The following is a 72,089-nucleotide window of genomic DNA, read 5'->3' as shown; positions in this document are numbered from 1 at the left end:
CCTTTTTAGGGAAGACACATGTACTATATTTATTTGACACTCACTTGTTAATTGCCCACTTCATGTACCAAATCCAATGCTGGGGTACCTAGAAGGAATAGGAAGTTTCCTATAATTTATTCCCTGCCTTCAGAGGAGCTCACAGTTTTATGAAGGAGATTGACCAGAACACCCAACAACATAAAAATTTCTGACAAGGAAGGAGCTGGGGTAGGGGAACTGGGGATGGTGAGGTAGAGGCTGAGTCTGGAGCTGGAGTTGTACTCTTCTGAAAGGAGTATCTGTTAGCCTATCCATTGTTTGTGGTCATGCTTAGGCTTGAAAATAGATTATCTCCAGTGGAGAAGTTGCTTAAATATATTTGTCTTTACTACTTTCTTGAGGTACTAGATGATCATTGTAGAAAATTTAGAAAGGGAAAAAAAAAAGTATAGTCATTACTCTCATTCCAGAGATAACATGGATCACACCTTGAATTACTCAGTTTTTAATGTGTGTGTTGAAAATTGTTAAAATTACTTTTAAATTCCCTATGTTGAAGAGTGGAAAGGCTCATTTTAGAGACAACACAATATATGTGTTTTTTTTATTCACCTAAATTTTCCCCTAAAAAAATGCCCTGATTGTTTTACTATGTCTCTTAAAATTATAGTTCTAATGGCTGTACAAAAGTCTACTGAACATATAAACTATAATTTATGTAATCCTCAGTCACTGGAAATTTCAATGTCACTATTATGTCACATCAAAAGCACAGTTAGCTTGGTGTCTTTGATTACTTTATTTAGCAGACTTAATTATTTCCTTAGGCTAAATTCTTAAAAGTGAAATTGCTGAGTCTAAAGTTCACACATCTTAAAGTCAAAACTTGATTTGTTATAAGAAAAGCTACCTTTTTTTTATTGTGGCATATTACATGCAGCAAAATTCACCATTTTAATAATTTTTAAGTGAATAGTTCAATGGCATTAAATATATACATTGTTATGCAACCATAAGCACCATCTATCTTTAGAATTTTTCATCATCCCAAAGAGAAAATCTATATCCATTAACCAATAACTCCCCATTCCCCCCACCCTCAGCACTGAGTAATCTCTATCCTGTTTTATCTCTCTCTAAATTTGCCTATTCTAGATATCTTATATAAGTGGAATTCTACAATACTCATCCTCATGTGTCTGGCATATTTCACTTTACCTGTTTTCAAGGTTCATCCATATCGTAGCATGCATCAGGCCTTTGTAGGGCTAAATAATATTCATTGTGTGAATATACCACATTGTGTTTATCCGTTCATCTGCTAATGGACATTTGGATTGTTGAGCAGCCACTTTTAAACCAATGTGGACTGTTAAACTGATGAACAAGTTACTTCTAACAGTCTTGTTTTTTCACATCCTGCCTCCTCTGTGTGGATGAAAGTGAAGGGCTATCAAGATCTACTAGTTAGTCTGTAGTGGAGGCAAACCAGTTACTGTAAATTGGCACATGAGGTAACTTTTTCTTTTTTCAATATAGTGACTCAACAATTCTATACATTCATCAGTGTTCATCATGGTAAGTGTACTCTTGATCCCCTTCATCTATCTCACCCAAACCCCAACCTACCTATAGTCTGATAACCATCAGTGTGTTCTTTCTAGTTCAGGGTCTGGCTTGGTTTTTGGTTTGTTTTTTGTATTAAATTTCACATATGAGTGAGACAATATGATATTTGACTTATTTCACTTAGCATTATACCTTTTAGATCCATACATGTTGTTGCAAATGATAAGACTTTGTTCCTTTTTATGGTCAAGTAACTTTCCATTGTATGTATGTATATATGTGTATGTGGAATACTTATATATCACATGCTCTTTATCTCTTCATCTATTGATGGATGATATGAAGGTTGCTTCCATAACTTTACTATTGTAAGTAATGCACTAAACATAGGGGTGCATATAGCTTTTCAAATTAGTGTTTTCATATTCTTTGGGTAAATACCCAGTAGTGAAATTACTGGATCATAGGGCAATTCTATTAATTTTTTTGAGGGACCTTCCTGTTTTCCACAGTGGCTGCCTGAGTTTGCATTCCCACCAACAGTGCACAGAATTCTAATTTCTCTACAGCTTCCCTCGATACTGGTTGGTTGTTGTGTTTTTTAGCCATTCTGACAGATGTGAGGTGATAGCTCATTGTGGTTTTGACTTGCATTTCCTTAACAATGAATGATGTTGAGTGTCTTTTCATGTGTCTATTGGCCTCTGTCTTTTTTTTTAGAGAAATGTCTGCTCATGTCTTCTGTTCATTTTATTTAAATTTTCATTTTAATTCCAGTTAACATACTGTGCTATATTAGTTTCAGATGTATAATACAGTGATTCAATACTTTCATACATTACCCTGTGTTTATCATGACCAGTGCACTCCTTAATCCCCATTACCTCTTTAACCCACCCTCCCACCCACCTCTCCTCTGGTAACCATCGGTTCTCTATAATTAAGTCTCTTTCTTACTTTGTCTCTTATTTTTTTCCCTTTGCTTATTTGTTTTGTTTCTTAAATTCTACATATGAATGAAATCGTATGGTATTTGTTTTTCTCTAACTTTAGCATTATACACTCTAGCTTCACCTGTGTCATTGAAAATGGTGATATTTCATTTTTCATGGCTGAATAATATCCCATTATACATATATTCCATATCTTTATTCACTGATCAATCAGTGGAACTTCTTCCATATCTTGACTTCTGCCATTTTTAATTGGATTATATATTGATACTGAGATGTACTATTTCTTTATATATTTTGGATACCAACTCTATTGGATATGTCATTTGCAAATATCTTCTTGCATTCAATAGGTTGTCTCTTAGTTTTGTTGATTGTTTTCCTTGTTCTACAGAAGCTTTTTATTTTGATGTAGTCTCAATATTTATTTTTGCTTTTGTTTCCCTTGCCTCAAGAGGGATTTTCTAGATTTTACAATCTAGAAAAAAGTTGCTATGGCTGATGTCAGAGAAATTACTACTTGTCCTCTCTCCTAAGATTTTTACAGTTTCAAAATCTCACATTTAGGTATTTAATTTATTTTGAATTTATCTTTATGTATAGTGTAAGCCAGTGACCCAGTTTCATTCTTTTGCTGTCCAGTTCTCCCCAAATCATTCATTAAAGAGGCTTTTCTTATTGCATGTTCTTTCTTCCTTTGTCAAAGACTAATTGACCATAAAAATGTGGGTTTGTTTCTGGGCTTTCTGTTCTTTTCCATTGATCTATATGCCTATTTTGGTGCCAGTACCATACTGTTTTGATTGCCACAGCTTTGTAGTATAACTTGAAATCTGGAATGGTGATACATCTAGGTTTGTTTTTCTTTTTCAAGATTGCTTTGGCTATTTGAGGTCTTCTGTATTTCCATACAAATTTTAGGATTGTCTTTTCTAGTTCTAAGAAAAGCATTGTTAGTATTTTGATAGGGATTGCATTAAATGTGTAGATTGCTTGGGTAGTATGGACATTTTAACAATGTTTATATTTCCAATCCATAAGCATAGAATATCTTTCTACTATTTGTGTTGTCTCCAGTACCTTTCATCAGTTTTTATGGTTTTTCAGAGTACAGGTCTTTTACTTCTTTGGTTAAGTTTATTCTTAGATATGTCATTTTTGGTGCAATTATAAATAGGATTGCTTTCTTAATTTCTTTTTTTGCTTCATTATTAGTATATAACAATGCAACAGATTTCTGTACATTGATTTTGTATCCTGTGATCTTAATGAATTCATTTGAGAATTCTAGAGATTTTTGGTGGAGTCTTTTGACTTTTCTGTATATAGTGTCATGTCATCTGAAAATAGTAAAATGTTTTACTTCTTCCTTACTAATTTGGATGCCTTTTACTCCTTTCTCTTGTCTGATTGCTGTGGTTAGGTCTTCTAGTACTATGTTGAATAGAAATGGAGAGAGTGGACATCTCTGTCTTGTTCCTGACTTTGGCAGAAATGCTGTTTTTCACCATTGAGTATGATGTTAGCTGTGGATCTTTCATATATGACCTTTATTATGTTTAATTATGTTCCCTCTAATGCTACTTTGTTAAGGGTATTTATTATGAGTGTATATTGTACTTTGTCCTGTGCTTTTTCTTCATCTATTAAAATGATCATATGGTTCTTATCCTTTCTCTTATTGATATGGTATATCACATTGATTGACTTGCAAATGATGAACCATCCTTGTATCCCAAGGATAAATCTCACTTGCTTTTGGTGAATCATTTTTTTTAATGTATTTCTGCATTTGGTTTGCTAATATTTTGAGAATTTTTGTGTCTACGTTCATCAGATATATTGGCCTGTAGTTCTCCTCCTTAGTGGTGTCTTTATCTGGTTTTAGTATCAGCAAAATGCTGGCTTCATAGAATGAATTAAGAAATTTCACTTCCTCTTTTATTTTTTGGAATAGTTTGAGAAGAATAGGTGTTAACTTTTCTTTAAATGTTTGGTAGAATTCACCTATGAAGATGTCTATCTAGTTCTGGACTTTTGTTTGTTGGGATTTCTTTGGATTGTTCATTCAATTTCATTGATGGTAATTGATCAAATTTTCTATTTATTCCTGATTTAGTTTTGGAAGGTTATAGGTTTCTAGGAATTCATTTCTTCTAGGTTGTCTAATTGTTGGCATATAATTTTTCATAATCTCTTATTCCTTTGTATCTCTGTGGTATCAGTTATTTTTCTCCTTCATTTCTGATATTTGAGTCCTCTTTTTTGTTGCTGTTTTGGAGGGAGGGAGGTGTTTTTATTATTTGGTTTTTGATGAGTCTAGCTAAAAGTTTATAATTTTTTTTTCCAGAGAACCAGCTTCCGGTTTCATTGATTTGTTCTATTGTCTTTTTAGTTTTTATTTTGTTTATTTCTGCTCTAGTTTTTATTATTTCCTTTGTTTAATTGGTTTTGGGTTTTATTTGCGGTTCTTATTCTAGTTTCTTTAGATGTAAGTTTAGGTTGTTTTATTAAGGATTTTTCTTCTTAAGGTAAGCGTGTGTTGTCATAACCTTCCCCCTTAGAACTGCTTTTGCTATATCCCAAAGATTTTGGACAATCATATTTTCATTTGTTTTCATGTAATTTTTTTAGTTCTTCTTTAATTTCTTAGTTGACCATTCATTGTTTAATAGTATATTGTTTAACCTCCATGTATGTGTATTTTTTTCTCGTGATTGATTTCTAGTCTTATAGAATTGTGGTCAGAAAAAAAAATATGACTTTTAGTCTTTTTTAATTTGTTGAGACTTGCTTTGTGGCCTATTATGTGATCTACTCTGGAGAATGTTCCATGTGCACTTGAAAAGAATGTGTATTTTACGGTTTTAGGATGAAATGTTCTGGATGTATCTGTTGAATCCACCTGTGCCATTGTCATTCAAAACCACTACTTCCTTGTTGATTTTAAGTCTATTCATTGATATAAGTGGGGTGTTAAAGTCCCGACTACTATTGTACTACCATTACTTATTTCCTTTATCTTTGTTATTAACTTTATGTATTTGAGTGCATAAACATTTACAGTTATTGTACTTTTTGTTTAATTGTACTGTTTATGATTATATAGTGTCCTTAGTCCCTTGTTACAGCTTTTTTTAAAGTCCATTTTGTCTGATATACATATTGATATCCTGGCTTTCTTTTCACTTCCATTTGCATGATAAATGATTCTCCATCCCTTCACTTTTAGTCTATATGTGCCTTTAAGTCTGAAATGAGTCCATAGTATATAGTTTATAGATAGGTCTTGTTTCTTTTTTCCATTCTATCATCTTATATCTTTTGGTTATAACATTGATTTCATTTACATCAAAGAAATTATTGTTATGTATATATTTATTGCCATTTTGTTACTTGTTTCATGGGTGTTTTTGTAGTTTCTTTCTTGCTCTCTTTTTTCATGAATGATGGCTTTCTTTAGTGAAATATTTAGATTCCTTACTCTATTTTTTTGCATATCTATTACTGCTTTTGATTTGTGGTTATCATTCAGGTTACATATAATATCTTCTGCAAATAGCAGTCTATATTAAGTTGATGGTAACTTAATTTTGAATCCCTTCTTTTTTTTTTTTTTAAGATTTATTTATTTATTCATGAGAGAGAGAGAGAGAGAGAGGCAGAGACACAGGCAGAGGGAGAAGCAGGCTCCATGCAGGGAGCCTGATGTGGGACTCGATCCCGGGACTCCAGGATCGCGCCCCGGGCCAAAGGCAGGCGCCAAACCGCTGAGCCACCCAGGGATCCCCTGAATTCCTTCTTTGTTATTCTCCCCTCCACATTTCAGATAGTTGGTATCCTACTTTACAACCTTTTATTTTGTTCTTTTCTTGACTGCCATTTACAGATATACTTGTGTTTTTTTTTTTTTTTTTTTTTGCTTTTGTGCTTCCTATTTTTCATACTTTTATGATTTTTGTTTTCCTTAACATTTTTTGTAGGGCTGGATTAGTGCTCAGGAATTTAACTTCTGTTTGGGGAAACTCTATCTCAGCTTCTATTCTGAATGCTAGTCTTTCTGGATAGAGTATTCTTGGCTGCAGTTTTTTTTTTTCCTTTTGGCACTTTGAATACATCATGCTCTCTCTTCTTGCCTGTGAAGTTTCTGCTGAAAAATCAGCTCATAGCCTTACGGAATTTCCTTTATAGATAACTATCTTTTCTCTTATAACTTTTAAAATTCTTTATCAGTATTTTTTGCATATTAGTTACCATGTATCTTGCCATGGACCTCCCTGGGTTTAATTTGTTGGGGATCTCTGTGGTTCTTAAAACTGAATCTCTCTTTCTCTCCCCAGATTCAAGATGTTTTCAGCTATTACTTCTTCAAACAAATTTTCTTCCTCTCTTTTTCTCTTTTCCTTATGGGATCTCTATAATGTAAATGTTATTACACCTGATGCTGTTGCTGAGTTCTCTAAGGCCATTCTAACTATGTACTATTTGTTCATCTCTTACCTATTCAGCTTGATTTCTTTCCATTGCTCTATCCTCCAGGTCACTGATACATTCTTGTGCTTCCTATAACATACTATTTGTTCTTTCTATTGTATTTTTAATTTTATTTATTAAGTTCTTCATCTTCAACATATCATTTTACTTCTTAAGGGTCTTGCTGATGTCTTCTACTCTTAAGTTCAGTGAGTATCTTTATGACCATCACTTTAAACTCTTTATCAGGCATATTACTTATGTATGCTTTATTTAGCTCTATTGCTGTGATTTAGATCTCTTTGCTGTGTCCTAATCCTCCTTTTGTGATAGATTCCTCTATCTCCTCATTTTGTCTGCTCTCTGTGTCTGTTTCTATGTGGTAGAAAAGTCAGCTACATTTCTTGCTCTTGCAAGTAGTAGCCTTATGAAGGTCCTGTGCCCTGCTGTGCAATGTCCTCTCTTCACCAGAACCTGGTACTTCAAGCGTGTCTCCTATATGTGTTGTCTGGGCCTTACTATTGTGGCTGAGCCATATTTTCCTTCATCCCAGTCATCTACAGTGGTTCTCTTGGCCTGTTATAGGCAGTGTTTGGCACTGTGGCTTTAGTGAGCCTGTCTGAGGCACATTGGGCTTGAGTGAGTCAGATTAGGCATTTGCCAGAGCTATGGTAGCACCAAACTACAGGTTACTCTCCCTGTATTGTCCCCTGACAAGCTTTCATTGGTAGGCAGGGCCTGTAATCAGACAAGATGTCTGCCCCCAGTCCACTGCTGGGATTATAGTCAGACTTAAGGTGTGATTATCATCCCCTTTCCCTAGGACAGGAGTTCCTTTGTAGTGGCCCTGGCATCTTTCAGGACTGCTTGCATACTGCCAGACCTGTGGTACCACTTTGGATGGACTCCTGCCAAGGACATGTTGGAGGGGGCAGGTTCACAAGGCACACAGTACCAGCAAGGTCCACATGAATCTGCTGTGGGAGGGGAGCTGCAGCAGCTTGGGAAAAATTGCCAAGGCTGGATGGAGTGTATGTGCTGCTAGCACACTGGGTAGAAAGTGTTGCACTTTACTGGTTCCCTCAGTATCCATGTATCTAGCCTAGGGAGTAGGGGAAGGAAACGGTGCCTGTCAGTTCTGTTGTTCTTGTAGAAGTCTCCCAAAAATCCCTGGCCCTCCAGCACATACTCTGAGATTAGTAAGTAAATCTCCTCCTTGTGTACCCCAGGAATTTTTCAAACAGTTGCTTCTGTGTCGTATTTCAATGGAGCTTTTTGTTGGGCTGTGTCTTTAAGGGAGCAGACTCAGTTTTCTATGCCCTTTGGCTCTCCCATAACCAAACCTGCTGATTTTTTAGAGTTCCAAGTGTTAAGCCCCACTGATGGTAAGAGCTCATAAAGTTAGGCCCCTCTGGTTTTCAAAGACAAATGTTATTGAAATTTATCTTCCCAATGTGGGTCTCCCATGCCTGGTATGGGGTCTACTCTTCTCCTTTCTCCACACCTGTGGCATCTCTCCCTCCTGTGGGAAATCCCAAAGATCAGTTTGGCTTACAACCATTTCTCTACCCTTTCTACCCTCTTTGATGTGGCCTCTGTTTACATTTAGCTGTGAAGAGTTCGGACAGTCTTTAGGTCATTTTCTGCATTATTTACACTGATGTGGCTATTATCTAGGTGTATCCATGGGACAAGATGAACCTAGGATTCTCCTACTCTGCCATCTTCCCTAGAAGTCTCCTCTATGAGGTAATTTGTTTAAAAGCCCTTGATCCAAGTGAAGAAAACTTTCTTTGAGGAAGGACAAAAAAGTCTGATTAAGAAAATATGATTGATGATATGATTAAAATAGAGGAGATATATAGGCCTTTACCAGAAGAATGCTGTATATTTTGGCATATTTCAGATATTGTGTTTCATAGATGTATACTGGAGTCGAATGAATTTTGACAGAAACCAAAAATTTAGCTTGAATCAAAAGAACCAATAAACTCTAGTTAAAGTACTATAAGCATTAGTATCAAACAATGCTCTTCCAAAGCTTCAATAGTCGGTACTGGCTAAACATTAATAGCTGTTGAGTGACAGATATATAGTGGGTTCATTGTACTTTTCTCTTTACTTTTTTGTGTATGTTTGAAATTTTCCATAATTAAACATTTTCTTTAAAGAATAAAATGTTACCTTGAGCAACATACTACAAATAACACCTTGCTTGCAAAAATAATGAGATGGGCTGATTTGTTGGAAAACCAATGAGTTACAGCAGTCAACTATGACTAAGAACTTTGATGTAACTCTGGTTTGGTATTCAAGTCTTTTTCTTTTCTCTTAGAGACCGTAACAAAAAATAACTACCCTTAAAAGCCTTGATAGGTGTGCTCAGAGCTGGCATGCTCTATTGAACTTATTTCCAAAGCACCACTGACAGCAGAGTTCCAAATAAACTATCTTGGTTAGTTTGTGAGACTACAAAGGCTTTGCAAATGTGTACATGAGCCAAATAAACACTACCTGACTGCTTAAAAATAGATTTCCAGGGCATCCATTATATATCATTTTAAACTATATGTAGCTTTTAAATGTTTAACAGCTTGAAAGGTTGACAGGTTTGAAAACTGATGTTCTTCATCCCAGAGCAGGCAAAGTAAAATGTGTTTGAGTAAACTTTTTTTCTGTCAACTCCTCACCTAGTCATGTATCTTAAATTATATTCTATTACATAGGAGATGGAAGTGCTAATTTCATGGACATAACAACAATGCAATTAAAATTTTAAATTATTCCAGCTTCTACTAATATTTAGAACTCTTGGAAGGATATGATACAACAGATGGAAGTGATGGGTAAATAAAACGTCAGTCTTTTATTCCATGATTTAGTGGGCTTGAAATAGGTTAATAACTGCCAAGAGTGGCCAACACATTTTGGGCCAACAACTTGGGATGGTATTGGTATTTTAAGCAGGAGGCTGTACAAAAACCAAGGCAGATGTTGAGAGAAAAATTCACTAAAGGAAAAAAAAATGGTATCCTCTATGTATATATTTATGTAGTGAATATGTGAAGTTAGGGAATTTATAACCAATTAGTTCTTTTTGTTGCTTGGAGAACTTGTTTTATGGGGAGCATTGGAACATTGTCGTAGGTCAGAGAAAGGGGCAGGAGCTGCTGGAAGTCATGATTTATAGATTCTTGTAGAGACTGTTATTCTGAGAGCATGATCCAAATATGAAAGAGAAGGAATTCCTTAAAAAGTTAAACAGCACTGAGGGGGGCACTTGACAGGATGAGAACTGGGTGTTATGCTATTTGTTGGCAAACCGAACTCCAATAAAAAATATACAAAAGAATACATATTTTTTAAAAAGAAGTTAAACAGAATTACCATATGATCCACCAATTCTACCCCTCAAAAAAACTGAAAAGAACTGAAAGCAGGGACTCAGACACATATACATCAATGCTCACACACACACACACACACACACACACACACAGAGAGAGAGAGAGAGAGAGAGAGAGAGAGAGAGAGAGAAAGGAAACTGCCGGAGATAATTTAGAGTTATTTCATGTAAGAGTCCATAGAAAATCTCTCTGAACACTTCCCTAACATATATAACAGCATTTTCTCCAGGGGAAAAGCCTGTGAATATTACTTCATATAGATAAATAGTTGAGGGTTAAATATTTAAAAATTTATGCTTCCAGTATACACTTACTTTTCATCTTTAGTGCTATCACTGACACATTTCTAAACTATGTTAGAGCAGCAGAGAATAAAAGCTGCTCACATTTAATCTACTTGTTTGATTTCTCCTCTTAGTGTTGTACCTTGGATTCAAATTATGTCAAATAGATGGAAATAGATGGAAAATGCCTGCAAATATCCATGGAGAATTACATTGCTAGCAATTTCTTAATTATTACTGGGCTTGGAACACAAAGCTAAGAGTTCGACTTATTCAGTTCCATCAAATCAGTAAACTATTGATCAAAATTTATGACATTTCTTATGCTTTTAAAACTTCTATTTTTTATATTTATACATCCAGCAACAGAGCTATCTTCTCTAAGTATATAATACAAGTCCAAGGATATACCTATTTCTTATTCTTCAGAGTCTCATCCAAAATAATCATTATTTCCTCTCATAATTATACTATTGTACTATTTCCTGTTCATTTAATTCATTCTGCATCCTGCATTTTCCATTTTAAGCATTTAGTTTTATGCTATCATTTTGTCACCACCCGTTTCCTGTCTTTTATTCCTCTCAAAGGTCATTCCCTCTGTTATTTTCTCCCCACATAATTAAGAAGCATAATGTTCAAAAGAATGTCTCAATCATATGTATTTATTGGCATACTTGATTACTACTGTATCATGAAGGAAAAGGGAAGTTAATGTGGTTGAGAGAAGGAAAGCAAAGAGACCCAAATTGAGTATGACCATTTTTTTCCTCATAAAAACAATACTTAATCTAGCTATAAATTGACTTATAGAATTAAATTAACATTTTATACATTATGATGTCTGTTTCTTCCTCCAGCTCTAATTCTTTCTGTCCTCACTATCTTCCTTCCACCTTTTTCCCAATGCAAACCCTTAAGTCTGCTGGAAAAGAAATTTTATTTTTTAAGATGATTATCTAAATCTCTTTAATTTAAACAAAGCAGATACCAAAGGAAGGATTGATTGAGTCTGTCTTTTCTCCTTGGAGTTTTATCTTAAAAGGAGATGTGCCTTTTGTTGCTCTGGATTTGCACAAAACAAAACAAAACAAAACAAAAAAACAAAACAAACAAACAAACAAAAAAACCACAGTACTGCTATCACCACGCTCACCCATCAATTTCCTGGTAGAATAGGGAAGGCAGTCTTTGGAAAAAGATGCACAAGAAAAATGAAGGATAGCCATAAAGCAAGGAAGCATATAAAGGAAAGAGAAAGACTTGTAGAATTTTCAAGCACTTATCCTATGTTCAAGTATTGAAAAATTTCAGCATACTTTAAGTAGTCAATCTGTTAGTAACTAATTCCTATTGCTTCTCTTTCCTTGTTCTCATTAGTCACTTTTTTCTCTTTGGGTGAATTTCACTGATCCTATTGATTTTTCTTCTCACCAATCAATTATAACAATTTTGAAATGTATATTTCAAGTTGGCATACTGACCTCTATCTATAACATACTAATCATCACATTTCCTAACCTAGAAGTTCATATTAGGTTTTCTTTCCAATGGCTTTCCCTCTCCTATACTTGAAGTCAAACCAGTTTCTTGTCATACTGGGCACTGAAAGTTCCCATTATCTGAAGCCCAACCTATGGGAAAAGAACCTCCTTTGCAAAACTGGGAAAATAATTGCCCAAATACCAGTTCTTCACACACTTGGTGGAAGCTATGAACTTCAGACTTCTCTTAAAATTTTAATACAAGGCCTTTAACATTTTTAATGGATTCCATTTCCTTCTCTTTTCATTATTTCTGTCTCTTTCCTTTAAAGCTTCTCATTTTTCAAGATAAAGATCTAAAGCCAGGCACATCATACTAATAAGATTCTGGGCAGTGTAGAAATAGTGAGAAGGTTTCCACAACACTTAAGTGCTTATCTTTTCCTGGATTCTGTCATGAATGCTTTCTAAAACATTACAGGAAATCCAGACTTGTGAATTCCAGTACTCTCAGTCATATAATTCCTTCTGGACTCCCCAGACATCTACTACCAGAGAAACTGTTGGCTTTTGACAGTCCTGTGGCCTTTTTTTCCTTAGAATCTCTTCAGAAAAGTGTTTTCTGTAGCTAGGCATAGAGAGAGAACAAGTGTTTCCCCCACCACCCCTCTTCAGCCAGTTCAGAAGTGAAATTATAAAGCATCCACAGCCTTGTAAGTATGGTAAACAGGACTGGCCTCATAACTCAGAACCTGGTATGAAATGAAAATTCAGAGCCCCTTGTTCAAAAAATAAGAACTGCAGATGGTGACCACAGCAAGATGGTGATAGCAGAGTATTGAGTCAAGCATAGGGCCCTTCTAAACACAGGTGACTGAACAGGTCATGTGCTCATGAAGTCAGTCCTGGTGGTGAGGAACCCTTGATAGATGATAAGGAAGCAATATCACGCTTTGTCTTTTCCTGGTTTTCTACACACAACTCATTTGTGAAGGATGTGTGTGAATGAACAAAATTTCCTGATATTGGTACGTTAAAATGTATTTTCTTAAGTAGCTGATAAATGACTTAAGAATCAGGCCTTATACCCATTCAGTACCTCTACCTGTTTTATAGTGCAGAGCTAAAGTACCAGCTTGTGTCATGGAACAGAAAAGACACTATGTTAGGAACCTAAAGATTGTTGTTAGTCTGTCTCACCAACTAATGGAGGTTAAGGCACATCTCCTTTTATGCTTTACAAGCCTTAGTTTTCTCATTGATAAAGTGAGATTAGGAATGCTCTCCTCGCTGAGTTAGCAAACTTACTATGGGTATCGAGTAGAATCAATTCAGTATGCATGTTTAGGGGTTTTCCTTCTGTAAGTGATACAATTTGAGAGATGCAGACATTGCCAGACAGGGTCTCTGCCCCCAAAGATCTTATTTATAATCTATAAAAAGAATTGAAATAAATACAGAAAACAAAAATTATAGAAGAAGTGGAGAATAATAAATCCCATAAGAGTTCAGACTGGTTAATAAACTCAGAATAGGGAAGGCAGTGTAAAAGGAGAGTACTAAAGTTGGAGCCTTGGGTATGCTTTATCTTTAAGGTACAGGGCTAAGAAAACGTATTCCAAGAAATGGGAAGAATATTAGCAGGGATATAAGCAAGTCTGCAACATTTGAAGAACCCAAAAGAAAATAATTTTGACTAAAAGCTAAGGACTGTGAAAGGAAGAGTATAGTGTAGAGCCTTTGGAAGACTTTAGAAAAAGAGAAGTATTATCAGATCAATTGACATTTTGAATGTGAAAATAATGTTAAAACAAGTGAGATGATGGTATAGTAGGTATTCGATAAATTCTTATATCCTGCTGGATGAATTATATGTTCACTCATGATATCAATGTATCAGTTGACAGTATCAGCTTAATGCTCCCTGAAAAATAGTACCTACTCCTGCCAAATAGTGTAGCATTTAATTCTGCCTTCCAAAGGATAGGAAAAAAAATCAATCTCACTTGTTATTTTAGCGGCAAGTATAATAGAAAATAACCCATGTGTACAAAAGTCTTATAAATGCAGGAACCTTGAGAACTTTGAAAGAATTTTATGATGACATTAGCAAAGGTGGCTGAGCCAAAGTTATTGAGTATAATGATGAGTAATAAAAATACAATAATAAGAATAACAGTTCCCTTCTATGGGTTACTTGCTATTTGCCAGGAACTCTATAATTGCCTTAATTACATTATTAAATTTAGTCCTCACAACATTCCTCTAATACAGATTTTATATTCTCTTTACAGGCAAGGGAAGTGATATTTTGGGAGAGCAAGTAACTTGGCCAGAATCACACAGCTATAAGGTATTGGTGCTGATTTTCCTGACTATAGTGTTTTATAATCTAGAGCCTGAGCTCTTCACTATGTTGCTGTTTTAATTTTTATTGTTTCCTAACTTTTCTATGAGGAACGTATATTACTCATGTATTTAAATAAGGAACTCATTTCATTTTATACATTTTTTTAAAGATTTTGTTCATTTACTTGAGAGAGCATACGTGTGTGTGTGAGCACACAAACTAAGGAGAGTGAGAAAGAGAATCTCAAGCAGACTCCACATTGAGTGCAGAGCCCAATATGGGAGCTCCATCTCATGATCTTGAGATTATGACCTGAGCCAAAATCAAGAGTCAGACACTTAACTTACTGAACCAGCCAGACACCTCTCACTTTTTTAAAACCACTGTAAGGATTTTTTTTTTTTAATTCATGAGAGACAGAAAGAGAGGCAGAGACATAGGCAGAGAGAGAAGCAGGCTCCCTGAAGGGAACACAATGCAGTACTCAATCACAGGACCCCGGGATCATGCCGTGAGTCACAGGCAGACACTCAGCCACTAAGCCACCCAGGTGCCCCCCCCTTTATAAAATTTATTCATGAGACACACACACAGAAAGGCAGACATAGGCAGAGGGAGAAGCAAGCTCACCTGGGGAGCCCCATGCGGGACTCAATTTCAGGACCTCAGGATCACAACCTGAGCTAAGGGCAGATTCTCAACCACTGAGCAACCCAGATGCTCCCAAGAACAAAATTTGCCACAAGTCTGTTCTGATTATGGCTCCTGTTTACATTTTAGGATTAAGTTTTGTCAAGATGGAAGAATCTTTTCTTTTTCTTAATCCTGTCTGCCAAGAGGACATTTTGAATCTACTCTAATGAGACACTTCTAAGCTATTTTGCTTCTCTGGCTCTGACTCCAAGTCTAAATTACAACAATAAAAAGTATTTGATCTTAGATTTTGTAGAAATGTAAGATCAGCCTGACTGACTCCAATGGGGATGTAGGTCTAGTATGATAGTGACAGAGACACTGATCTACATCAGACACCCTGCTATCCATTATCTGAGTATAGAGAATAGAAGAGGCATATCTTGTCTTTACTTCTCAACATTGTTCACATTCATTAGGTCTTCCTGCCCCTTCCATAGCCTTGAGGCCCTAGGAGGAAGTGAAGGCACAGCTATCAATTCACTAGGGATCACTGAATGACAGATAGAGATGCTACTTCAGGGATGATCTTATCCAATTATTGCCATTGCAGAGAAGGAAACAAAAGAATTGATCAAGGACTCTCAGTGAATCAATGCAAGTTTCAACAAATGTTCTATAAACTGTAAGACTATTCGGGAATAAATAAAATAGACATATGCATATACATGGTAGGGAACAGAAAAGTGAAGGAGTCAAGAGTTATGAAAAGTATTTTAATATGTGTAAAATGAGCTCAACTCATTGATGTTTCATTCAGTTTGTATGTATTTTGTAGACTCCTATTCTGGGGGGTGGGGGGAGGTTTCCATTTCTAGACATATACAAAGGCTGGTTGCTGGTATATTCAGCTAGGATACAAAACGTTTTAATCCCCAAACTTTGAATTTTAAAAAATTGCTTTAAATTACCTGAATGTGCTTGTTTTGCTTCTGCTCAGAGTCGATGTCTTTGTTCACCCGTCAGTCTCATTTGGTGGGCAAGCTGTCTTTGGAAACTTCCTCCTCACCAACTGTCTCATTGATTGTCATTTGAGTCTGTTAGTCATACGTCCTTGGGTGAATGGTGGGTGGCAATTAGCAGCCTCTCTTCAAGGTACCTCCTGATGCACATGGCCTCCTTGTCACTTTGTTCAGAAAATGGCTAGGTAACAATTGTCATCTCCCAGTGATCTGCCTTTCTGAAGATAGAATTGGCATCTCATCTCTGATTATGCTCATTAAAAGTTGTGTTGTCAGCTTACCTGGGAGAAGTAGCACTCTCATTAGGCATGTGATTTGTTCCTGTAACGTTTATTAAAAATCTAGTTTCAGTCAGAAGAAGTAGCAACTCTTCTAAAGGGCATACCAGAGAAACAGATGTGAAACCTATAGGTAGCAGCTGTTGGAAAAAGAAAAATAAAGCTTAGCAGCATCTAACAAACAAAGAACGCTTAAAACCTGAAAATACTTTGGAGCTCAAATAGGTTCCTAACTCATTGCTGACATTCTTTGATCCTAGAGAATTATTGACTGTTAGACATCAGCAAATAATTTTCAAATTCCTATGAAAAACATTTTCTGAAACGAAGGCTTTTAGGTGTCTATAGCTCTTTGATTTTTGACAAGAATTAAAGTAAAATTGATTTCCACTGTTAATCAGGAACAACCTAGGATGTCTAGGGCAATATTACAGAGCCACTCACTACTTAGTCTGGAATATCTTCTATCCCATCCATTAGTACTCAAGAATCACAGCAGTCCCCTAAATCCTGGCCCTGTAGAGGGGGATTGATCTACTCTTCTTTCTTTTCAACTTGCTTTCTCCTCTGATTTAAGGCAGAAGCTTAGAAAATCTGGATCTTCCCTACCAGTACCTAGTCAACCCCTACTCTATATTTTCATGGTTAGAACGGTTCCTTGGTAATTTGGTGTGTAGAGAAATGCTGGTACCTAGTTGTTGAATAGATGTTGAGAAGTGATTAATGAGTAGCTGTGTTGTTTAATGGCCTTCTACATAATTGACTAATTCCTTATATCTTTCTCCTACTTATTTCTAAAACTTTGTTCATCATATTCATTTTGTCGGTCAGTGGTTGATAATGGTCTCATTTTATGTTACATATAATCCTAAAAATTCTGTTTTTGCAAGTTAAACCATGTTTCTTATAAAGGATGTTAAAATTCTGAGCTCACTTCCCAAAGAGGAACATGATAGCACAAATGACTTAAAATCCCAAAGTTAAAGAATCAATTTAGTTTTGTGTGAACTATATGTATTTAACTAAAAAAGGTAATAAAAGGGCAAGTCAATCATACAGTTTCCCTCATATGTGGAATATAAGAAATAGTGAAAGGAACCATAAGGGAAAGCAGGAAAACTAAGTGGGAGTAAAATTAGAGAGGAAGACAAACCACAAGAAACTCTTAACGCTGGGAAAGAAAGAAAGGGTTGCAGACGGGGAGGAGAATGGGGGGATAGGGTAACTGGGTGACTGGCATCAAGGAGGGCACGTGATGAGAGATGAGCACTGGGTGTTTATACTCTAAGGTGACAAATTGAATTTAAATAAAACATTAAAAAAATAAAAGGGCAAGTCAACCTTATTATAATTGTATATTTATTTAAAACTGCTGCAGACATACCAAGACACAGAATATAGCATCTATATGCTGTCTATCTGGAGATCGTATATATCCCTGAACTGAAAATATATCATTCATAATTGTGCCCCTCTCCCTGGATAGATTTCTTGATAGGAAGTACCATGTCATAGACATTTTTGTATTTAGACTCTTGAAGATATTTCTGTGTTAGTAGAAAACAAGGGTTTCATTAGAGGATTATACAAACCTGTAATATTCAGACATACTGGCTTCATTTCACTAGAATATCTTCCCACCCCCATATTTCAGTTATATTACTATCTTACCACTGTGGTTACCATGTGTGTGTATTCTTTACAGAGGAGACTTTCACATTAAATCTTTAAGAGAATGGAAAGTAACTGGTGAGAAAAATCTTCCTGCCCTGTTTGTTATAGTTCACATATTTTAAAAGCCTTATGGGTTTCTTACAAAGCCCGAGTGGGCTTGTCACTGTGCTGTTGGCAAGCTTCACGCTATGGGAGCATTTTCTCCTAGCTGGTTCTATATGTAGGGGCTATGAGAGTGGAGAGGCCGACAGCTGAAAGGCCTGAGCTAGCAGACTCCATTCTGGGGTGGAATGACCTAAAATACACTATTACCCCAACTCAGGATTCATGGGGCTGTGTTTTTGCAAGACTGCAGTTGCCTCTGCTGTTTGTTCAGGATCCTTGCAATTGAAAATGCACAATTTTTAAACACTTTCTATCAGTGCTGAATCCTTGTGCATTTAAAAAATATACAGTCATCTTATGTAGGATTCAAGAATCATTGGATTGCTCACCAACAGAATCTAAAGAAGCAACTTATTTTTTTAACTTCAACTTGTTCTTATTTTTCCTGAAACTTAACTGCTATTGGTATTCCTCATAGTGAGCATGCCTGACTCAAAGCATGCATCTGCTGAATAATACATGAGTCTATGGCAAGATGAGTTAGAAGTATACTTAAAAAAAAAAAAAAAAAAACCAGCAATAGTCACAAAGAATTTTAAATCTTAGATTAAAGCACAAAAGAACTTTATATAAGGACGGGGTAAAACTTTAAAATCTTTATTTGGTTTAGGAAATTATTCAAATTATATTTTCTTTTTATTCTTTGCCACAATTATGGACATAGTACTCTTATGGGATTTGTATTTTACTTAGCTATGCAGGTTGGGATTTAATGAAAATATCTCTCCACTCATATAGACCAATTATCTGGACTCTGACAAATAATCTGTTTCTCATTTAGACAGATGAAATAAATTTCGAATGCACTTGTCCAATATGTTTATGTTGGCTCCGGGTGCATAGAAAAGTATTCTGCTACTAAGTTGCCCTTGAAGAGAGCTTATGTCATCATCACCTTTCATAAATTGTTTATTTGAGCAGTCATAGAAGCTTTGCGAAGTCTTTTTTTCTCTCTCTTTCTCTTCTCCATTCTTAGGTTTCACAGGAACTTCTTGGACAAAAGGAATAGCCATTTTCCATCAGGAGGACTAAATCCTCAGATGGCTTTATTTCTAACAAAACTATACCCAAAGGCAACTCTTTTTGGGATTCAGGTATTTAAAAAATTAGAAAATGAGAAATAATTTTCCTCCCTCTGTTTTTAAGTATTATTTCCCTTTTGGAAATTTGGGCTGTCTTAAGAGGAGAGAGCAAGGATCTTCTCAATCCATTTCATCTTTGAAAAACGGTAAAGTGATATAAAAAGTCAGTAAGGGTTACCTAGAACAATGCCTCCTTTTCCAACTCCTCATCCCATTTTATCCCATTTCAGGATCTTATAGACCTCCAAAAAGAAGAAAATATCAAATTGAGGACACCATTGTCATGACAGATTAAGGAAGGATTTCTCTAAAGAAATAGACCATTCTCAAACTACAAGTGCTCTAAATTAAATAGCCTTTTATATGAGAGTCCCTGTTTTTACCAGAACTTGGAAGAGTGTTTGTCTATATTGTCTAGATGTAATGCTATTGCTTTACTTAGCATATGTGTGTCCCCAGAATTCCAGGACTCCTCTAGGCCAATAATTGACCAAATATTAGAAGCTCCAGTAATCTAATATGTTCAATAGCAGAGGCAGATGGAATGAAAAAGAACATGGTTGTGGTAAACATATGCAACTCCATTTATATCCCAACTATCACTAGTGTGTGACCTCAGACAAGTTACTTAACTTTGGCAAGCTTCACTTTCTGTATTTTAAAAATGAAGATAACAATCAACTTCATACATAAGCTGAATGATTTCTATTTTTAGTGGCCAGTCCTCAGGAAACTTGACATTGAAAGAATTTACTGAGCATATCATTTGTGTAAGAATACTTAAATTTTCAGGATCCCTGGGTGGCTCAGTGGTTGAGCATGTGCCTTTGTCTCAGGTCATGATCCTGGGGCCCAGGGATTGAGTTCCACATCAGGCTCCCTTCATTGGGCCTGCTTCTCCCTCTGCCTGCGTCTCTGCCTCTCTGTGTCTCTCATGAACAAATAAAATCTTTTTAAAAAGACACTTAAATTATCTGTCAAATCCATATTTTGAAGAATGTGGAAAGTCATTAGGAATTCAGTTTTTAGAAACCACAAAAAAAGAGCTCACCTGATTGATTTTTGTTGACACTACAAGGAGCTCTCAAATTTTTTTGCATCCATACCTAGAACAACATGTATATAAACCTTTAAGTAGATTACCTTAGTCTCTACCCAAATCCCCTAAAAAGAACACTGAAACAATCTAAAAGAGAACAAGAAGGTACCTAAATGCCAGGTGGAATATGTGAAAGAAAACAAATCTTTAGCCACCTATTGTGATCCAGACATTTTAAGAAATACTTATATCCCAGAGGGCATTTTGGAAAGATGTTGGTTTTACTACTAATGAGGACTTTTGTCCCATATCCCAATGGGGTCAAAAGAGACATCTGCTATGAGGGGGGACCTGGAGAAACAGTGACTATTTGGAAGGTATCTAAAATCATTTTGGGGGAATAAGGTATGACTAGAAGTATAGGAAAAGGTGGTGGCATGGGAGTGGGAAAAGATAGAGAGAGAAGCAAAAACTATTTGGCCTAAAAATTTTACTTGCCCTTACCTTATGAAGGAATATTGCAGGACTGACCATTAGTGGTTTTTCCCAGTTTCCACTGAAGATAGGAAAAAATGAACTTGAACCAGTGCAACCACTTGCTAAATTTTGGTGTAACAGTGATACTGTACAAGCCATCTTGACCTTTCTAGATCTTAATTTTCTTATCTGTACCAGGCAAAGAATACACTAGGATTCCCAAAATCACTTTCAGTTCTAACTTGTAATTTGTTATCCATAGTAGCTAAGACTTGAAAATATGTTGTAATAACTTAAGGAGGCCCTTTCACTGAGGAATATTAAGTAATAATGGTAACATTTTTTCTGAGATGCTGGACACTTGCACTTACTACATAGAGTGTTGCCTGAATTATGAGGATAGAATTCATGCACCTATCTAAATGTTATCCTTAATGTGTATGGAATGCACAGAAACATGGTGAAAGCTTGAATGGTAATCTTGGAAGCCTTCTAGGAGGAGGTGAGTGCTGAAATAGTTTGAAGGACCTGCTGAAAAAGATTAGAAAAGGAAGCATATTGCTGAGAAAAAGCAGGACTCAGCCATGCAAATACAGGACTTAGTAAGTAAAGAGCAGAAAAATCCAGATGGGTTTTAAACATTCCTCTGTGTTAGGAAGCTAAGTGTATCCTAATGTAATTATGCCATATCTTCAGAGTTACACAGGTTTGAGTTTGAGTCCCAATTTTGTATCCTTGAGCAATCCTCCCAAAGAGTTATAAGATTCCTCACCTGTAAAATACAGATAATAAAATCTACTTCTATTGGGTTATTGAAAAATTAAACCTAGGATGTATAGAGTGTCTAGTATCCTGCCAGTAATTTAGTAGGAGAACAGCAAATATTAGTCACTGCCCTTTGCATTCTGGGACAAGCCAAACATCCTACTGTGAACTGCACAGATAACGTTATGAGGAAAGAGCAAGGTATTGTAGGGGCAAGGGAACTGGGCTGGAAATTAGAGACCAAATTTGTGACTGCAGATGTGGGTTCTAACAAGCATATAAATCAAGATTATTAGATTCAGTTTTCTAAAAATTGTCAGTTTATGATTGATCCCTAAGTTTTCTTATAGTCCCAACATCCTAGATTCAGTCCCTGCCCTTATGATGATACTAACATCCAGAGAAGACCATACTTGTAAAAAATTCCAGACTGAGACTTAAAACAAAACAAAACATGGAACAATGGCACACCACGGAGTTTTTCAGCTTAGGATGGTAGAAACCAGCTGTGAGGAAATAGAAGTCTAAAAACCTGTACTGCTTTGCTCTGGACATATTAAGGGCATGAGTCTGTATAATTCACATAGCCATTCACTGAGTGCCTACTATGTTTCAAGCACCAGACCAGGCCTGGGGATATAAAGAAACAGCATGGGCTCCCTCTCAAGATGCTCCCAGTCAATGGAGAATCTGGCCATCAAGGAACAGTGTAGTGTATAAGTGAATAAGGTGTATGCAGGGCATGCAGTGGGAGCACAAAGAGTGTAGACCCATCTCAGAAGAGAGGGAAGGAAGCCTTCAAAGAATTACCAGTAAAATCAGGTCAACTGAGGTTTAAAGAGTGACTAGGAATAAAACCCCCTTGTGCTTTACAGAACAACAGAGCTTCATATCAGAAGTCTAGTAGGGAGACAGAATATCAACACCGGGAGCTAATGCCCACAAAAGCCTCTCTGCTATTCAGATTTCTTGAGTAGATTTCAGTGCTAGAGATTCCCCTTTTGGCACCAGCCTTCCCTTTCAACAAAAGTTTTAGTCCAAAGGTAATAATTTCAAATACTTTGTGGCAGTAAAGGTTTTGGTTGCCAAAATAAAAACCATCTCAAGCCAACTTAAAGGAAAGACAACATGCTTTAGAATTGGGTAAACCCACAGAATCAGTGAGGACATGTGAGAAGTCCTGAACAACTATAGAAACCAAGGGAAGTGAGGCACGGCCAAGATCACCTCTGAGTCTACTACCATCCTGACAGGACATGTGTGGCCATGCCCTAGACTCTGCTACCCCTGGACACTTGCACTTACTGCTAGTCTCTCATCAGTGTGGAAAATCTCTATCCTTAGACCTTCCTTTCATTCTTATTCCTGTGCAGAATTTCTACTAGGCTTGTGAGGAAACATCTGTTCTGAAAGGCTTACCTTTCATCTGTTTATAGATATTGGACAGCCAGAAACATGCACATATGCACATGCATGCACAGACATACAACATTGTCTCCTGCCTGGCTCATGGGGATGTTTTGATCATTTGTAATAATCGGCATTAAATATACTGAAGCAAAGTGTTATCCATATATAAAGTATTATTAATATCAATGATTAATTTTAGTCAGTAAAAATTATCTTATTTATGCTCTTTGTAACTAGAGAACAGTTGTCATTTTCTCTAAAATGTTCTAAATTAGCTATGTTCTGGAGTGAGGCTGAATGTCATAATATGTTAAGCTCCTTCAAAAGGAATATTTGTGTATTTAAATTTAAAAGAAGTATAAATAGACTTATTATATTAATGTCCTAAATAACAGCATAATTATATAACAGACATGTCTCCTGTTTATAGACATTATGCTAACACAGTATTTTGAATAGCATATTTTAAAGATCACTTCAATTCTTTATAAAATACCTAGAAATGATCATAAGGATAAAAAAATATTGTATTCATTAATTCGTAACATTTACATAAATTTGGTGTACTGAGTGCTTTGGATGTCAAGTTATTATAAGCACTAAGACCCATTTGTATTTAAGTTAGGTCAGCTATTATAACCAACCAAGAAAATCCTAATTGCTTAAAATACTAAAGGAGAATTTCTTGCTCACATCACAGTCCAACATGGGCCAACAGGGGTATCTTCTCCATGTAGACATTTGGAGAGCCAGACTCCTAGCTAGTAGCTTAGCTTTACCCTAAAGCCCTAGAGCTTACCACTGGACATTGCATCTAGCCGGAAGAGAGAAAAATATAAAGGACTACAGAATCCAGTCACATGACCGTGCCCAACTTTGAAAGATGCTGGGAAATGTAGTCTGAGAACCAAGAAAGAAAAGTTAACATTTTTGTTAACACTTCACAGTCTTCTGTCACATGAACTTAAACAGGGATTCTTAGCGACAACATAGGAGGGAGTAAGTGTGAAGGGAGCCCTCTACTGTATTAATTCAAAAGGGATAAACAGCACAAAGGAGTTGGTTGACTTCCATACCCTGAACCCTCTACGTGGGCAGGGCTGGCTGATAAAGCTAAGTTCACCTTCATCAGTGCATCCCTGAGACTTTTGCTCCTCAGAGTGACTGGCTTATTAAAACCACTTTTGTTTTCATACACTATTTAGGAACTATAGTAGGCAGAATAATGGCCCTGAAGGATGTTCACTTCCTAATTCCCAGGATCTGTGACTCCTACTTTACATGGCAGAGAGGAATTAAGGTTGCTAATCAGCTGGTTTTAAAATGGAGAAATGATCCTGAATTATCCAGGGGGGGCTCAATGTAATCACAAGGGTCTGTGACAGTGAAAGAGGGGTCAGCGTGATGCCATCAGAAGAAGACTTTGACCCACTGATGCTGGCATTGAAAATCGAATAAGGGTCCCATAATTCAAGGGATGTAGGTAGCCTCTGAAGATGGCAAAGGCAAAAAAACAAAACAAAACAAAAAACAAAAAGATTCACTCCTAGAGCCTCCAGAGTGATACATAGCCCTGCTGACACATGGATTTTTTTTTTAACCCAGTAAGCTCTATATCAGATTTCTGACCTAAAGAACAGTAAGATAATAAATTTGTGTTGCTTTAAGCTACTAAATTTGAAGTACTTTGTTTAAAGCATGAACTGTAAATAAGTCATTGCTCAAAATCTATCAGGACAGGAGAAGCCTACTAACATGCTAATCACTACAAGAGCTACCAAGGCAGAGGTGGTTGTGATCCTAACACACTTACAGAAGAAAGCTACCCAGGAGGTGCTACCACTTCCTAAAACATTTTCTAAATAGCTAAAATATCATCATCTTGTCTCTGAGATGTGATTTTTATTCCCTTTAACCACAGTTTCTATAGGAGCTAGAGAAACATGGTCTACCAGGGTCCAACTGAATGTTAATGTTCAGTAATATCTTTACATCTCAGAGTACCCTGAATCCTTTTGATCTGTTGATGTCAAGGATTAGGTGTTGAGAAAAGCCATCAAGATATGAAATTAAAATCTAATGTCAACTAAATCTCTTACCTTATACAAAATATGAATTCCAGATGAATAAGTACATCTGTGCCTTCAACTCTAAAATCCCTAAAAGAGCATCATGAACAAGTTATCCTCTCTTTTTCTTTTACAATCTCCCATCTTCTTCTCATTGTGGGCAGTCTTACTCTTTACTCCAAAATGTTCCATTGTTTCTATGAGGGAGGCAGGTGATACTAGATTTAACAACTCTAGTGTTCCAGGATAACGCTGTCTCTGGATACTGCCCAGAGCATTAGCAATAGGTTTTTAATCAGCATTGAATTTTCAGAAGAAAGGTGCTAGATAAAGAGAACATATAAATCTATTCCAGGCTACTGGCCCCAATAATGATAAACTATAAATATCTCAATAGAGTGAAAAGCTGAAAAAAACTTCATTTAAAATTGTTATGCTCTTTCTGGAAAGTTAGTAAAAAGAAGCCAGGGAACTGAATTATAAGAGTCTTTTGTGTTGCCACTCATCTTTCAAACTGACAAAACGTCCTAGTTTTTCATAAGGTACCTTGATATGGCTAGAGTGTGACTTGATTCCAACAAGAAATAATAAATTGTGCAGTGAAGAGAAAAAATATTGCAGGCAATGTTAAGCCTAGTCTTTGTGTAACAATTTTCATATCCAAGGAGCACACAATGAGAAGATAATTTTATTTTATTTGATGACTATCAAGTATTTACCTCCCAGGATACTTTGTCTTGAGGTGGTTTTACCACATTGGCGAAAAGTTCCAGCTAAGTTCACTTCTTTCTGGCATAAAGCAGAGTAAGGATGACTTTTATTCAATGCTGTCTATTTAAGTTGAGAACTATACATTTAAAAGCTTAAGTCAAATAATTAGTTTTAAAGTGAAATGCTAAGGTCATATGTATGAGAACAAAGTTCACATAAAGAAATGAATAAATAATTTTGAAAATAATTTATTTAACCTTTCCATTTTTGTGACACCTTTTTTTTACAAGAATTTTCTGGTTTTCAGACCATCAAAAAAGGCTAGAATCTGCTCCTGCTAGATTTGCAAAAAGTAAGGCTGGTACAGTATAAATACATACAACAAATGTCCATTTGTACTACTAATTTTGAGTACAAAATTAGAGGCTGCCTGATTTATGTGCTATGGAAACTTATCTCATTGTCTTATAACCACATTCTATACATATATCTATACCTCCCTTATTTCCCCAGGCTATATATGCTTGAGGGAGGAAAATAAATCCCATCCAACTATGGTTACCTCTTATCTTGTAGCCTTCATTTGGGAAATCATGAACACCAATTTTTCCCTTCCTATTCAAAATCCATAGGTCCTCATCCAAACTATTCCAAAATTGTAGCCTGCCTTTGCTACCTTGTTGTAGCCAACCAGCTAAAAACAACTAGCAAAAAAACAGAAGCCCTTGGTCTAATTCTCTACAAGGGATTAAATGTTGCCAACAGCTATGTGAGTTTGGAAGCAGCCCTTCCCCCAGTCAAACTTTCTGATGAGAACCTAGCCCGGGACAGCATCTCGATTGCTGTCTTGCAGAGGAACCAGCTAAACCAACCCGAGACACCTGACCTACAGAAACTGTAAGATACTAAGGGCAGTTGTTTTAAGACTCAAGTTTGTGGTAACACTGTTACACAGCAATAAATAACTAATACACTGGGGATTAAGGAGCAGGAAGAGGGTCCTAGTTCCCTGAAGGCACTTTGCACTAGTATTTCAGCTCTGGACTTCAAACCAATTCTGGGTTTAAATTGAAGGAGATAGATAAGATAAACTTAAGCTCTTTTATTTCTCAACTTTTCTGTGGCTTGGACTTCAAAGCAATCCTCGCTGGTACAAGGTGGCCTGTAACTCAAGTTGTTTCCTTCACTCTGAGCACAACGTTCCTCTTATTTAGGACAACTCTCCGGTTTGAAAGGTTGTGGCTGCTGAGTAACTCTCAGGTTTGCTCCCAAGTAGTTTGATTCTAAATCTTTCCTCCAATAACTATTAAGGTAAGTTAGAGGAAGAACTTTCCTCATCCATTATTAAAAGGGGAACAGAAGGAAATTGAGGAGGGAAATGGAAAGAGGAAAAGACGATTGGTTTTTTTTGTTGTTGTTGCTTTGTTTTTAACCTCCAAACTATGGGTGTAGACCTTCTTATTAGTTTATTATGGGTGATAAATGTGATTAAAACATTTGTGGTGGAATTTCCATCAGACGAGATGCTTTCAGTTATGACCTTTTCATTTCCACTTCTATCCCAATCTGCAAACTGGGCACAAGGCCCCATAGAATATTCTACTTTACCCACCTATTTTATTCATTGATTGCAAGTCTTTATCACTCTCAACATGTATAGGCCCTTCTAGCCTTTGGGAGGTGAGGTTTCCATTTTTCCCCAGTAATGTGAATATTTAGTTCTGAAAATTTCCCCCTAGCCTTCCAATCTCCTAAGTTTTATCCAACCTTAATTCAAACTGAGGTCAACTAGTTTTGGAGGCATCACCATTTCCTGCTCAAAACTCCTGCTACTGAGCCTTTGGCATGGACTATCTTACCCTCATACCCAATAAATAAAAATAGCGTTAGCTCCAGTATAGAGACCAGAGAACTGAGATGTGGAGTCATAAAATTTTAGCTTGAGAACAGACTTTTGAGAAGTTACAGTGCTTTTCCTATTATACAAAAGAAGTGTTTGGGAATAAAATTATGAATATAATCTGACTGGTAATTGGCTCCAATACTTATAAGCCCTGTGACCTTGGTAAAATCCCTTACTCTTACTGAAACTTTCTGTGACTGAAACTTCTTGCCTCCTCCATAGTGCTGTGGTACAGACTAAAAAATTCATAAATATGAAAGGTTTTTGAGAATTCTAAACACCACAGACTACATAAACTGCAGGAATACTGGGACCCACACACTCTTGAATCCACATTGTACATTCAAGCTATGTGCTGTCCTGGGTTTGAGGCTGCATAAAAACACAAAATGCCAAAAGGTGTAATCTTCTAGTGGGAGTTATAATACTAATATTTACAAGTACAATTTTACAAGTATTTTGAACATTTTTAGTTTTTACATTTTTTAAAATTGTCTTGTTTTGTAGATTTGTTTAGTCTTCCAGAGGTATTTTGTCTACATCACAGTTTATACTCTGCAGTGATTGGATCTCTGCTTCATAAAGAAAGGGAATAATTAGTATTGGTTCACACTTTCAGATACCACTTATTTAATTCTCAGAAACACTGGATTTAAATTTAAAAAAAAGAACCACTGGATTTAAATTGCAATTACAAGCTCCTTTATTCAAAAGATCTGTCAGGAGTATATGACCTTCGGTAGTGGGGTAGTTATTCACATATTGAATGCTTTAAAATAAACCATAGTTAAAAAAAAAAAAAGACAGCAAAAGCCTAGGATTTATAGCCAATAGGCAAACCAAGAACTTTTAATGTTTATCTGTTGGGCATTAGTCTAAAAGGAATGTCACTTGGCAACTGATGTCTAAAGATTTTCAACATGGGTTCTGACTGTAATGATTTACTTCTCGGTGAATTTCCAGCAACATAGGTAAACATGAGGAAAATTAGACTAAAAAAATCCTTCAGGATTATTCCATGCCTCTATTATAAAAACCATTAAAATTAATATAAAAATTTCTCTAAGCTATCAAAATAGTATAGAAACTATTCTTCCTAACAAACATCATGATGAGGACATGGCATTGTTTTCATCAAAAGTGAGTGTTTAGGGCTCACTGGGTGGCTCAGTGGTTGAGTGTCTGCCTTCAACTCAGGGCATGATCCTAGGGTCCTGGGATCAAGTTCCACATCAGGCTCCCTCTGGGGAGCCTGCTTTTCCCTCTGCCTATGTCTCTGCCTCTCTGTCTGTGTCTCTCATGAGTCAATAAATCTTAAAAAAAAATTTTTTTTTAAAAGCAAGTGTTAACCTTGGTGTTTTTGGCATGTATTCAGAATGGCCCACTAGTATCAGTCTTATCAATTTTGGTTCACAGAGGTCTTTTAAATAATCCATAAATAAAAGGTAGAGAATGAAATTTTTTTTAACATTTTTCCTTCTAACTTATCTCCTTCCATTGTCTAAAAGCCTATATATGTTATATCACAGTAACCCATATTGTGTATTTCATGTGCATTAAAGTCCAAACTCCCAAAACAGTTTTCAAAAATTAATGTAAGATTTTACTTTTTATCAGTCATTGTAGGGTATACCAAAGATGAGTTTAGGTTTTTATTGTTTTTTAAGCAATAGGTAAATATAGAGATTGTTATGCTTCTCTCCTCTCAGGAGCTTAGCCTCAAACAACAAAACAAAGACTTCTCAGCTCTACTGGATTATAAAACCAGCCTTTTCTATTTTAGTGATTGCTAAAGACCCAACTCTGAATTTTCTTCTTTTGTTTTGTTTTTCATTGCTTTAAAGGTGTAACTGTTGTGTGTAGGGAGTAGGGGAGAAGGCACAAAACACTACATGAAAAGGTGTCATTTATATTTCCTGGCTTCCCAATCTTCCCTGAGAATCCATAAATTAATACTTCTATGCCTTTATAATGTTAACCAGTTCATCATGAAATGTTATGATTGCCTCAAAAGAGAATAATACACAGAATCCAGAAAAATATTTGCCCCCGTTTTGCAATGCTGTTAGCCTTTGCTGTGAGAACATAGACATTAGAGACACTGTGGGCTTATCCTGGAGACCGTCTCTGCTCTCGCCCCCACTGCCCATGACTGAGTACTATGAGGATAAAAAGCTAGACTTAAGGTATGCTACTTTCTACATCTTCCTACCTGTTTAAACTATTACCATCTGCCACAAGTGCTGCTGGATGGAACAGTGCTTTACACTTTAAGCACTCAGTGAATTTTAGCTCTTATTTTCAATGATGAAAGTAGCATTTTCCTTTAACCAGTCTTGCCGTTTTAGCTAAAAGTTGTTTGGCCTGCAGACCACGAAGCATTCCTCCAAAATCCACAATTGTGGACATTTAACCTGCTACTTGTTCAGTCTGGAGCCTAACACAAGTTCCTACCATGTCTTTACATAGTCATTTACCCTGCCGCTAACAATAAGACCAATAACTATTTGAATGCCTATATTTAAATAAATGCAATAAATATTTAAATAAATGCAATGAATGCAATAAATAAAAGTAAAATGCAAATCATATTCCTGAGTAGCAATTTTCTCTGGTATCTAATTCTTGGGAATGTGACATATAATTTGAAATTGTAGCAGAGGATGTCTATCACCTTCATAAAACACAGGGCATTTACACAAAAAATAATGCAAAAATTTTGATTCTGCCTATAAAACTAGTGTACTTTTTAGTAATTTTGTACACAAAAGAACTAGCATGTTCTGTAGACTTGTGAATTATCATGTAACTGCTTCAAGATGCCAATAATATTAGCAATGAAGAATGTGGAGATGTTTATGAGAGCTGACTTGAAATCAATGATTATGATGAACTCTGTACTTCCATTGTTCATTTTCCATAACAAGAAGGCAAGAAAAATGTTGGTTGCTGGAGGCTGAATTTTTTAGGGAAGTCTGTTTGTTTTAGACTTTGCTTGGCCACCATCTTGAAAAGTGATTGCTGTTTTCATTTATTTCTTAATCTTATTTCTTTTGTAATTTTAGATCTCTGGAATGACTTTGTTTCTCTAAGACTGATTTTTCCTTTTGTCTTAATCTCTCCATTTTAAATATAAGCCAGATGTCAATACACTTTGAAATGTGATTGATAAGTATGTTCTCATTGGATTTTTTGCAGGAGAAAATAACTTACTATGAAATGAAAAATGAGATAAAATAGTTGAAAGTGGAATTTTAAAAATCTTTTTGGCTTTGTATGGAAAAATCTATTGTGATTCATAGATTTATTTATGACAAAAGTTGCTAAAGAAGACAGTGTCCTTGTTTTAGGGCATGAAATAGCCCTAGAGAAAAGTGAGTTCTAATTCTCATTAAGCCATAGCCTTGGCTTTTTTTTTTTTTTTTTTTTACTTTTTTTTGTTGTTGTTGTTAATTTTTATTTATTTATGATAGTCACACACACAGAGAGAGAGAGAGAGAGGCAGAGACACAGGCAGAGGGAGAAGCAGGCTCCATGCAGGGAGCCCGATGTGGGATTCGATCCCGGGTCTCCAGGATCACGCCCTGGGCCAAAGGCAGGCGCTTAACTGCTGAGCCACCCAGGGATCCCCTTGGCTTTCTTTACCATAGTTGTCCTCTATGTTCTAGGTGGGTCAGACCCTGGAAATCTCTATTTTATATCCTTGTTAACACTCCTATTCTAAATGATGTTAAAAATATAATAAGCTAATGAAGAATAAGCTTTTTAGAAGGAAGGTAGATTGTAAAATCTGTACCTATAAAATGAAAAACATTAACCTAAGTACTTAAGGTGGGAGAAACTGCCAAGCATGAATAGCAGGGGGGGGTCACTTCATCCAGTAACTAAGAGTCTAGAACAGGAGTAGCATTTTTTTTCTCTAAAGGACCATTAGGAAATATTTTTAGCTTTGTGGGTTTTATGACCTCTGTAGCAGGAAGACTCAATACCATAGTAGTACTCAGTACTGCCTTTGTAGAACAAAAGCTGCCAAAAACGATAAATGAATGAATGTGGCTAGGTTCTGAGATTGTTTGCATTTTATTTTGGACACTGACATTTGAATATCATTATTTTTACTGTCACAAAATCTGATTATTTTGAATTTTGTTCTACCATTTAAAAATGTAAAAACCTGTCTCAGTTCATGGATTGTATAAACATAGGTGATGGGTCAGAGTTTGCCACTCCCCTGGTCTACAGTCAGAAAGGGGCCTTTATTTCATAATCGGATGTCAGGGTTAGAATTACTGTTAGAAAGGTAATGCTTCTCTTCTTCAAGTGTGGGTATAATGTTTTTCCCTTTGTGATATTTGAAAATATATCACAAAAGCTCTTGTTGCTGTCATTTGAAGATATTTTGTATGATAGATTTTTTCCTATTCAGGCACACAAGAAGATGGGATGTGGGAAAGTCAGAGAAAAATGCCAGATGATTCCAGCTGAAGGAGCTGAAAGAGCTTTGCCTTCAATTAGTTCCACAGAGCTCCACATTCCAGTATTTAAAATGGACAGAATCTGGCAATGGCTAGAATATCGAGGACAAATTGTTAGCAGTACTTTTTTTTAACTTCAAGCCTAAGAGTTTAGGACAAGTCCTGAAAGGGTCTGACTCCAAGATAAACATTTCAAGTGTGTTAGAAAAGGATAATATAGCCAAATCTTGTAGTTAATGAGGGCAGAATTAAATAATCATTAGAGTCAAAAATTAGAGGAAAAATAAGTGGTTTTTAACCTGGCCCTTGTTTAAACAGCTTGCCATTAATGTAAGTTCTTTAAGCTTAGTTCTGAAAATGATACTAAATATAGATATTTCAGTGATAGTATATTTTGACTTAATGAAAACCTATTTAATCCTCTCTCTCTATCTCCCCTACTGTTCTTCCCTCCCTTCCTTCCACTGAAACCTAATGATTAATAAAGTGGTTTCCAAACCCAGATAATCAGTAGAATTGCCTAGAGGCATCTTTTTAAGACATGTATTCCGTGGTCCCAAACCGACTGAATCAGAATCTAGAGGGTTGGCGTGAGATCATCTGTTGGCTTGTTTGTTTTAAAATAAGCTTTCAGCTGATTATTGGAGATGAACACCAAGATTTAGGAAGCATTGCATTAAGGAGTAGTTTTCGAACTTAAATGAACATCAGAATGATCTAGATAGCTTATTTGAAAGAATATATATTTCTAAAATCCCCAGGTCTACTGGAGCTGCTGTTCTAAAGACTACACACTTATGACCAACATTATCTCCTTTATCCTAGTGCAGACTCAAATTTTGAAGTACTTCTTAAAAGTTTCAACTGCAATTATAACATCTAAGGGCATACACCAAACATTAAACCCACCATGTTATTCCTAAAGATAAATTAAAAGATATTCCTAAAGATAATTAAAAACTGAGTTTGATAACACCTTGGAAATGACTCTCATGGCTTGTCTGATTAGCCCCCCGGAGTTGAAATGTGTCCATAGGTGTTTGTTCTTGTTAGGGCATTTGAATTCTATCACCTAGAGAGGGCCTTGGGGTTTCTCAGATGCAAGAAATGGTAGCAAATTAGACTTGACATAATTTCTGTGACACAAAATCTGTCTATTAAAACAAATCTCAATGTAGGTCATTATTTTTATGTCCTTTGATGATTCATCGGGATCATTAAGACTCCCTATCCCTCAGGAATTAAATGTTGAAAACCGTCTCCAGAATTTGAAACATTGTGCAGGCTACTTGCCTGTACCTGCTATTGTTACTGTCGCAAACATGAATTTGCTGCCAGCAGGAGCTAGAGGATGAGGGGGCAGTGACATCAGAGTTCCCTTCTCTTTATCTCATTTAATGCTCATAATAACTCTATCAGGAAAAGGATAAGGAAACTACAGTTCAGAGATGAACTCACCAAAGGACACATAAGCAGCAAGCTGTGGATCAGGTTTCATACATAATTCTCAGACTTTACTATGCCTTGCTGTCACATAGACTTAAAGTTTCTCACACAGAATCTGTCAAAAATAACAATAAGCCAAAATAGAATTATTAGGTGACGAAGAATCTTCTCATCAGAACTTGCCTTTGGTTTTATTTGAATTTGATTTTTAGGACCTGCACACATAGGTCAACATATTTTTATTGGTATTTTATAAATACTGATTTTCAATTAAGACATGTAAAAATTTCTGCACAGTGAAGAAACTCATCAAGATCTGTAGAAATGTCTTAGGACATGCTGATTCTATTGTGTTATATTTACCATTCTGTGAATGTCATGATTATCTGCCAAAATGTCAACCTTGTCCTCTGCATCCAAAAGTTCATGAAAATAGGAGAAACTCCAAAGAAGCAAATATAGGGGACTGCTGTGGTAGGAGAGAGGGAACTGGGAGTGTGCTCTAGGAAGGTTAATGGGGGGACCTGGGGGGTGGACACCTGGGTGGCTCAGTGGTTGAGCATCTGCCTTTTAGCTCGAGTCATGATCCTGGGGTCCTGGGATTGAGTCCCCCATCAAGCTACCTGCAGGGAGCCTGCTTCTCCCTCTGCCTATGTCTCTGCCTCTCTCTGTGTGTCTCTCATGAATAAATAGATAAAATCTTAAAAAAAAAAATAGATCTCTTCACAGATGAGTACTTGTAGGCAAATGTGGAATTTTTACTCTATGCAAGACAAAGCTGCTGGTATCGAGTTGTGTTTCCAGCAAAGGAAGTTTGGCTAAAAATTTTGGAAGCTGTTGATTTCAAAAAAGCTAATTATTACTGCCAATCATCTAGGTATCCATAAAGAGTAGGCAGAGATGAAAACATCTTTGCACTGGAACTACCTTTCATGGATTTGCTGGAGTCTACAAAACAACTGACCATGACCCCCTCTCAGGGAAACCCTTTGAGGCTGTGGTAATGTAAGGTGCACTTCCCCCAAAGTATCCCCATTCATTTTCTTTTTTATTCTATTTTTCTTTTTATAACTTCTTAAGGTTAGATATTTAGCTCCTATATTTTCAGAATGTCTTCTTCTCTAATGCAAGTACCCAAGGCTCTTGAACTATTTTTCTCTTAGCTCCCAAATCACCCTTCTATACTTTTCTGTGTAATGCTGGGACTCTTCAAATCACGTTTCCATTCCATCAGGCGTTCCCTGTTTATTCCAAGAGCTGCTAAAAGAAGACAAGAAGACTGGAGGAGGGAGAAGGGACCTGTTACTTCTAGTTTTGCTAGAAACCTGCCAATGTTTCTTCACTTTGGCAGTGGCATTCCTGGTTCTGGTTGCCCATTTTCCTACAGTACCGCAACCAGCCAAACTGACTCTTCTTGCAGACACCAGTGCTGGTTGGTTGGTCTCAGTCCCACATCTGCAGGCCTGCTTTCTCTGAACCCCAGAAACACAGCTCTAGCTGGGCAGCACTCTCATTTTTTTTAAGATTTATTTATTTATTTATTCATGATAGACATAGAGAGAGAGAGAGGCAAAGACACAGGCAGAGGGAGAAGCAGGCTCCATGCAGGGAGCCCGACGTGAGACTCGATCCTGGGTCTCCAGGATCCCGCCCTGGGCCAAAGGCGGCACTAAACCGCTGAGCTACCCGGGCTTGGGCAGCACTCTATCAGAGGTCTGGGTCCAAGCTCTGCAGTCTTTTCTCTAAACTGTTAGATTCGAAAAACCTTAATCTATTCCTTCTTCCCTTAGTGCTAGGAGCAGCAGATACTGCAATTACTATCTTTGTGTCAACCTCAGTGGTCCCCCTTTGCTCTTTCAGAGTAGTAGTAGTAGTAGTAGTAGTAGTAGTAGTAGTAGTAGTAGTGTCAAGACAAAAAGTTGATCTACCTAGTAACAAAAGTGCTGTAACTAGCAGCAATGAATAGCCAATGGAAAGATAGGGTCAGATGTGGCTATTACTGCAGACATTGGGAAAGCTACTGCTTTACCAGTTGCCCAGATAACGCGGAAAAGCTATTTCTCTAACTAGGTCTTGGTCATTTAAATGAAGTTGGTAATACTGGAAAACCTCTCTTAGCTGTATGTATGTAGTTTTTAAATGAACATCCATGCAAAGTATTGGTGTATGATTTCTATGGAAATTTGTGACATAAAATATTTAAAATGTTAAAATATTCTGGCCAATGTTTTATTTATGTTCAATAAACATAAATATTTAATGTAGTAAAATAACATTTTAGGCTTGAATATATTCATATTACGGCATGAAAGGTTAAGTCTTTCTCTAAAGAAAATTGAAAGAGAATAGAAATTAGCAAAAAAGTACTTTAACAAACCCAATACCAATTTCTCATCACATTAGCATTAAGTCCTTATATGTTCTAATAAAGGACAGTAAGATAATTTCCATTTTTGTCTTAATCTCATTTGGCCTTTGCTGCGCAATTTAATCTATTGAAGTCTTTAAATGTAATTCATTGGGTGACTATCTTTAAAAAGTGTTTTGCTAGCTGAATTATTTTTACCTTCTTTAATAATGAAGTATGGGAGGTATCTGAAGGTTGAGTTAGGAAAACCTCCATCAAACCCCTCATATCTGAGAAAAAAAAGTTTTTGCAAATGTCAATAGCAATGGTGTGTGAAGAACATCTGGGTGGCTCGGTCTGTTAAGCGTCTGCCTTCAGCTCAAGTCATAATCCCAGGATCCTCTGATGAAGCCCCATGTAGGGCTCCCTGCTCAGTGGGGAGTCTGTTTCCCATTCCCCTCCGTATGCCTGAGTACATGTGTGTGCATGCGCTCTCTCTCTCTCTCTAAAACAAATAAATAATCTTTTAAAAAATGATGTGTAAAAGGTTAAACTACTCAGCTGTAACACTGTGGAAATAGAAACTATGTAGTTGAAGAAAACTGCTCTTTCATATATCTCACATTTTTGAGCTTGTCAAGAAAAGCTAGGTTTACTAAATGTAGAATGTTTTTCAAAATAAAATGAACCTGGCTAGTACAATTATGGAGAAAGCTATGTCTAGGGTCATGTCTGAGGAAATAATTAAAAATCAGAATGTCCATCTGAAAGACTGATTACTAGTAATGAGGCTGAATCAGTAACCAAAAAACTTCCAAGAAACAGACATCCAAGACTAGATGGCTTCACTGGTGAATTCTATCGAACATTCACAGAATTAATACCAATTCTTCTCAAACTCTTCCAAAAAAAAAAAAAGAAGAGTCCAACATTATCTAATACCCAAACCAGATAAAGATGCCAAAAAAAAATTACAGGCCCGTATCTATGATGAACACAGATGCAAAAGTTCTCAACAAAACCAAATTCAACAACACTGTAAAAAGATAATACACAATAATCCAATAGAATTTATTCTATGGATGTGAGGATGGTTTAATGCACAAATCAATCAGTGTAATAATTACATTAACAAAATGAAGGATAAGAATCATATCCTCTCAATATATGTATAAAAAGTATTTGACAAAATTCAGCATCCATTCTTGATAAAAACTTACAACCAAGTGGTATAGAGGGAATGTATCTCAGCATAATGAAGGCAACATATGACAAGCCCACAGCTAACATCATATTCAACAGTGAAAAGCTGAAAACTTTTCCTCTAAGAATAAGATAAGGATGCTCATTCTAACCACTTTTATTCAACATAGTACTCAAAGTCCTAGCCATACCAATTAGGCAAGTCAAAGAACTAAAAGCCATCCAAATTGGAAAAGAAGTAAAACTGTCATTGTTCACAGATAACATGATATAATACATAGAAAACCCTTAAGACACTATCAAAAAACTATTAGAATAAATAAATTCAATTAAGTTACAGGATACAAAATAAATGTATAATAATTTGGTATGTTTCTATATACTAATACTGAACTACCAGAAAAAAATTTAAAATCCCATTTATATCAAATTATATCAAAAAGAGTAAAATGCCTAATAACTTTAACCAAGGGGGTGAAAGATTTATACACTGAAAACTGGAAGACCTTAATATAAGAAATTGAAGATGAGATAAATGAAAAGATATTTTGTTCCTAGGAATTAGAAGAATATTGCTAAAATGTCTGTACTACCCAAAGCAATCTACAGAATCAATGTAATCCCTATTAAAATTTCCAATGGCATTTTTTCACAGAACTAGAATAATCCTAAAATTTGTATGCAACTGTAAAAAACCTTGAATAGCCAAACAATCTTGAAAAGGAACAAAGCTGGAGGCATCACATTTCCTGACTTCAAACTATACTACAGCTATAGTAATTAAATTGGTATCATACTGCATAAAAATAGACCTATAGATCAATGAAACAGAATAGAAAGCACAGAAATAAACTCACTCATAAATGTCAATTTATGACAAAAGCAGTCAAGAATACACGAGAGCGGGGGGCAGCCCGGGTGGCTCAATGGTTTAGCGCCTGCCTTTGGCCCAGGGCATGATCCTGAAGTCCCAGGATCAAGTCCCACATCCGGCTCCCTGTGTGGAGTCTGCTCCTCCCTCTGCCTGTGTCTCTCCCTCTCTCTCTCTGTCTCTCAAGAATAAATAAATAAATAAAATCTTAAAAAAAAAAAAAAGAATACACAAGGGGGAAAGAAAAATCCCTTCAATAAATGGTGTTGGAAAAATTGGACAAGAACATACAAAAGAAGGGAATTGGATCACTTTCTTATACCATAAACAAAAATTAACCCAAAATAGATGAAAAAACTTTGATGTAATACCTGAAACTGTAAAACTCCTAGAAGAAAACAAGTGGTAAACTCCTTGACATAAGTCTTGGCAATGATCTTTTGAATCTGACACCAAAAGCAGAAGCAACAAAAGCAAAAATATACAAGTGGGATCACATCTAACTGAAAAGCTTCTGCAGAGCAGAGGAAACCATGAGCAAAAGGAAAAGACAATCTACTAAATGGGGGAAAATGTTTGCAGATCATTTATCTGATAAGGGACTAATGTTCAAAATTTATAAAGAACATATACAGCCCAATATTTTAAAAACAACCACAAATCTGATTGAAAAATGGAAGATATGAATAGACAGTTTTCCAAAGATGACATATAGATAACCAACAGGTACAAAAGAAAATGCTCTATAACATTAATCATCAATAAAATGCAAGTTGAAACCATAATGAGATATTACCTCATACCTATTAGAATGGCTATTATCAAAAAGACAAGAAATAACAAGCATTCGCAAGGATGTGGAGAAAAGGGAACCCTTATGCACTGTTAGTGGGAATGTGTGTGTTTCCTACACACAGCCAGTGTAGGAAACAGTAGGGAGGTTCCTCAAAAAGTTAAAAATGAAATACTATATGATCCAGCAATTCCAGTTCTGGATATTTATCAGAAGAAAATTAAAACACTGATTTGAAAAGATATGTGCACCCTCATGTTCACTGCAGCATTATTTACAATAGCCATGATATGGAAATAACTCAAGTGCCATCAACTGACGAAAGGATAAATAAATTGTGATATGCATATAGTGCAACATTCAGCCATAAGAAAGAAATCCTGAAAAAAAAAAAAAAAAAAAAAAAAAAGAAATCCTGCCACTTGAAACTTGGATGGACCTTGATGACATTATGCTAAGTGAAATAAGTTAGAGAAAGACAAATACTGTATAATTTCTCTTATATGTGGAATCTCAAACAACAAAAAAAAACCCTCATAGATACAGAGAACAGGTTGGTGGTTGCCAGATGTAGGAGTGGGAAAAAATGAATGAACTGGGTTTTTTGTTTTTTGCTTAAATATATTTTTTAAAAAGCCTGTTTCTTTCTGACAAAGATATACCCTCAACAGGAGGTTTAATAAGCTTTCTTCACAACTGTGGAGGAGCTTACTCATCATGTATATTTTCTTCTAATTATGATTTCCTTTACTTCTCAAGTCTAGGAGAAAACTTCACTATTTTCTACCTGATGACAAAGACTCAAGCTTTGAACTGACTGAAGCTTGGATAACATATAAGGTGCATAATAAACCCTGATCTTCCCAGTACTCTAGTTATACACAGTACTTTTGGTGAAGGTAATAGAAAAACAATGTAAAACAATGGTATCTGAACTGTGGTCACTCTGGTGCACTTAGATTTTCAAAATTTAAAATAGGGCACATACCGGGAGCCATACATACACCCACACACCATCACAACCTTGCTTGCAGTTTTATTATATCAATATCCATAACTATGTTTTGTATGAGTAATGGGAAGTAGAAGAAATAACTCCTCTATCCTTTGAACACAGAGCTCTATTTGAGCCATGCAACAAAATAGTTATGAAGAAGTTTATTTTGTATTTTATAAGTAGGATCTATGAGGACAAGGAAGAAAATCTTACTCTACACCTACAGGAAAATAAAGCTTCAAAGACGTAAACAACATAACCACAGGGGTAGGATGGAGTTATCTTTGGGAAAATAGAACAGATTTATGTCAACTTATTATTTCCAGGCAAAAACCTTCATTACATGATCATATAATAAGAAACTAGAGAACACTTTTACTGCATTAAAAGCCCTGTTTTCTAAAACAAACACAAATAAACACCATCATATTTCTAAAATGCACACATTTCCCAGATACTCAACTAACTCACAATGGCTTAGTGACAACGTATGTTAACAAAAATTCAAATTACTTTAAACTCTGATTTTCTGGGTTATTTTGCCATGGGGAAAAATATGTAGTTAAATAATTAGGCATTTTAACTAGGTAAGCATGTAGTTTTAATGTTTAATTGAAAAAAATAATTTTTTAATTGTTCCCCATATTGAAATCTTTGCATCTCATGTTTTTTTTTTTGTTTACTACAAATGCCTAGATTCACATGAAAAACATCTAAAAACTATCTGTGGCCTTTAATTTATATTTGGATTCTTTCTTTTAAAACTTTGCCCAAGTTACACTAGTATCAACAAGAGGCTTTAAGAGAAACCCTTCAATTGGGATTGTATTCATACTGAAAAAGATGTTGCTAGAAATAAAGTTTAACTTTTTTCTGAGGTTTACTGCCTGTGGTTTTGGCTGTCCTAAATATTAACATTGGGCTACTGACTTAGGGCATGCAAGCAGAGTTTGAAGGGCAACCCATCTTGAACAAAAGAGGTATACTGAGCATTGGTTCAGAAGACCCCTTAATGGCCTGAAAAATGATCCTAAATATACCTCCTGACATTCACTAAACAACTATGGGCTCTTTTTCTCCACTTGTGAAGAGCAAATGGACTTACCAATTGTGGTTATTATCTATTTAGAAAGTCATGAACAAAAATATTTGGCAACTTTTCTAGAAGAAAATGTTTGTATGATGCAACAAATGAGCAGGCAAAATTCCTGGGAGAGTTAGTTCTGAGAATTACGTTGTCTTTATATCATGGGACACCTTTCCAGTATACCCAGCTAAGTGAGATTTGTGATGGCTTGTTCCCATGGTCTCACAGTTCCACTCCAGGGAAGTAGGATGCCTATTCCTCCCTTCTATTCCCAATCTCTAAATCTAGAGCCCCTCAGACACTTAGAAAAAAGAAAATCTGCAGAGAGCTAAATTCAAATGGGGATACCTAAAATTGTTAAATGTTATTTTGAGTAGAGAATAAAGGGGTTGTAGAAAAACCCTGTGATATTTGTCTCTGTTTCTATAACTTTGTGCCTGACTATTTTCAAAGGACTCAAATTTTTTCTAGAGAAGGAAGTCAACCAGGATTTTGTCATTGCTTCAAGCAGGCATGTTGACTTTCCCTGGGAATACTCAACCTCTTGAAGTGTTTAATTCACCTTTTATCTCTAGAGTGCCTAGAGCAGTGTTTTGTGCAATAAACACTCGAAGGAAGAGTGAAGAACAGGGCTGATGAGTGAAATGTTATTTCCCCTTCATTCATCCATAAAGTAAAAACTTCTATGTGAGGCATCATATTCAATCCAAAAAGCAAGGCAGAAAAGCTTGTCTACCCTATGAAGATAATAGGAAGATGTGTTCTCACAGAGCAAGAGTATTTACTAATTTCCAGGAGACGGGCTTAGGTCCTTTCTTTTAAAACAAGGAAATGTTTCTGAGATTCTGCAATTCAAATGAGTGTCAGAACCCCGTCAGCAGGTTTCAAAGAATGCAGATGTATTTAACTTTTATTCTTGGAGAAAACAAAAATAAATAGATCAAGCAGGACCCACTTTTACCTCTAATTCTATTGTAAACTAGTAACTTGACAACAAAGAAAAATTATCTTCTAGCCCTGCCTTACCTTGTTGAAAGAACGGAGGAATTTATCCATATAATCATCTTGAGGTAATCAATAGACATAAAAATACATCCTAACAAAGGGAAAGAAGCAAGCTGCTATTTAAATGATGACAAGCATGCAGCCTCTAACTAGGGAAAGAAGGTGAACAACCTCTCTGCTCATGATGGACAATCTTCCTGATAGATTTCACCTAATTGGATCTCTCCCTTTATTTTAATGGGAGTCAGGGGTTATTAGAATTAGTATTTCTTTATTTACACAGTGGCTATAGACTGCAGAGAGCTGAAGAAGAGCTCAGCAGAAAGCAAAGACAACACTCCATGGAGCAAGAGCGCTCTTTGCTGGTATTTGCTATTACTAAAACAGATGTATAATTATGACACTTTAAAAAATGGAGCACAATCATAAATGGCACATTTGTCAGAGGGGAAAATGCATTAAGTGGATAGTGGGAGGCTGCCACCAACATTCTGACTAATTTGAACTTGTTTGAAATTTTGGACCAGTCCCTGAACTTAGGTTTTTATTTCTAAAGTGCAGATGATTGGATTTGCCCAGTAGCGCTGTGAGATTCAAACTTTGATTGCATCCCTTAGTGATCTGCCACTAAGTTTTGGTTGAGACACAGGATAAAGTTCACAGTTAAGTGTCAGAATCTCCCCGCATTCCCAGGATTCTATATAGAGTCACTCACTCAATTGTTCCCTTCTACTGCAGAAGAGAATGTGGCCATATCCTACAATTGGTTTAGAGCTTGAGCTCCTGGACTGGGCAGATGCTTCACCTCAGAGTATATGTTTCCTGTTAGGGACACTCAATTTTTTGCTTTGAACCACCTCTTACCTCTAGACTGATTATCTAGTTTCTAGATTTTGCTCATGTTCATCTGGGTACAGCCCTGTTTTCAACTTTTCCATAAAATCTTCTCTCCCCCCAGTAAAGTTCTCAAAAGCATCCATATTTCAAGGCACTCTCAAGGCATTTCTTACTACCTTATATCACAGAAACCAACACACATGTATTAGCTTGAAACCCACTGAAGACAAGTCTTTGTTTCCTGAAAATTCCTACATCCCTACCACCTCATAAATCTCTTAAATATGAAACAACATAATCAATGTTGGATAAATACTTAGGGATTTCATTTTATAAACATATTTTTCAAAGTAATTTAGATTTCATTTAAAATACACTATATTAAACAGAATACACAGTCTTCTCAAGTGCGTGTGGGATATTCCCCATGATAGATCACATGTTAGGCCACCAAACAAGTCTGAGTAAATGTAAGAAGACTTAAATCATATCAAGCATCTTTGCCAACCATAACTTTATGAAACCAGGAATCAACTACAAGGCAAATGGAAAAAACAGAAGCATATGGAAAGTAGACAATATGCTACAAACCAACCAACTGGTCAATAAAGAAATCAAAGAGGAAATTAAAAAGTACTTTAACACAAAGAAGAATGAAAATACAATGCTTCAAAAATCTATGGAATGAAATAAAAGCAATTTTAAGAGGAAGTTTATAGTGATACAGAAATAAGAAATAAGAAAACCTCAAGAAATAAGAAAAATTTCAAAGAATTTATTCTCACACCTAAAGGAACTAGAGAAAAGAACACACAAAGCTCAAAGTTAGTAGAAGGAAGGAAAGCTGATTCTTTTAAAAGTAATCTCTATGTCTAACATGAAGATCGAACTCATTATATGCATTACTTACTGAGTCAGCCAGGTGCCCCCAAAACTGATTTTTTTAAAGAGATCTAAATCTTTAGAAAAACTATCAAGAAAAAAAGAACAAATGGCCCAAATAAAATTAGAAATTAAAGAAAAGTTATAATCAATACTACAGAAATACAAAGGATTGTAAAAGGCTACTATGAACAGTTATACACCAACAAATTAGAGAATCTAGAAGAAATGGATAAATTCCCAGAAATATACAATCTACCAAGACTAAATCAGAAATAGAAAATCTAAACACACCAATTAGTAGCAATAAAATTGAATCAGTAATAAAAAAGTCAAAAAGGAAAAAAAAAACAACCAAAAATACTTAAAAGTCTGCAACCAAATGCTTCACAGATGAATTCTACCAAATATTCAAAGAATAATTACTACCAATTTTTCTCAAGCTATTCCAAAAATATAAAGAGGAGGTAAGGCTTCCACAAGGCAGCATTACCCTCATACTAAAACCAGACAAAATCACTACAGAAAGAGAAAATTATAGGCCAATATCTCCAATGAGCATAGATGCAAAAGTCCTCAACAAAATATTAGCAGACCCAATTAAAAATACATTAAAAGGATCATATACCATGATCAAATGGGATTTATTTCAAGGATGCAAGGGTGGTTTGGTATCTGCAATCAATCAGTACAATACACCACATTAACAAATGAAGGGTAAAAACCATATGATCACCTCAACAGATGCAGAAAAAGATTTGACAAAATTCTATATCAATTAATAATAAAAACTCTCAACAGGTGGGTTATAGAGGGAATGTACGTCAACATAATAAGGGCCATATATGACAGGTCCACAGGTAACATCATACAGTGGAAAGTTGAAAACTTTTCCTTTAAGATTACAAACAAGGCAAGGATGCCCACCCTCACCATTTTTATTCAGCACAGTATTGGAAGTTTTAGCCGCAGCAATTAGACAAGAAATAAAAAGCACCTGCATTGGGAGAAGTAGAGCTGTCACTATTCACAGATGACATGATGCTATATATAGAAAATCCTAAAGCTTCCACCCAAGAACTATTAGAATAACGGAATTTAATAAAGTGACAGGATGCATAATTAATATACAGAAAGCTGTTGTATTTTTACACACTAAAAACCAGTTATCAGAAAGAGAAATAAGTAAAATAATCCCACTTACAATTGCATCAAATAGAATTAAATACCCTAGGAGTAAATTTAACCAGAGATGAGAGATCTATATTCTGAAAACCATAAGCTGCTGATGAAAGAAACTGAAGATGACATAAATACAACAAAAGGAAAGATATACTGTGCTCACAGATGGGAAAAACTTTCTTCAAATATCCATACTACCCAAAGGGATCTACAAATTTAATGAAATGCCTATCAAAATACTAATAGCATTTTCCTTAGAACTAGAACAAAGAATCCTAAAATTTGTGTGGAACCACCAAAGACCCTGACTAGCCAAAGCAATCTTTAGAAAGAACAAAGTATTATGCATCTAGATTTCAAACTATACTACAAAGTATAGTAATCAAAGCAGCATGGTACTGACACAAAAACAGACACACAGATCAGTGGAACACAACAGAAAGCCCAGAAATAAACAGATGCTTATGCTATCAGTTAATCACCAGAGGAAGCAAGAATATATAATAGGGAAAAGACAGTCTCTTCGGTAAATGGTTTTGAGGAAACTGGACAGCTACATGTAAAAGAGTGAAACTAGACCTTGTACACCATGTAAAAAAATAAACTCAGAATGGATTAAAAGCTTAAATATAGAACCTGAAACCACGAATTTCAATGAAAACATAGGCAGTAAGTTATTTGACATTGATTTGACATTGGTCTTAGCAAAATATATATATATATATGTATATATATATATATATATGTTTGTTTTTCATCTGTCTCAACACAAAAACAATGGAACTACATCCAACTAAAAAGCGTTTGCATAATGGAGGAAACTTTCAACAAAACAAAACAAGGCAACCTACTGAACAGGCTAAGATATTTGTAAGTCATATATCTGATTAGAGGCTAACATCCAAAATATATAAAGAACTCCTAGGATTCAATATCAAGGAAACAATCCAATTTAAAAAATGGGCCGAGGACCAGAATAGACATTTTTCCAAAGATGATAGACAGATGGCCAATAGGCACATAAAAAGGTACTTAATATCACTATGCATCAGGGAAATGCAAATCAAAACCACAATGATCGATCACTTCATACCTGTTAGAATGCTATCATCAAAAAGATAAGGAGCAGAGGAGGGCAGCAGCAGGTGGCCGGGTAGTGCAGGAGAGCCCCAGGGTTCACGCTGGTGCTGAGCAGCTGCCGGTAGCTACACAAGTACCCGGGGAACCAGCCCCTGCATGTGTGTATTACCCATAGTGTGGGTGGTGCTGTGGGAATAGTGTGCAGCCACAACCAGTTTGGGTGGGTGGCATGATGGATGAGAAGGTATTCACCAAGGAGCTGGACCAGTGGATCGAATGGCTGAAGGGTACAAAGAGCTGTCAGAGTCCCAGGTCAAGAGCCTTTGCCAGAAGGCTAAAGAAATCCTGACAAAAGAATGCAACATGCAAGAGGTTCCATATCCAGTCACCATCTGTGGAGATGTGCAGGGACAATTTCAGGATCTCATGAACTGTTTAGGTTTGGTGAGAAATCACCAGGTACAAACTACCTGTTTATGAGAGATCATGCTGACAGAGGATATTACACAGTTGAAACAGTCACTCCTGTTGTAGCTCTTCAGGTCTGTTACCATGAATGCATCACCATTCTCCTAGGAAATCACGAGAGTAGACAGATCACACAAGTCTACGATGAGTGTTTAGTGAAATATGGAAATGCAAATATTTGGAAACATTTTATGTATCTTTTTGACTTTTCCTTTCACTGCTTGGTGGATAGGCAGATATTCTGTCTACATGGTGGACTCTCATCATGCCTACATACAGTGGATCACATCAGAGTGCTTGATCACCTAGAAGTCCCTCATGAGGGTCTAATGTGTGACTTGTGGTCAGATGCAGACAATCATTTGGGTTAGGGTGTATCTCCTCGAAGAGCTGGTTACACCTTTGGGCAAGACATTTCCAAAACATTTAATCATGCCAATGGCCTCACGTTGGTGTCCAGAGCTCACCAGCTAGTGATGGAGGGATATAACTGGTGCTTAAGACTGGAGTGTCATAATAATTTTTAGTGCTCCAAACTATTGTTATCATTGTGGTATTCAAGCTGTGATCATGGAACTTGATGATAATCTATAATACTTTCTTGCAGTTTGATCCAGCACCTAGCAGAGGAGAGCCAAATATTACTCATAGTACTCCAGAAAGCTTCCCGTAATGAAATTTTGAACTTGTACAGTATTGCCACGAACCATATATTGACCTAATGGAAATGGGAAGAGCATTACTTTGGAGTAACTGCAAAGTGTCAGAGAATAATTAACAATCAAAATGCTTGTTTTCATATGGACCGAAAGATGTGCCATATAAAAATACAAAGTCTCTTGTATCAACAGCCATGACTGCTTTAAAATGAACCAGTTCATTGCACAGTGAAGCGACATTGTTGGTAGAGAAACAAATTTGTGGCATAGCCCTGTTTGTAGTAACTTGTGCTTTCTCTGAGAGACTGAACTTAATAACATGTAAATATTAACACCTCTTACATACAATTTAACTTCTATTTAGCTATTGCTTTACTCAGCACGACTATAGATACTGACAGCAGCAATCATTGGAGCTTAATGAAGATTTTAAAAAAATAGGTACTAAGACCTCCCTTCTACTTGTGAGTTTTGAAATCATCTTGTTTATTTTCAGGGACACTGTTTAACTGTATGATTTGCCTGCACTCAGTTTATTTCCCCTCTCAAAGCTCAGCCTCATGTTGTTCTTTGTTATTGTCAGAACCTGGTGAATGGTTTGAACAGAACTGTTTTTCCCCCTCCGATAAGGCAAAGTTACTGCTCAACAGCACTGCAGTGTTTTTCATAATAAATAACAAGTGTTGGTGAGGATGGAAAAAAGGAAATCCTTGTGCACTGTTGGTGGGAATATAAATTGTAGCAGCCACTATAGAAAATAGTTTGGAGGTTCCTCAAAAAACTTAAAAATAGCATCACACAATATGATCCAGCAATTCTACTTCTAGGTATTTATAAACAAAATGAAAACAATAATTTGAAAAGACATATGTCCCACTACATTCACAGCATTATACATAACAGCAAGATATGGAAACAACCTAAATGCTCATCAATAGATGAAATGGGTAAAGAAGATGAAGTATTTATATACAATGGATTACCATTCAGCTAGAAAAACAATGAAATTTTGCCATTTGCAATAACATGGATGGGACTGAGAGAGTTATAATGATTAGTGAATTAAATAAGACAGAGAAAGACAAAAACCATAGGACTTTACTTGTGGAATCTGAAAAACAGAACAAATGAACAAAACAAAATGACTCAGTTACAGAGAAACTGATGATTGCCAGAAGGGAGGAAAGGAGAGGGATGGATGGAGTAGTCAAGAGAGATTAAAATGTACAGTCTTCCAGTTATAAAATAAATAAGACATAGATATGTAATATGTGTCATAAGGAACACAGTCAATAACATCATAACTTTGTATGGTAATGGAATATTACTCAGCTATTAGAAATGACAAATACCCACCATTTGCTTCAACGTGGATAGAACTGGAGGGTATTATGCTGAGTGAAGTAAGTCAGTCAGAGAAGGACAAACATTATATGTTCTCATTCATTTGGGGAATATAAATAATAGTGAAAGGGAATATAAGGGAAGGGGGAAGAAATGTGTGGGAAATATCAGAAAGGGAGACAGAACGTAAAGACTGCTAACTCTGGGAAACGAACTAGGGGTGGTAGAAGGGGAGGAGGGCGGGGGGTGGGAGTGAATGGGTGACGGGCACTGGGGGTTATTCTGTATGTTAGTAAATTGAACACCAATAAAAAATAAATTAAAAAAAAATAACTTTGTATGGTGACAGATGGTGACTAGACTTACTGTGGTGACCATTTCGTAATATATCTCAAATCACTCTGCTGTATACCTGGAACTAACACAATATTGTATGTCATTATTATTCAATAAAAATAAAATATACTATGAATACTGACTTTATCAGTTCCTATGTCCGCTACTTGTATAAAAAGAATAATTATCCTCTAATGGTTTTCAAAGTAAGTTTTGATTTTTGTGTACAGTTTCAAGGCAAATTTATAAGGATTTGGAACCCTTGAAAGACACCCAAATGTTACAGTCTTCTGTTTAGACATAAAAATCACCACATTCTACAACATTTTACAATATATACCATACAGATAGCTCTATATCTTAATTTTAAAGATACTAGTTTAAGAGTTCTAGATTTTTGCTCCAAATTTATAAATATCTGGCTTATAAGAATCTAAACATTTCTGTAAAGTCTGGAGCAGGGTTTCTCAACTTTGGAATTATTGACATTTTGAACTAGGCAATTGGTTTTTTTTTGGGGGGGGGGCTCTCCTGTACATGGTAGGATGTTCAGTAGCACTCTTGGCCTCTACCCATTAGAAGCCAATAGTACTCTTCTATTATGCCTATTGGGACCAAAAACTGCCTCCACAAATTGACCAGTGTCCCTGGGGAGAAAATTCCATTTCCTTGTGATCTCCAGATCAGTAGCAGTTTTATCACCTGTGAGCTTATTAAAAATGCAAAATTTTAAGTCCCCCTGACCTAATGAACCAGAATCTCTGGGATGGTACCCAGGAAACTGCCACTTAACAAGCTCTCCAGATGATTTTAATGTGCATTTAAATTTGAAATCCACAGAGGCCCAGTGAATTAGGGCAGGGGTTGGGCTTTTGCATGCTTATGAAGTTCCACAGATGATTCTGATACTGACTAAAGTTTAGGAGCTACTAGAGCCCAGGTTACTACATTTGTTTGCGTATTAGAATAACCTGGGGCATGGAGGTTGGAGCAGAGATTTTTAAAGTCTTAAATTTCAGGTCACATGCCAAACCAATTAAATCAGGGTCTTGGTGGATGGGACATAGAAGGCAATACATTTGAAACTAAAGTGTTGACTACACAATAGAATCACCTGGGGAGCTTTTGAAACTACTTGTGACTGGTCCCATTTTCCATGAATTGAATCACAACTCTTAAGGTATTATGTTTTTCCCACACAATACAATGTCAGATGATTCTAATGTGCATTGAAGATCGTGAACTATTGCTTTAAGTTTGCATAAATATTGAGAGGCAGAATAATATTGTTAGGGATGCGGACCTTAGATTCTAGTTGTCTGGGTTTGAATCCCAGGTTTACCTCTTCCTGTTTGATCTTGGGCAAGTTACTTAACCACACTAAGCTCCTGTGCCCTCTTCTGTCAAATGGGGAAGATAATAATGATACTTCTCTAGGACACTGTTTTAAGGATTAAATGAAATGACCCATTCAAAGTACTCATGTGGCATCAATGGAACAAAAGAAGCACTCGGCAAAATTTCTAGTAATTTTTTAAAGCAAGACGACAAGATTAACCATTCAGAAATAGATCTCTGGGGCACCTGGCTGGCTCAGCAGTTGAGCGTCTGCCTTTGGCTCTTTTGCTTGTTTTGTTTTGACACTACCAAGGCAAAATTGTTGGGTGAAGGAGATTGGAATAGAACATCATGTATTTGTGCAGAAGAACCTGGGGGTTCCCGTTAATGTGACACAAAGTTGGAAGAGAGACCATTTTCACCAAAAGGAACTAAGTTACTAAAGCATATCTCACTAAACTAAAAGGTCAAAAGTTCATCTACCTTAATATCCAATGCCTCCCCATTCCTGCCAAAAATATAATTTATCAGGCTGGGTGTGTCAGATTTCAGGAGGTCAATTCAGGAAGAAGCCATGACACGATTAACAATCCAAATTCGTACATGACCAAGTAGAAACCATGTTGGCCCCTGGGATGTATCAGTTTCTGAATCTCCAATAGTGAGAGTCCTCCTTCTCGCCGTTTTATGTTATGGAGTTTTTCTTGTGTTTTTATCCTAGAACTACTCCCTTGCACACAGTAGTTGTTCAATAAGTCTTTGAATGAATGAATAACATGTTTAGAGTTTAAAAAGCAGAGAATAAAAACTGGATTTGGAATAGAGTAAGTATAAAGGCATTTCCCCATTAGGCTGAGAATAATTGAACGGGAGTTATTCTACTGGTTACTGGATTTGTAACCTCAACCAAATTACAGAACTTTTTAAAAAATTTATTTGTAATATCTCTGTCTTTGATTTTTAGCAGTTTCATTAGGATAGACGTAGGTTTCTATCCTACTTGGAACTCCTGTTTTCAAAGCATGAAGATTCTTGTCTTTGATCAATTCTGGAAATTCTCAGTTATTATTTCCTTAAATATTTAGCCTTAATCTAAAATTTATTTTAGACCTACAATGAACCTTCTCTTTCTATCCTCCGTTTTTCTTATACTCTTCCATTTTCCCTCTCTTTAACTTTCCTCAGCTCCATCTTTGATTTTAAGAATTTTCTGTTCAGTTATGTCTAATCTGCTCTTTAATTTCCCATTGAGACAGTGATCATGTATTTCAAGTCCAGAAGTTCTATTGGTTTTAAATCTTTTTTTTTTTTTTTCCATAGTGTCTTATTTTCTTATGTTTTTATTTCATGGGAAGTGGGGCTTTCTTTACCTGTGGGACTGTTTTCTGATCTGGATTGAATTGATTTTGTGTTTGCTTCTGATAGATGAATCAGGCATTCTGTCAGCCTAAACCCCTTTTATACCACTTTTTGGGTTGGAATTTCTCATTTTATGCGGGATGTCTAGATTTGAATCTCAAACTCCAGGGGAAAAAAATGCCCCAGGGTAGTCAATTATCAAGCTCTTTCCTCTACAGGGAGCTAAAGCCAAGAGAAAGAGAAGTCATTTTATCGCCTATCTGTGCTGAAAGGAAGATTTTTTTTTCCTGCAAATTTCTCTTTTACTGAGGGTATAGTTATTCAAAGAATCCATTTTTTATTAGAGTTTCAATTCCGTTTCCTGTTAGCCTTCCATTTCGTCTAGGAGTCCCAAGGCTTCATCTCACTGTCTTTTATGAATGTTTTACCTCTAACCCTCAAGGGTTTAGGGCTAATTTCATTCCCTGATTTATACTTGGCCCCTGGGGGTTTTCTCTTCCTTGCAAACAGCTATGCAGTTCAACATGTTGTAGATGGAAGACTCTCTTCTTTTCCTACAGAAAATGGGAATCTCTCACTTATTTTAGGGCCAACCATATGACTTACTGATATTTGACCGTTTTTGAGCTTTAACATTTTATGTGTTACCTAATATCATGTTTCTTAAATATTTAACTTAAATATTTTCTAACTCTCAGAGTTGATATGGGGAACAAATGAGATGTAAAGTTCTTGGCACTTTGAACATAGAGTAAATAATAAATGGCAGCTTACTATTAAACATGTACATGTCCATAAAAGCATGAAACATGGGAAGAATACATATCACAAACATACAACTGACAATAGAATTTACCTTTAGGGAGGGAAACTGAATTGCTGGAAACAGGGCAGGGAGGAGACTTAATTTTTCCTATAAACCCTTTGGTAACTTTTGAATTTTGAGTGATTTGCCTGTATATCCTATTCAAAAATCTTTTTAAAATGAAAAATCATAAGCCTATCAAACTGCCTTAATATATACCATGTATGAGGCAAAGAATGTGATTGGGAGTGATTTTTTACTCTTTATTCTATGTATTTCCATGTTAGAATTTTTTTCGAGTAAATATGTTCATGTGCTATGTTTATCATTTAAAAATTAAAGCTGAGAAGCCCCAGTTGCCTAATGGATAAGGCATGGGCCTCCTTAAAAATTAAAGCTGAAGAAATCATTTGGACAGAATCCATATGAATATAATACTTTCTCCTACCTATGTGCATGACAATCAAGGTTATCTTCAGTTTAGAGATAATCCATGGGCCACTCAGTCTAATTTGATGTGAAAGGCTAATATTTATTTTTTAAAAGATTTCATTTATTTATTCATGAGAGACACACACACAGAGAGAAAAAGAGAGAGAGAGAGGCAGAGACACAGGCAGAGGGAGAAGCAGACTCCACGCAGGGAGCCCTACGTGGGACTCGATCTCGGGTCTCCAGGATCACGCCCTGGGCTGAAAGGATGCTCAACCGCTGAGCCACCCGGGCTGCCCAACAATAAAAATATTTAAAACAAGGCATCTTCAAAAGCTGAACTTTAGAAATGGGAGAGAAATTATGTAGTTATAAACTGTGTTCTGTGCTGTGAATGTTTTAGAGAAAATATTCAACCTCAGAGTAGAAGAAATCATTGTCAAATCGTGGTAAGAAAATAAGACCTTGTTTTGTTGTGGCGGTGGTTTCTTTTAATGTAACAACTGCTTTTTAAAACAGTCTCACACCATGATTCCTCTGTATGGCATGGTGCTGAAGTCATTTACAATAAAGATGCTAATGGATTTTTAAAAATTGTACCCTCATTTGGAATGTTTCTTTGGAAACACGAGGCCATTAAAAGAAGTTATCGCAGCAGCATAAGTGCTCAACATCTTTCTAAAGAGTCACCTGATAAGGCAAGGGGGAGAGTCCTCTGTGTATCACTGGACTATTGGAATTTGCCTTAAATTTATTGTCCTTGGGGCATTCGAGGTGATGTGGTATTCTGTAGGACTTTTTTCCTCCACCCAGTTTATGTTAAGGTTTTTCAACCTCTGCACTTTGACATTTCAGTCCTGATAATTCTTTGTTGTGGGGTGCTGTGCTGTGCTTTCTAAGATATGCAGCGGCATCCTCAGCCTCCATCCCTAAGAGCAACCTCCTTAGTTTTCCTCCAGACATTGCTAAATGCCCTGTGGGAAGCAAAATTGGTCCCAATTGAGAGAGATTTGAGCAATCTACATCTTGAGAAGTCTTTGATGGGAGCTGGGGTTGGTGAGTAAAGTGTCAAGATAGAGAAGAAATAGCTTTAGAGTCTGTGTGTGGCTTAGTTGACAGGAAGAAACCCCTCTCATAGCACAGCCTGGTCCTCTCATGGGACAAACCAAAGGAAACCAATGTCTACATCCCAATAGCACTCAAAGGCCACAGTCCTCCCATTGGGGTTCATGAAATGTCACCTTGAGGGGTGATTCTTCTGTTATTCATATAGATAAAGTCCATTTGCAGATAAGACCCAGGCATTCTTTTGGTTACAAGTCCATATACAGACTGGAGAGCACAGAAGAGGACTGGCAGGAAGTTCTTATGCCATATTCCACATCATGGCTCATTAAGAGGGATATTTAGGTCTGTCTTCTCAGGTGAATGGATCCTTTTGCATACAACATAGCTTCAAAAGGTTTGCTTGCTCTGAATTCAGCTAGTCTAGTATACATTAGACAACTTAAAAGTTCTGGGTGGAGGATTTCTACTTAAAACATTGCCACAAACTTATACCTTGTTCATTTTTAACTTAATTAAAGCTCTGTACTTAAGTATGTAAAAGTCTACCTTGGCATGGGAAATAAAACAACTTTGGGAAAATTTTTCTTTTAACAAAATGGATTAGATATTCATAGTCACCTATTTTTCTCCCTTTCCCTACCTTCTTTGAAGAATAGTAAACACTGGAGTACCTGGGTGGCTCAGCTGATTAAGCATCTGCCTTCAGCTCAGGTTGTGATCCCAAGGTCCTGGGATGGAGCCCCCTATTGGGCTCCCTGCTCAATGGGGAGTCTACTTCTCCCTCTCCTTCTATCTCTCCTCTGCTTATGCTTTTACTCGCTCTCTCAAATAAATAAATAAAATCTTAAAAAAAATACTAAACATTTATGTGAAATAGTTACTTTTAGGGATCCACTCTTGGAGCATAGGACATAAACTATGTTTTACAAATTCCATTCTCAAGAATCCATATTAAGAAGTGAATCATCTTAGGGTGCCTGGATGGTACAATGGGTTAAGTGTCTGACTCTTAGTTTGGGCTTAGGTCATGATCTCAGGTTCATGCGTGTCCTGCTCTGCACTCATGTGGACCTGCTTCAGATTCTCTCTCCTTCTCCCTATTCTGCTCGTGATCTCTCTTCTTTTTTTCAAATAAATAAGTAAATCTTTTATCTTAAAAAAAGTGAATCAAGTTAGTCAACTGGATGAAAACTTTTACTGTTTAAATTTCACTGAATATAAAGAAATTTCACTGGGTATGCTTGAATAGCCATACATTTTTAAAAATTAAGATACTTTAAAATCATATAACTTTTAAGTGAAAAATAATTTTGAAAAAGCCAATTTACATTGGGGTAAATGTATACATATAAAGACTATAACTTATTTTAAAATCTCTAATATTTTTTAGTTTAATTTTTGAAATCCATCATACATTAATATGCAAAATGATTTAAGACTTAGCTCTTTGAGGATAAGATGATTTTATTTTTCCCATTAAATCCAAAAGTTGTGTTAGCACTTTCCATCTATAAATGCATCAGGTTCTGCTTTCCATGTTCAATATGATTTTGTAGAACTGTCTTGGGATACTATGTGATACGCAAGTTGTGGAAAAAATCATTTGCTATTTTTTAAAGTTTTCCTTTTAATTCAAGGTAACATAGAGTGTTATATTAGTTTCAGGTGTACAACACAGTGATTCAACACTTCTATAGATCACTCTGTACTCATCATGAGAAGTACACTTCTAATCTCCATCATCTTCTCCCCGCCCGCCCCCCCCACCACCCCTCTGGTAGCCATCAGTTCTCTGTAATTAAGAGTCTATTTTTTGATTTGTGTCTCTTATTTTTTCCCTTTATTTGTTTGTTTTGTTGTTTAAATTCCATATGAGTGAAATCGTATGGTATTTGTCTTTTTCTGACTTGCTTTGCTTAACATTATACTCTAACTCCATCCATGTCATTGTAAATGGCAAGATTTAATTCTTTTTGATGGCTGAATAAACTATTGTGTGTGTATATCTCTTCTTTATTCATCAGTCACTGGGATGCTTCTATATCTTGGCTATTGTAAATACAGCTGCAATAAACAACTTGTTACAGTCTTTGTAGGCAGCATGTAGATGGGTCTTGGTTTCTTATCTAGTCTGTCCCCCTTTGTCTTTTGATTGGAGTATTTATCCATTTACATTCAAAGTAATTATTGATAGGTGGGTATTAATTACCATTTTATTATTTGTTTTATGGTTGTTTCTGAAGATTTTCTTTGATCCTTCCTTGTCTGTCTTTCATGGTTTGCTGATTTTCTTTAGTAATGCATTTGGATTTCTTTCTCTTTATTCTTTGCATATTTATTAGTGGCTTTTCATTTATGGTTACCACTAGGTTTATATACTCTTCTGCATATACCAGTCTATATTAAGTTGATGGTCATTTAAGTTAGAACCTATTATTTTCTCTGTTTTAGGCATTTGTTATTATATTTTATATACTTTTTTGTGAGTTCCTTGACTTTTAACAGAAATATTCATTTTTACTGCTTCAGTGTTTCCTACCTTTATACTATCACTTTTGGTTTCTCCTTTCCACTTAAAGAGTCCCCTTTAATATTTCTTGCCTGGCTGGTTTGGTGGTCATGAACTCCTTTATATTTGTTTGTCTGGGAAACTATAGCCTTGATGGATATAGTATTCTTGGCTGCAGATTTTTCCCATTCAGCACTTTGAATATATCATGGCAGTTACTTCTGACTTGCAAAGTTTCTGTTGAAAAATATCTTGCTATCTTTATGGGTTTTCCTTGTAAGTTACTGACTTGTTCTGTCTTGGTGCTTTTAAATTTTTTCCTTCATCACTATAATTACATCTTAGTGTGGATCTGCTTTTGTTGATTTTCATGAGAGCCCTCTCTGTCTCCTGGATCTGGATATCTGTATCCTGCCCCAGATTAAGTAAGTTTTCAGCTACTATTTGTTCAAATAAATTTTCTCTTTTTTTTCCTCTCTTCTTCTGGGGTTCCTATAATATGAATGTTATTATGTTTGATGGCGTCACTGATTTCCATAAGTCTATTCTCATGTTGCATAAGTTATTTTCTCTCTCTTCTGTTCAGCTTGATTACTTTCTATTACTCTGTCTTCTAGGTCACTAAGTTATTCCTCTGCTTCTTCCATCCTGCTGCTCATTCCATCAAGGTGTTTCTCATTCATTGAGCCCTTTATCTCTGCTATGTTATTCTTTATCTCTGTGTTAAAGGTCTTGTTCATATCTTCCACTGTTTTTTCAAGTCCAGTGAGTATCCTTATGATCATTGCTTTAAATTATCTGTCAGTCATGACACTTATATCTGTTCCACCGGGTTCTTTGGCTGTGGCCTTGTCCTGTTCTTTCTTTTAGGATAAATTTTTCTGTCTCCTCATTTTGTCTTCCTCTCTGTGTTATATGTGTCTTCTGCTCTTAAAACTAGTCACTTTATGAAGAGGTCCCAGAGGGCCCTGCAGTGCAATGTCCCCTATTCAGCAGAACCTGGCACTTCAGGAGGGTATCCTGTGTGTTGCTTATGCTGGGATGTTATGTCTGAGTCCCTTTTCTTTTCAGTGCAGTCTTCTGCACTGACTGTGCCTGTTGTGTGCTGTGCTTATTCCCTATGATATTAATGGGACTGGGGCAGGCCAGCTCTGAGGGGCTGTGCCCACTGGGGAACATGGGAGCAGGATGGCAGTGTTAGCAAAATTTGCACTGGGCACAGGTCCAAGGCTAGTAGGCTTGGAGTGGGTGGGTCCTCAGGAGAACTTGTAGGCATGATACACAGCTAGCAGGTTAGGTAGCAAATGTCCCACACCTAGCCCCACCTCCCACAGATGTAGCCCCACCTCCCACGATGACTCTGTATTTATGTTGGGGGGCAGGAGAGGAAAGTGGCACCAGTCAGCTCTCCTTCATTTTCAGAGGAGCCCCAACACCACTCTGAAATTAATATTGATAGATGTGTCTCCTATTTCCCCCCAGTATTGTGTAAACTGCCATTTTTATGTTGTCTCTCCACAAAGGCTGCTGTCTCCGGGGCAGTGGCCCAGCTACCTCTTGCCCTCCTGGGTCACCCAGGGGTGGGTCAGCTGACCTTTAAAGCTCCAGGCTCCAAGTCCCACTGGTTTTACAAACTCATAAATGTCAGCCCCTCTGGTTTTCAAAGCTGAACATAATGGGGATTAATCTGTCCCATGTGAGGTCCCTGGTGTGGGGGAGCCCTTTCTCTCTTCTCCATGTGCACAGCTCCCTCCTTCCTGCAGGCAGCCTCCCTCCACCTTTCTGCCCTTCCTCTTCTTTCAGATGCAGCTTCTTCTCTGTTGTGGAGTTTGTTCTGCCAGACTTCAAACGGCCCTATGGTTTATTGGCCTGGATGGCGATGATATGTACTTGTAAACATTGGACAAGGTGAGCTCCAGGTCCTCCTCCTCCACCATCTTCTGCTTTCTTCTTTATTTGTAAAATATTAGTCTCAAATTCTTTGGGTTAGCAATTATGATAATAGACTAAATATTCATTAGCTGAACACTCTCACAAGTTGGAAAGAATTTGGGTTTCTGAAAAGAGTATGTTTGTCCTTGTTTCTTTCCCAAAACTTTCCTCTGTTCTTTTTCTCTCTAGCTATTAAAAAAAAAAAAAAGTTCCCTTCTTTCTCTTCATTATAATCTGTAACCATTATAATCTGTAACAGGAAAACAATGTGTTCTAAGAGTTGAGTACCCCTTACTTTAGCACATGAGAAGCAAAAAGGAGAATATTAATAAATCAATTTACAGAACACTAAGAATAGCTGCATAAAAAGCCTTTCTTTATATACTTGTCCTTTGTCTTCTACATCACTACAAAGAGAAGAGTAGACTCTGCCAACTAGATAAAGTTTTCTAGAATGTGAGAAAGTAGCAAAAATGGAGACAACCCTTAATGCCTTTTGGTTTAGAAAAGGCCTGGAAGGGGTCGCCTCTAAATTGATAACACCTGGCATGCATCAGGAAGAGCTATTACCTACATACCAACAAGCAAGGTGAAGAATCCGTGCTATTATCTTCCTGGCCAGGAGACTTCAAGGAAGTTGGTGCCTCGAGCATTCAAATTGCCTAAATGATGCTCCATGACTAAACAGGAGTGTGACCTTGAACAAGTTTCTTAACCTTTCTGAAGTCTGTTTTATTTCCTAGGATATTGTACAAATCAAATAATAGAATGTTAGTAACACATTGCATTTAGATCTTAGTAAGCACCTAACAAATGGTGGAGAGATGCATAACCTATTGATAACTGCCCCTCATTTTAGTTTCCCCTCCCTGTCATTCCACCTGCCAACTCACTCTGTAGGCAAAAAAAAAAAAAAAAAAAAGACATACAAACAGACTGAATTGAAAAGAATTACATTTATTCACAAGACACATATGCTTGATTTGGAGTTACTGCTGTTGTGCTTACTGAGTTCATTTCTGAGACACTGTACTTTTGACTGCTCTCCTTTTCTACTCTGTGGCGTTATGGTCCTTGGTTCTTTAACAGAACTCACATGTGAGTTAGGTCCCTTAGGAATCTAACCCCTGGTGATGTGTTTCTAAAAGGAATGCTGCTCATATCCAATATGGAGGCTAGATCTGAGAGGTAAACAATGAGAATGCAACAGTTCCCTGATACCCAGGTAGCCACTGACTTTGGCCTCCTATTAGCTCCCGGTGGGGTGCTAGCTTGCTATTGACAGTAATATGCCCCTCTACCACTTGTACCATTCAATCAGGACAGCCATGGGGGAGTTATAGGATCTGCCTGGCCCTCCATCTGTTGTGAACCAGCCCTGCCTGGGTCTATACTTGGTTACTTCCGCACATTTCCCTGACCCTTGATGAAACTATTAATTTCTTCATTTATTGTCATGTCTGAGTTTGAATTTCTTTTCTCTCACTGGTTTCTAGTTCATAGCTATCTGTTCTCCATCAATCTGGAAATGTTTACTTCAGTGCAACTAAGTGGAAATCATATATATATATATATATATATATATATATATATATATATATATATATTTCATCGTATACTAACTCCACCTAAGGAAACATCCATTTCTTTAAGAAATTTCTAATTTTTGCCTTCAGGAATCACATTCACAGCATTTTTTCCATCCTTCTGTCACAACAATAAGTTATAGACATTGGATTGATTATACTAGAAGCTTTTCAATAACGTGGACATTTTCATTTTCTAAGAAAGAGTGGGCATAAATGAGGGAATGACAGGTTCAGAGATCAAAATAAATTTCTAATATCAAGCAATTGCTAAGGAAGATTTTTATCCTAGCTCTCATTTTTAAAGTTTGAGTTCCAAGATTTTCCCATTAAGATTTTCTTTTAGCATAAGTCAGTTTTCATGAATATGTAATGAATTTCAGTTTACCATTAGTTTTGCCATTAAATAAAACATTATATCAGAAAAAAAAATACTTGTCTTATAACTCCCAGAGAAGTCTGTTAAACTAAGGTACTGAAGCTCAGGCAGGTTTTATGCTAGTCCTGTTGTTGCCTTTATCACAGAGGGGGGTGAGGGTGGGATAGGGAAAGCCTCTACCTTCTCTTCTCTATGACATGTATATCACCTAAATGGAAGAAAGGAAAGTAGAAACTGCTGGTTTCTGGTGCTATTCAACTATAAAGTTCTATATTCACGGAGCAAAAAACATTTTGGTTTTCAGGATGAAATTTAAATTCCCTTTTTCTTTTTTTTTAAAGTGAAGGATAATTAAAGACATGTAGGAAATGACTTGTTGGAAATGAACATATTACACTCACATCAAGATTGAGTTGGCCAGAGCAGTACAATGTCCTAACAGGTTTGCAGCAATCCAGCTAAATCTACCTTGAATGTAATTACAGACAAATAGTAAATATAAATAAATAACTTCTCGTTCTTGCCCATGCCAGAAAATTTTTAAAGGCTACTCTGTGGAGGTACCAGGACGGCACAGTCAGTTAAGCATCTGACTCTTGGTTTCGATTCAGGTCATGATCTCGGGGTTGTGAAACAAGCCTTGTGTTGCCCTTTCTCCCTGCTCCTCCCTCTGCTCACGCACTCTCTCTCAAATAAATAAAAATTTTAAAAATGAAAAAGGATGCCCTGCCAACTCATTATGTGAAAAGGGGCAGGTGTCCACAGACTCCATGGCAGATTTCTTAGGAGAGAAAGAAGTAACATAGAACCCAAACCTTAGAAAAGACATGAATTTTGTAGTGGGTGAACATGAACATTTTAACTGACCTGGTAAGTGCCCCTACTGCCAATCCCACCCTCAGCTAAAGGATGCAGTAGGAAGGAAGAGAAGAGTTAGAAGACTAAGGAAAGCCTCTGTTTCTTGGTTTTTATCACCCTGAAGTATCACTGACTCCATCCTTCCAAACTGGTTGGAAGTAAGGCCATTAATCACACAGCAGTTTTGCTTCAGAGATCTCAGAACAACTTAGAGCATTCAACAGTAATTTATCGTTTGCATAGTTAAAAAATGTTATCACTAGTGGTAATCACAGTTCAGCTGCCAGATGTAGAAACTTTTACCTAGGGAAAGTTAGTACTGGGTAAACTGACCAAGAAGATTCATTTGCTTCAAAGAAAACAAAACTTATAAATTTAGCATAGTAAATCCAGAGATATTTTTTTCATCTCCGTATGTTCCTATTGTCTTTGTAAAGATGCCCAAAACATCTTTGCCAAGAACTGAATTCAGCCATCTGGAAGTGCAAGAATTGTAAGGTTCCAATAACCACCAAAGACAGATACATATAAAGAACCAAAACATCCTTGTGCAATTTCCAGTATGGGTCCTTCCCTCCTTCCTTTCATGATTCCACCACTTTAATGTATACGCTCTAAGCCTATCTTATAGTTAGAAATGTTAAGGTAAAAAGAAAAATAAACTATTATAGGTTTATCATGTTTTTTTTCCTTTTCACATAGAAAATTTCTGATCTGTTTTGAAATAAAAAGTTTTCAATCTAGGGAAGGAAAATGGCCAAGTGACTCCAAATCCAATGGAAGATGAAGTTCACAGCATCACTTTCAACAGCATAAAGATATTGAGTAACCATAGCACAGTTTGTATATGCATCTGTTCAATGGGCATTGGGGTTTTATTCCAAGTATTTGGTGCTAAAGATTTATTCTTGAGAGAGAGAGAGAGAGAGAAAGAGAAAGCACAGGGAGGTAGAGGGAGAAAGAGAATCCTCAAACAGGATTTTGGCTCAGATGACCTGAGCCAAAACCAAGAGTTGGCTGCTTACCTAACCAAGCCACCCAGGTATCTGTCCAAGTGTTTGATTCTAAAGAAATAGTTGATTTTTTTCCATTGTAGCAATATTTAATTATATGTGCCTTGAGGATACTACCAGTCGTCTCTGCAAAATCGTCATAAATTAAGTGGGCATTGTAAAGATGTGTGGTACAATGCATAGGAGAGCTGCATGGCTCGGGGATGTTAGGGTTAATGTGTCAAAGTTGGATTTCAAGTTCTTGCTGCATACAGGTTCTCTCAGCTTAACCAGCACTACATTCTTCTCAGAAAAGCAAACCCAAAACTGCAGGTACATTGTCAAAGTTTATTTAATTTTAAAGATATTTGCATTTTTACTGAGGCTTGATGTAGCAAAATTTCTTAGGTAACAGGAATGGATAAATTCCAACCTCTCTTCATAATATCATTGTTCTGGATATGTAAGGAGTTTACAAATAGATAACAAGAAAAGCATAAACAGGAAATTCTGTCTGGTTTCTGAGAAACAAATAGTGTTGATACTATAGAGTCATATCACAGAGGTGATTTTTATTTTTTTCCCTAAAATGTAATGTAGACCGTAAAATTATTCAGAAAATAAACCTAGGCTATCATTTATCAATGCTTTCAGACATTTACAATATTTATCTCATTTGCAGAATGTGTCTGTTGAGAGAAAAAAATTACACATTCCATTGTAACATTCAACATCATTTTTTTCCCTGCTGCCAAAAATGAAAACAGAGCTTACTTTTCCCTGGAGCAAACACGTTATAATCTCACTCCATTAAAGGCGAAATTTGAGGCTTATACATCTGAGAGATTTCTTTAAAAAAATTTTTTAATGTACTTTTTAGCATGTGGGAGTGAGGTGGGTAATGCTAAAGTTTTCACTGGTTTGTAAAATAGGATTTTTTAAAAATGAGTGTAAGTCAAAGAAGACCCACACATTGAGTGTGCTACCAGGAATGGATGCCAAAGCAAAGTAGTAGCTATAAACAGAGTGGGGGCTGGGGGCTGGGGGCTGGGGGTAGTTAGATGGGTGGACAGAAACCCAAGAGAAATTGTTAAAGACTTTGAGCAAGATGCAAGGAAGCTTTCTATTTTCTCTTCTCCTGAGGCTGTGGCATCTTAATTTTACAAAACTTCAGCCCAGCTTGGTTGGGCTGAATTCTTTCCTGATGAAGAGAAGGTCATGGCTGAGACCCTGCTCAGTGTAGGGGGCCAGGTCTACGCTGTTCTGTTCGTCACACTGCTGCTCTTGGGGCTTATTTGCATCCTAACTTGGCTGCTGGTGAAACTTGAGTTCTTGTGGTCTCTACCACATTAGGAGAACATAAATGAGAAAGAGACAGAAAAGGATAGAAAGAAGGATTTTCGAGAAAAAGATTAAAATATCCGAGAGGTGAGCTTTTTTAAATGAAACCTTCTTAGTTCATCAGCCCCTTCAGATAGCTCACAGATGTTCTCCAGTGAGAATTACCCATGCTTTTGTGTTCCCATGGGATTTTGTTCATGCCTCAAGTGGAGCACATCTAACACTGTGTTGTCCCTGGTTCCTTTGACCACCTTTCTCAGAAACTTAGGTTTCTTGAGGGACCATCTCTACATACCCATAGTTGTCTTTCTAGCACCTGGAAAGGGATCTGCACACAGTAGTTGCTTAGTACATACTGGAGGAATGAACAATCAAGTACAGATATAGACATGACCCAGAAGGTGGACTATTGCCTGTACTCCTCGTATTTTCAGCACATGGCACCATTTCTGAACAGCAAGGTCTTGATATAACCTAGTAAGTAAGAAAGAACCAAGGCTCTGATGTCAAAGAGACCCAAGTTTGAACCCCAGTTATGCCGTATAAGAGCTATGGGAGCTGGAACAAATTACATCTCTGTTCATCAGTTTCATCTGTTAAATGGGGTTTGCGAAGGATCAACCAACCAGATAAGACATGCAATGAACACCTTGGCATAGTACCAGGCATGAGTAAGTCCTGACTTAAATAGCAGCAAATCTTATAGTAAAGGACATAAGATTATCTCTTCACCCTATATTAGGTTGAGTGTTCATTAATTTTTAAGGTCTGAAATTCCATGAGAGAAAGGATGGTGTGATAATAAAAATCTTTGTATGTCTGGCGTACTGCCTGTGAAACAGGTATGGGAAATGGAATTATTCCCAAATCAAGGGTCTGTCACTGACAGAGACAACATTTACTGATTCCAGTTAACTCTAGCTATTTGTGTAGCTGGCCTGACTGTTCTCATGGTCACTGTACATTCCCTTTACCCCCCATTTGCCAAATCCTTTCTGTGAGGTGATAAAGCAGGGTCCTATCCTATCATAAATTAAACTGACTAGTTTATATCCTGGAGCCATGATCGGAACCTCATACCTTGGAGCTTTAGTTTCACAATATTCTTGTACCTGAGAGAGAAAATGTGGTCTCATTTTTCAGAATTGAGATAACTGATGTTTGGCTTAAGTAATCTGGCATAAGACTCTAGATGTTTTTCTAAGGAGACCTTCAACTAGTAGTTGAATGATAATTAACACTTGCATAACCCTAGCTAAGGACTAGGTCTACCTTAACTAAATACACTTATGTTCATCTTTTAACTTTCCTGAGCTTCAATGTCTTTATTTATAAACTGTGAGTAATAATCTCTACTCCTCTTAACTCACATGATTTCAGGATGATCAAATGATACGGTATACCTGAAATATTTTTGGGAAAGAAAAAGCAAATATTGATTATTAAATCCCACATCTGAATGCCTCTTATTTGTTGCTTCTCTCTTTAAAATCGTCTCCCTTAGGAAACATTGCCAGGACCTTAACAAATGCTGCCACATTTTGCATTGGAGGAATCAATCTTTTTTCTCAATAGGACGAAAGACTAATGAGTTCTCTCAGTATTCTAGTGTGATTATATGGACTTAGCCAGTGAGGAAATTAGAACTTAGAAGTGCCCTAACTTGCCCAGATTTCACATTGCCGGCTTCTGTAGAGACTTCTATATCTAGAAACCAAATCTAATGCTTTTCTGCTTGCACATCAACCACAGAATTAGGAGGCCTTTGTGTTTTATGTGTAGAGAAACAAATGTAGAAATAATGTGCTTACACAAGAGGCCACCTGTTTTCCCAGGACTGAATCTCTTGAATATTCATATTGAATATATATTGATTTATCAAAGGGGCAAAATATAATTTACACCTGTTACAGGTAGCAGCAAGGATTTGGAGTTCTACTGTTTGCTTGAAGGAAGAATCTCTCTAGAAACTTGTGTTGAAATGCATGCAGATCCCGTGGAACCTTGTTTGCACTTGCCTTTTGCTACTGCAGGTCACATCGGAGTCATTATTGAGGTGGTGGCTCTAGTAGGTCCTGGAAAGTACTTTGTTGTCTGTTAAAGTCAAATAAAAGCAGCAGTAGCTGAGAGAACAGGAGAGAGAATGCCAGAAGTACTCTCCAGCAGTGGTCATTAACCAGTGTCTCACAGCCTATGCAGAGTGTTTTGGTATGCTACCCACCAGCAGGCCTGTAAGCATTCTTTAGCTTAAATAGAAATTCAGTTTTTTCTCTTTGAATACCAGCAGAGGCAAGCAATTAATTTATTGACTGAACAATGGTGTTTTTTCAGCTCTGTTGTCAAAGATAATCATTTAGACATGTTTAATGAGATACTCTGCCTCCATTAAAGTCATTAGAATCAATCAATAAATAAGTGGTTGGATTTCAAAAAATTTGTACCTCATCATGAAGACTAAGTGAATATTTCCCTGAAGTAAAAAAAAAAATAAAAATAAATAAATAAATATTTCCCTGAAGTAAACATAGAAACTGAGAAAGTTAATTCAACAAATAATTTTTCCCTGGAGGCAAAAACTTCTAGTCTCCAAGAAGAACATATAAAATGACCCTTCGGGATGTAGGAAGACAGTATTAGAATTTCCACTTATATTTCCTTTTATTCTAAAATACGGAGGAAGAAATTACCCAGAACACATTAATCTATTGGCTGACAGTGGTGCCCTTGCTCTGACCACATATTGCATGATCATTTGTCACTAGGTATGCTGAAGTCTTCTACAATGCCATACGTGGACAGTATCTGCATGCATTCATTCAATTTCATACCCAACAGATAGTTACTGAGTGTCTCCTATGGGCCAGACTCCATCTTTGGTCATTGGGGCACCTCAACATTCTGACCTACATGGAAAACAAGGACAATGAGCTCTGCTAAGAGGATTATTGAGTTTTAATTAATTATGTCACTCAATTTTATACTCAGTAAGTATTAAAATGGTAAATTTTATGTGATACATATTTTACCAGAATTTTTTAAAAAAGATTTTATTGATTTATTCATGAGAAACACAGAGAGGCAGAGACACAGGCAGAGGGAGAAGCAGGCTCCATACAGGGAGCCCGACATGGGACTCCATCCAGGGTCTCCAGGATCAGGCCCTGGGCTAAAGGCGGCACTAAACTGCTGAGCCTCCCGGGCTGCCCAGCAAGAATTTTTTTAAATACTGGATCTGTGGGCTTTATTTCCTCTTAGCCTATTCTCTCAGATCAGACATTTTTAAAATGTGAAGTAAATTAGGTCTCCTTTCCCTTGAAAGCTCTTCAGGGACTTTCCATTATACTTCACATGGAATCAAGAACCCTTTTCAGGGCACCTGGCCCTATGGATACTGTCTCTGTCCCTACTATTTTTTCCTTTCACTCACTTTCCTCCATCCACACCAGTCTTGCTATGCCCTAAGAATTCAAAGCTCAGTCCTGCTAAAGGTCTTGACACTTCCTTTCTTCTGCCTGAAATAGTCTCACCCCTAACCTTTTTCTTACTCGTTGCCCTTGGCTATTAATCAAGTCTTATTGAAATGTCACCTTGTCAGAGAGGACATCCTTGACCACCAATCTGAACTAGCACCTCCCTCGTCCTACTCAGTCATTTCTATCCTCTCAGCCCACTTCATCTTACCTTCTTCAAGTCCTTTTGCCATTTTCTAAAATTATGGGCATACCTTGGTGTTATTGCAGGTTCAGATCCAGACCACTGCAATAAAGTGAGTATAGCAATAAAGCTAGCCAAATTAAATTTTTGGTTTCCCAGCACATACAAAAGTTATGCTTATACTATACTCTATTAATAGCTATGATAAAATATAATACATATAAATACAGTAATGCAATTACATTAGGTCTTAAAAAAAAGTACATACCTTAATTAAGAAGCATTTTATTACTAATAAATGCTGTCACCTGAGCTTTCAGTGATCATTGTTCTGCTTGTGAAGGGCTTTGCTTTTGTGTTGATGGTGACTGACCAATCAGGGTGGTGGTTGCTGAAGGTTGGGGTGGCTGTGACAATTTCTTAAAATAAGACAATAATGAAGTTTGCCACATTGATGGGCTCTTTTCACAAAAAAATTCCTTCAAAAACCTTTCCTTTGAATTTACAAGTTGGCTGTTTGGCACAAGAGGTCTAGCTTTTGGGCTATCCTGGCTTTAGATATATCTTCCTCACGAAGTTTAATCATTTCTAGCTTTTGACTTAAATTGAGAGATGTGTAACTTGTCCTTTCATTTGAACACTTAGAGGATATTGTAGAGCTATTAATTGACCTGATTTCCATATTTTTGTATCTCTGAAAATAAGGAAGCCTGAGGAGAGAGAGAGATGGGAATAGTCAATCAATGGAATAGTCAAAACACATTTATTGTTGAAGTTTGTTATCTTGTATAGGCATAGTTCATGGTGCCCCAAAACAATTACAAAAGTAACACTAAAGATTGCTGATCAGATCACTATAACAAATACAATAATAATGAAAAGATTTGAAATACTCCAAAAATGTGACAGAGACATAAAGTGAGTAAATGTGGTTGGCAAAGAGTGTCAATATAGTTGCTCAAGTCAGGGCTACCACAAACCTTGAATTTGTAAAAAATTGAAGTATCTGCAAAGCAAAATAAAGCAAAATGTAGTAAAATGAAGTATTTCTGTATATGTTATTTATTGGTTTGCCTTCTCATTATCTAACTCCCACCCTAGAATAAGAGATTTTCATCACCGTAAAATCATTAGCACCTGAAACAGTGCCCTGCACACTATATGCATTTAATATTATTTGAGTCAATTAGTTCTGACAGTAGATATCTTGCTTTTCTGAAACAGGCTCTGTTTAGAGCCAGTCAAGCTTACATCATCTGAAGCTTATTTGAAGTGGACTGGCTTGTGTGGTAGACATGGAGATGCACCACCCAGAATCCCTTCGAAAAGAGGTAGTGACACCAGCTGCTGAGAGTGATGTCAGCACATGGCTTGAAGGATTGTTGTAACTGCAGGGGGTCACCTGACCCAGAGTCAAATACTCCCTGAGATGGCCCATATCCAGTGACTGGTGGAGTCACTGGATATGGGCCATCTAGAGACACAACCACTTCACCCCAAGGCAAGCCAGCTCTGAAGGGTCATCTGAGTTCTAGAGCCAGTGTGGGGTCAGCTGAGGCTCTCCCCAGGCCTGCCTCACCAAGTCACTTCTCCCATGTTCACATCTGCTGCCTTCCATACTATCCACAGTGTTGACCTTAAGACATTCCTGCACAAATGGCCTGCCCTCTCAAAACTCTATATCAGCATCCACTTCCCTGGGAATCCCACCTGTAGCAGCTTGCATGTGTGAGATAAATATGAAAGAACCACATTCTGAGTTTGCCCCTGCCCCTCAAGTTTAGATAACTAAATGTAGTTTGTATCAACTTTGGCAAAATCCTGAAACCAATCAGACACTTCCTAGTAATGCTGGTGGGGTTACAGAAGCTGTGCTAGTACCAGAATTTTTTCCCACCTAGGAAAGGTTATCAGTGAACTGTGGGATTTGGGGTTGTGTTTATTTCATGAATTTGTCACATTTGTGTTATTCCTTTGTTGCCTGCCCCCTAATTTGTAAGTAGGGACTAAATAAAGCAAAGGATTTACCCTTAGAAGTGACAGGTACCTCCTGGTACCAGTTGGGGAGAGGTGTACCAGAAAGATACCCTGCTCAGTCTAGTACAGAGTGTAGGAGGGAGGGCAACCTGCTAAAAGACAAGGTCCAAGGCTTTCACCAGTTCACAGAGGAGCTTTGGGAGACCCAGGGCTCCCTAAAAGTACAAGTAGGATAAGCATGTGCATGCTTTTTTTAGGAATTCAGATCATCAAAGGGCCAATGCTATAAAAAGGGTTAAGAGGGTCTTGATCTTTGGGAATTTCTGTCTTGAAACATGTCCTATAAGATTTCCCTGTCCTGTCCTTGGTACTTGTCCTTATACTAGGGATTGATCCACTACTTTCAGCCATTTAGATTTTCATCTGCCCCTTGAGTTTGTGGATTTGTTTTGGGTTGTTGGCTTAATGAATTTGACTATAGCAGTTTACTTTTACTGGTTTATCTATTTTCCTTGTAGAATTTTATCTCCTCATTTATTTTCCCCCTTTTGTCTCATTCATCTTTTAAAATGAAGAAAAGCTAGCACAAGAGAGATAGTCTTTAAACACAGCCCTGCTATGAATAAGGAATGAATTTTTACTTCCCAATTTACTCCTCAGGGGATTTTCCAGTGCAGCAGACACAACAGCCAGGTTAGTAGCAGGTATTGGGGGTGAAATCAGATCTCCAGAAAAGCCTCATTTTACACTGAATTTTGGCCCTGATGTATATACTAACATGAAAACACATGTACATACACAAGAAAGATTTGTAGTTTTCTCTCATACCACCATCATAGGAACAAATTATAAATGCAGACATTAAGCCTATTCTTCCCCACTTCTAAAATTGGATTTGATTGTGAGCTCACTATTTCTTCTAAGAGATGGCTAATATTTATTAGCTAATTTGAAGAATCAGTCATATCAGACTAACCCTGAGTAAATCATGATTAGTCTGTTGGTCATTTAAAATCTTCTTTCTTGGTTATCAAACATTTGGCACCTACTGTGTGCACACATGAATAAAGCATAATTCCTGCCCTCAAGATGCTCATAATTAGTTATGACAAGCCAGACTGTGCTTGGAGATCTATGGCTGGCACTAAATAAATAGAAAATCAAAATGTATCTAGTAACATATATGGGAGGACTTGAATATATCACTTTCGCCTCAAGGTCTAAGAACCTCTTGGTTGCCTCTCCATTCACTGGTAACACTCATTACTCATAAATGATTTTATCAGTGGCATCTTCTCCATTTTAAAGTCCCCACCTCAGACAAAATCCATTGAGTGGTCTTGATGTCAATTTTTATATTTCAGAGAGCTAGTCCTTACATGTTTAACTCTGAAATTTTTGTTGTAACATTCAGCTCTGTTTCTGTATCTGGGAAGCTATTTCCTAGCATACTACAAATTTTTTTTGAGATGACATTTATATATATCTTTGTAATTATGTTTAATTGATTTGTTTCCTTTGGTAGTTTATCTCCTAACTTTATCATACTTTCCATGTCATATACATATAATATTGATTAAAAATGGCAATTTTTTTTACTTGTCTGCCTTATTACCTTTGATATTTATACTGGTTGGACTTTGTTAACATGGGCTAGGTGTGGTAAGTATATAGGTATATGTTTGCCATGCTCTCTTATTATAAATTATTTCTCTTATAAATTATTTCATCTATGTATTTACAGATTGCAGAGTCTCTGCAAACAAACTACTCTTTGTTTTAATAATTTATTTGATGCAAGTATATTTTTTAAGGATTGATTTACTTATTTTAGAGACAGCATGTGATCAGAGGAAGGGGCAGAGAGAGAAAAAAAAAAATCTCAAGTAGATTGCCTGCTGAGCACAGAGCCCAACATGGAACTCCATCTCATGACCCTGAGATTATGACCTGAGCTGAAATCAAGAGTCTGGTATACTAATTGAGCTACCCAGATGCCCCTAATATGGATATACTTAAAGGAAACAAATCATAGAATAGAGATTTATAACAAAGAGATAAATTAGAATTTGATTCTTCAGTTGGAATTGAATTCTTAATGGGAATTATAGAATATTATTAAGCAGTAGTTTCTTTTATTCATTGTGTTTATAATATGTGTAACTTTAAAATACATGAAGTCTTAGGCAATTATAATAACCTCTTCCATATTTTCTAAGATGGAAGATACCTTTCCATGCAGCACTTGGCCATGGAGTTTTAGAGTAGTGAATAGTTGAAATTACATATATGTGTACAACTATTGAAGAAGTTTTGGTGAATTGAATAAGAAAGGATTAGAAGCACCTTTTTTTCCTTTTTTGAGATATGGTATTACCCCTGTCCCCTGCTTAATGCTTTTTTTTTTTATCTAAATTCCAGTTAGTTAACATACAATGTTATATTAATTTCAGTAGAATTAAGTGATTCATCACTTAAATACAACACCCAGGACTCATCATGACAAGTTCCCTCCTTAATCCCCTTCCTCTGTTTCCACCATCCCCCCACCTACCTCCCCTCTGGTAACCATCAGTTTGTTCTCCATAGTTAAGAGTCTGTTTCTTGGTTTGTCTCTCTCTCTCTTTTTTTTTTTTTTTCTTTGCTTGTTTGTTTCTTAAATTCCACATATGAGTAATTTATTTTTAATATTTTATTATGTGATTATGTGTAGATTAGGTCAAGTAGGTAGGCTGAGCATATGTATTTACCAATCTTCTTATTATATACCCCTTAAAATATGATACAATATATGTTTAAAATAATATTTCATAGTAATACTGGGAGAATCTTAATAATATTCAAGAACTTAAAATATGAGTATATATATGTATTCCCAGACTGAGATATGTACATTAAATATGTCCAGCTTTTTACATGCCAATCATACCTCACTAAAGGGGTGTAAAACAAGAATTAAAAGTGATAAATGATGTTAATGTGGGAAACAGCATGAGGAGGGAAGCCAGTGATTAGCCTCTTGACCGGATCAGTGAAAAGACAGGGACAGGGACAAAAATTCATTTTCAACAGGAAGATAGAAACATAGCTTCAGGAACACCTGGGTGGCTCAGTGGT

General features: G+C 36.5%; 1 pseudogene; it reads left to right on the top strand.

Moving 5' to 3' along the window:
• The first annotated feature begins 46,167 nt into the window (after positions 1–46,167).
• Positions 46,168–47,076, top strand: LOC100685646 (annotated as a pseudogene).
• Positions 47,077–72,089: the final 25,013 nt, after the last annotated feature.

The sequence above is a fragment of the Canis lupus genome, chromosome 14 (genome assembly GCF_011100685.1).
Source record: "Canis lupus familiaris isolate Mischka breed German Shepherd chromosome 14, alternate assembly UU_Cfam_GSD_1.0, whole genome shotgun sequence".
Taxonomy (NCBI): domain Eukaryota; kingdom Metazoa; phylum Chordata; class Mammalia; order Carnivora; family Canidae; genus Canis; species Canis lupus.
The sequence above is the reverse complement of the archived record's forward strand: the minus strand, read 5'-3'. Positions and strand labels throughout refer to the sequence as shown.